Source organism: Impatiens glandulifera, chromosome 1 (genome assembly GCF_907164915.1).
Source record: "Impatiens glandulifera chromosome 1, dImpGla2.1, whole genome shotgun sequence".
Classification (NCBI taxonomy): domain Eukaryota; kingdom Viridiplantae; phylum Streptophyta; class Magnoliopsida; order Ericales; family Balsaminaceae; genus Impatiens; species Impatiens glandulifera.
In genome coordinates, this window is record NC_061862.1 from 109,419,072 (window position 1) to 109,491,160 (window position 72,089).

At 30.8% G+C, this 72,089-nt stretch overlaps 4 protein-coding genes across 5 annotated transcripts; 3 read left to right on the forward strand and 1 right to left on the reverse strand.

The window, feature by feature from the left end:
* Positions 1 to 5,021: 5,021 nt before the first annotated feature.
* On the reverse strand, positions 5,022 to 11,637 carry LOC124940097 (uncharacterized mitochondrial protein AtMg00810-like). Its single transcript, XM_047480583.1, has 4 exons — positions 11,496 to 11,637; positions 11,159 to 11,442; positions 6,045 to 6,304; positions 5,022 to 5,076 (listed from the first exon to the last, which is right to left on the reverse strand). Exons 1-4 carry the CDS (start codon positions 11,635 to 11,637, stop codon positions 5,022 to 5,024), a joined length of 741 nt encoding a protein of 246 aa, XP_047336539.1.
* Positions 11,638 to 18,302: 6,665 nt separating this feature from the next.
* LOC124919540 (DEAD-box ATP-dependent RNA helicase 8-like) lies at positions 18,303 to 32,052 on the forward strand. Of its 2 annotated transcripts, XM_047459800.1 has the most exons (10): positions 18,303 to 18,633; positions 19,574 to 19,634; positions 26,908 to 27,142; positions 27,262 to 27,500; positions 27,626 to 27,877; positions 27,951 to 28,131; positions 31,335 to 31,423; positions 31,504 to 31,577; positions 31,669 to 31,760; positions 31,920 to 32,052. In XM_047459800.1, the coding sequence occupies exons 1-9, from the start codon at positions 18,386 to 18,388 to the stop codon at positions 31,745 to 31,747; spliced, it is 1,458 nt and encodes a 485-aa protein (XP_047315756.1). In that variant the 5' UTR covers positions 18,303 to 18,385; the 3' UTR covers positions 31,748 to 31,760; positions 31,920 to 32,052. The 2 variants fall into 2 exon arrangements, with proteins under 2 accessions (XP_047315756.1, XP_047315755.1); XM_047459799.1 differs by having other exon boundaries at positions 31,669 to 32,052.
* A 33,599-nt stretch (positions 32,053 to 65,651) lies between these two features.
* Positions 65,652 to 67,693, forward strand: LOC124919541 (transcription factor MYB17). The gene is made up of 2 exons (XM_047459801.1): positions 65,652 to 66,090; positions 66,764 to 67,693. Exons 1-2 carry the CDS (start codon positions 65,958 to 65,960, stop codon positions 67,528 to 67,530), a joined length of 900 nt encoding a protein of 299 aa, XP_047315757.1. The 5' UTR covers positions 65,652 to 65,957; the 3' UTR covers positions 67,531 to 67,693.
* A 1,098-nt stretch (positions 67,694 to 68,791) lies between these two features.
* LOC124940107 (extensin-2-like) lies at positions 68,792 to 69,811 on the forward strand. The gene is made up of 2 exons (XM_047480594.1): positions 68,792 to 68,914; positions 69,032 to 69,811. The coding sequence occupies exons 1-2, from the start codon at positions 68,792 to 68,794 to the stop codon at positions 69,809 to 69,811; spliced, it is 903 nt and encodes a 300-aa protein (XP_047336550.1).
* Positions 69,812 to 72,089: the final 2,278 nt, after the last annotated feature.

Sequence of the window (72,089 nt, forward strand, 5' to 3'; positions counted from 1 at the left end):
GTTTTATACAAAAACACACTTCTTTTTCAATGATGACATATAATTTCTGAATGATGTGACAAAACAAAGGACTGCCTACTGATCCGCCAAGTCATTTCAGCGAATATTTGTTCGCTTAATGTCAGTTATAATAATTTTATATAATATGAAATAAAGGGAAATTTAAAATACATTTAATTTTGGTCTACACATACACGGTTTAGTGTCTTTCCATGACAGACAAGCGGGCTTCTCATTGTTGTGTCTTTCCCTGTTCATATAGCAATACTATTATAGTATTATATTGAATATAATTTTATAATTATTCATGAAAATATTTTTATTAATGTTGAAATAATTTATTATCTAATATAATGTGAATGACAATATTGAATTATTTCTTTTATTTAATATTATTAAGTGTTATTACTTTTTCGTGAATGAAATTACTTTTTAATGATGTGACAAAGTGACTACACACTGTTCCGATTTGATATTTCATCACGGGAAATTTACTTTTTCTGAATCAATAGATCTAAATATTTTATGAAGAAAACAGATTTTCTGTTTGCTATAAATGTAGGGATTACATGAACAATCTTCGTCGGCAGCATGAAATATCTATTGAGCGTTGTTGTTGAGAGTGTGTGTTTTTTTCATATAGTTTGTTGGGATGTATCATTTGGGAGATTCTCTGTGATGGAAAACTTGTACAATGAAGATCAACTGGTGGAAAACATCTTCAGTTACCACGAATGCTTGGTAACTCAAGTAGAAACTACCGATCAAATGAAGATCATTCGTGTACACTGCTGGTGGGAAGCGCCAACTGTGGGAGATTCCCTGGGATGGAAAACATCTCAAGAGATAACTCAACAGGTGTATGACCCCAGTTATGCGTGAGAGATCCGCTGTGGTTGCTTCAATGGAGATGCCTTGAAGCTGGAGATGCAGATGAATATTGTTAAAATGTACAAATGTTTATGAAACGGGGAAATGTTTATGAAACTTGTACTGAAAATTTGTACGTCGAATTATAATAATTATTTGTTATTTATATTTTCATGCAAATGTCATTAAACATTAATAAAATAACGAATTTGTTAGAAATAATAAAGTATTATCATATCTACTCTTCTGGCTAAGTATACGTTGCCCATAAATAAGTCATATCATTGCCATAATTTTAAATGTAAGTTTTGGTCCGATTCGATGTGTAATGATTATAAATAAAAATTAAATGTGATTAACGGATAGAAATTGAAAAATTGTTTGTAGCGAAGATTTAATCGCGGCGTGTATTTTCCTCCCACATTCATTCATCATTTTGGTCTTCACATACAAGCGTTGGTGTACTTACATCAGGTGTAAAGGGTCTTCTCATGTAAGGGTTGTGTGTTTCACATGTACGTCAACTTAGAATTCATTCAAGCGAAGATTTATTCGCTTCAAATTAGTTCCTCATAATTTGCAATTTTCACTGAACACGAATATATGTTCGCTTCTTTTCATATATAATTAGATGAATTCATGTGTTTAAAAATTGAAAAAAAAAAACATAATTTGCAACTTTATTAAAATATAATATTTATTAATTTTTGTGATGTGACAACAATACTGCCCACTGTTCCGATTTGATATGTCATGACAGGCTTAATACAGTAATCCATAGATATGAAATGATTTCTTTATAGGGTTTTATACGAAAACACACTTCTTTTTTCAATGATGAAATATAATTTCAATACATTTCTGTTCAATGTGGTCGACCTCAAATATGAAGATCAAGCGAATAGTATTTCGTTTCGTAACAATGTTGTGTTTAATATAGAAACTTACAGGCGAATGATTCTTCGTTTTTAAATTCATTAGAGTATGACATGAAAGTGTCAACAATAATATGTAACTTCAAAGATTGGATGCGACATCATCTTCGTTTTCAAGGGTTTTACAGGCGAAGAAATGTCCGTTCGATTTACTGATTAGATACTGTGTAAGGAAGCGAGCAACCAATCGATGGATCAATCTAAGGGGTTTACATGAACAGATCAGTTGTTTTACATTATACTTTGAATTGATCATGACATCCAAATTGCAATCAAAGAATCAAACATAACGACAATGAGTCGATTTATATCACTCCAGAATAAACTCACTACATAATGTAAAATATAACTTCAGACTATAATCAAACATAACTTCATAATATTGTTGAATACACAAAAACATTCCATAATCCGTTTACATAAGTACTGCACAGATTAACCAACAATATAGCTGTTCAACAATACAAATGAAGCTCTAGTCTGATTCATGAGAGGATGACTCGTCTATCGGTCCTGTCAGCGACACGACCTCATGTTCGATGACGGGTGGAATGTATAGCTGAATGGCTTCGTTCACAGCATTGATCCATCGGTTGGGGATGAAAACCGTCAAAGAATTTTCAATTATTGATGCGTACTCTAAGTAAAGATGGTGAGGAGTAAACATGAAGTCCTCCGGAGGATTGTGTCCATTTGAAGGTAGGGGATTCCGTAGGCCAAATTGTCTGTATATGACAGTTGTGCAGTAGGATGTAGTTCCCTGAAGGCCCAACAAAATGATGAATGGAGAACCCCTCATCTCGTACATCATTTCAGTAAACAGATACCACGGAACAATGAACCTAATTGGGTGAATATCCGAAATAAAATTCGGAGGCACGAGTCCATTGACCCTTTGCACTTGTAGATTGGCAAAGGAAGTGTAGGGAATTGAAGGACGGGGCAACCAATGCAACTTGTCTAACAACCAGAGGTATAGAACCAAAGGTGATCCACGGCGAGAATAGTTGTTTTCCTCGGGAAAAAATTCATTAAGACCAAGTAATGTCTCAGCAAGTACCAGGCTAGCCAGGTTTGGGGCGTTTCCCATCAGTGCAGGAACTACCCGCAGGATCCTTTCCGAAGGCCGGCGTCCTGCAGCCGGACATAAAAAAAATGAGCCAGAACCACAAGCATGATCAGTTTGCTTTGTGTGTGGTTGATGGTCCTCTCAGCTCCCTGGACACACCAAATGTACTCGTCTATGTTTGTCATATTCAGAAATCCATGTTGGAGGGTAAACAAAAGAGCATCAAACATTGTACATCCATAGAAGCTGTCGCAAATGTGGACGGCCATATGAGGATCTTGATGGACAGGCAAGATCATGAGTGCAAGACTACCACACCTAAGGATTGAAGAAAAGTCCTCTATCGTCGGGCATATGTGCATTTCCCCAATAACAAAAGAACGAGAGTCCGTATTCCATCTGCTTTGCATGTGGGCCATCAGTCCGTCGTTAACGTTTATTCGTAATAGAGGAAAAATCTCATCTACATGATAGACACTAAAAGGGACAGGGTCATCGTTGATCAGACTTAAGTATCGCTCCAGTTGTTGCTGCGATAAAACCAGCATGTCTGGGTCCATCTCTACATCCATCTTATGAGTTTTACACTAAATGACTGAAGGAAAGACAACGGTAGATAGAGATTTGGGAAGGAGTGAGAGTGTAATGTGAGAGTGAGAGTGAGAGTGAGGGTATGAGAGTGATGATCTTGATACAGCAGTAGTTGAAATAATAAATGAGTTTTCATTCTTGAATTGACATCAATACATACCACAGGTAGGGGCATTACATGTTGCGAGGATATCTTCGTTTATGAATTGGCAAACATATAGTGAAGAAGATATCTTCGTCTCGGATATTAAAAATATGGATTGCACCAAAAAATAACATAAGAAGATATCTTCGTTTAGGATTTTGAAAATGTATAGTTGCGAGGATATCTTCGTTTATGAATTTAAAAACATATAGTGAAGAAGATATCTTCGTCTCGGATATTAAAAATATGGATTGCACCAAAAAATAACATAAGAAGATATCTTCGTTTAGGATTTTGAAAATGTATAGTTGCGAGGATATCTTCGTTTATGAATTTAAAAACATATAGTGAAGAAGATATCTTCGTCTCGGATTTCCAAAATATGGATTGCACCAAAAATGAACATAAGAAGATATCTTCGTTTATGAATTTCAAAATTTTCAGTTAAGAAGATATTACGGTTGCAAGTTTTTCAGTTTCATGATGTTGACAATATATCTTCGTTTAAGAATATTAAAACACACAGTTAAGAAAATATCCTCGTTTATGATTTTAAAAAAATCGGTACAAGAAGACACATCAAACATCAATACATTATAACTCCATACATTAACATCTGAATTGCAGTCCATACATTAAAATCTGAATTGCATTATAATTTATAATTCACTATCAAACATCCATACATTAAAAAAATGTGAATTGACCTGTGTAAACATAAGAATTACTGTACAAGTATAATTCCGTATAAGACATACGAATACCTAATATCTTGATCTAATTGCAGTCTTTAACTTGAACCTATTGACATTGTGCTCAGACATAAGAATTTTGTATAAATATTTTATCCTCAACGTACTCAAAGCTTCTTCGGCCTTCAAAAGAACAAGAGAAAGTATAAGAACATCTAAAATTGTTCAATGTCATCTACTAAAATATGGTATAACACTTACATTATTTTCGTTGATGTCAATAGACCAATTCTTCGCCGTTCCTCTATATGTTTCCATATGTCTCATTAAGTATACACCACAGTCTGTCTTGTTTGTTTTGTCTTGCCAGTCCAGCTTTGGGGCCGTTATCCTGTATTTTTTAACCTTGGCAGCCATTCTTTCCATGCCTTGACTTAACAAGAATTTCACAAAACAATCGAGTTGTTTACTCAAAGTGACATACTTGTCCATAATTTTCATTCCATGAGGACGGCCGGAGTTGTCTAGTACAACGATTTTGGACTCCTTAATATTCACACAAACAAGGAAGAAATGTCGGGAAACGACAACGGGTAGGAATATCTGCAAAAAGAACACAAACATTTATTACTTTATTGCATATTCTTTACTTGGAATTGAGGGATATGTACAGACCACGTCAGCGAAGATGAGGTCTTCTTTTGTGACTTGGTAGTTTCTCATGTCTTCTTCAATGGATTGGGAAAATAAGGTGGCATCATGCTGCATATTAACCTGCAAAATAAGGGCATAGCATCAAAGTCATGAACATTGAAGGATACATAGCAAAAAAAAAGAGATGCACTTACATGTGAACATGATGAGAAACAAATTATTCTTGGTTCATGCCTTGGCAACCTACGGCATTCGAAGTGCACAATTATGGACCAAGCGTCAATCACTTCGCTCGAAATTTCGCGACCCATTTTCATTGAACGAAGTAATTCACGGGTGATATTACCAGGTGCACCTTCGTACAGAACGTCACTGCAAAATACATTCATTTAGAAGACCATAACTAAATAATTTCATTTTTAAAATTTCTAAAACAATGCGAACTAACTTACAATCCAGGCAGGTCTTCATCAAACACAAAATCGGCTAATCTCTGTTCCTTGTTGGTTATTTTGTGGTCCAACATATCCGCAACCTGTTGCATGTAAGGGGATCGAAGGTGCACAGGAACTTTTGAGATCTTCCTCTTAGGATATTCTTTAATGTTGATGCGTCCCCCCCCCCCATCACCTTCATCTTCATCTTCAGAAGATTCAACGGCCTTAGAAGCCTCAACCTGTTGCTTGCCTTCACCCTGATCAGTTGGTGCAACAGACTGAGCTTGGGATTCCTCAACATTTTCCTTCCCTGCACCATGATCATTTGGTTCAAAATGCTGAGATTTGGGTTCCTCAACCTGTTGCTTGCCTTCACCCTGATCACTTGGTGCAACAGACTGAGCTTGGGGTTCCTCAACATTTTCCTTCACTGCCCCCTGATCATTTGGATTTTCATGCGGAGATTTTGGTTCATCAACCTGTTCCTTCCCTTCAATCTGATCATCGTCTTCAACAGTGGTTGTCTGCACTTTGTGTGCCCCATCCGGTTCCTTCCATTCACCCTCATGATCAGTTGGTTCAACATTGGGTGAGTCATCTTTGTTGGGCAGAAATGAATCCTCGTGTTCGTCCTGCTGAGGAGGGGGTGACTTGGCTTGACTGTGCTGAAATACAGCCTCTACATCTTCCTGTTCAACAAGGAGTGATTCATCTTCAATGTCCTCACGTACATCCTCAACAGATTTCGGTTGAACAGGGGGTGACGGAGCTTCATTGGGCAGAATGGCAACATCGAGATCATTCTGTTCAACGTGATCTGATGGATTTTCTTGATTTGACATCACTGCATCCTCAAAATCATTCAGTTCAGCCTGTGCTGGTGGATTGTCTGCATGGTCCTCCACTGCAGTCTGACATGTGTAATCAACCTGGGGACTATTGACTTTCAAGCCCGCACACTGTAAAGTGTCCCCAAGTGCATCCCTTGTAGGATCTTCCACACCTACATGAACCGGACCATCGATCACCACCTTCAAGTGTTTCATGAAGCCTTCAGACTCTCTGAGGTTCAGGAAACCGGCCTCAAAAAAGGGCTTCGGATCGATGTTGCGTTTCTCCAACTCCCCTGATAGGTAATTCAGCTGTTGGGCTGTATCTTTAAAAGTTTGCAGGATTTTGGATGTCAACATCTGTACATTATGAAAAACAGAGATCATTAATCTTGAAAACAGGATAATAAAGAACAATGGGAGTCAATTTATAGTTTCCACATACCTCATTATCGTCTTCTTTTAGTTCAACCGAGTCAACTGGATTCTCGGGTTGTTTAACTGCTAGGCGCGCCCTTGCCCTGCCCAGCCCAAAACCACCGGCACGAACTTCTAAGTTGGTAAACTCTAAGACGGTGACGTCATCCCAACAGGAGATAATTGGAAATTTTCTTTCGTAGGGGATACGTTCACCTTCCACAAAAACACCATCTAGGTAGCAAATCTGGAGTAAAGGAGTGGGAAATATGTTAGAAAATATTACATATCTATAAATCATATATAAGAGAGGCAACAATACTTACCGATAAAAGGGTTATAGGTCCATCGAAATATGGATTTTTATCTTTACTTGCTTTTTCTTTCCAACTTCTTACACTGTCAACCAATCGTTGTAGTGTAAAGTGGCACCCGTTCAGTTCCTTTATGTTATCAACCTCCATTAAGGATTTGAGAATTTTGAACCTGAAATGAAAAAAATACATTTGTCAGTATTCACAAATACAATTAGATATATAATAGGTTTGAATACATGTTTACCTGGCTCGTGAATTTTGAACAGGACATAAAAAACTAGAGACAACAAAGACAACGAAGTCTATTTTGAAATCGTTGTCTGCACTTGTGTTACTTAATATCTTGGGGATCATAGAAAGTGTTTCGGGAGCTTTTGAGTCTTCCCCGGTCCATCTGGTCTTCCAATCCCTCAAGAAATTAAAATAATCAGGGTTCTTAGTCTTGTCCAACCCAACGGACTCGACTACGTTCATTACCCCTCTAGGGAGGTTCATCACGAGCTGTACGAGATCTTCATCGATACGGATCTCATCACCGTTGGACAATACCAGAGAACTCTTATCCGGGTCAAAACATTGGATTACGTGTCTGGAAAAATGAGCCAGGCACTTGGAGACGCCCATTGTAAGAAGAGAACCAAACCCGATTTCCTTCACGGCTTTCCTCTGTTCTAAGCTCAATTGAGGAATGAGTTGAGCGAGGCCATGAGGTGATGATCTGGTTAGAAATGTCAGTTTACGTTTCTTGATGGTTTTGGTTTTTTGGGGAGATGGGAGAAACTCTTCATCGAATGGGGTAGTAGACGGAGAAATATTAGTGGTTTCTGGGGGTGGTTCTGGTAACTCTTCATCGACTGTTGGAGTGGAGGTAGGAATAACATTTGGTTTTTTTTTAGGGGGAAAAGGTGGTGCTAAAATCTCATCAGTACCTGCAGCAACATCAGTAGCTTCGACAGCAACTGTGGAAACTGATTCAGCAGTCGATGACGACTTAGTATTCGTCTTCGGATTTCTCTTCCTCTTCCTTTCATATGTCCTCGAAGTCATTAATTTGGGTGGGATAGCATAAATCAGTATTATACGAAATAAATTGAATAAACATGTGTAAAATTAGTATAAACACAATAAGATTAACATACCTCTCTGGTTTATTGCTGGGATTGACGTTGGATGCCGGAGTGGGTGCAGTTTCGTTTTCGTTTATGCTCCTACAAACTTGCAAGACGACCTCTCGGGAGTCGATGGGATGATCGACTTCCATGTTGTTGCCTTGGTTACCCGACATGTTCAGAAGAAATCCTTGTAGTATAAACGAAATATCTAGGGTTTCGACGTTCAGTGTTTGGATTATCGCTGGGAGATAGAGAGAGAAGAATATGAACAGTTGCTTATGAAAATGAAATTCAGGGAGAGTCGGCTTGTAGCGGGAAATTGAAATTATATCAACTAGTCATGGAAGCGAATAAATATTCGTTCGATATCGTAAACTCATAAAAAATTAATAAAAATAAATGGAAAATAAAAACTATTCATAGAAGCGAAGATTTATTCGCGGAATGTAAATGCACGGGTAAGTGAATTTACATGACAGGCAAGCTGGCTTCTCATGGGAGGGGAGGTGGTTTTACATGAACGTCAGGCTAAAAATATTTGAAAAGAAGAAATCTTCGCTTTCAATCGTCTACTCGAAAAACAAAATTAAAGCGAATATTTGGTCGTTTACTGATTGTCATTTTAAATTAATTAAATTAACATTTATTAATAAACGGAAAAAATAAAAAAATATAAAAAAAAATCTAGCCGGTAATTGAGGCGAAGAATTGTTCGGTTGCTGCATGTCATCTTCAATTAATTGAATTAATATTTAATAAACGGAAATATAAAATTCATGTCATTTTGGCCTTTACATAGGCGGGTAAGTGTCTTTACAAGGTAGGCAAGCGGTCTTCTCATGGGTGGGTAGGGGGGTTTTACATGATATTTTTATTAGAATTAATTGAAGCAAATATATCTTCGCTCATGAGGGTCTCAAGCCAAAAAAAATGAAATAAAAAAAGGGAAAAAAATAGACAAGTAATTGAGGCGAAGATTTGTTCGGTTGCTGCATGTCATCTTCAATTAATTGAATTAATATTCAATAAATGGAAATATAAAATCCATGTCATTTTGGTCTTCACATAAACGGGTAATTGTCTTTCCATGGCAGGCAGGCGGTCTTCTCATGGGTGGGTTGGGGGGTTTACATGAGGTTTTAATTAAAATTAATTGAAGCAAATATATCTTCGCTCCAGAGAGTCTCTAGGCAAAAAAAATTAAATACAAAAATTAAATAAATATTCGTAGAAAATAAATGAATTAATTAATTGAAGCGAATATTATATCGCTGCATGTGTTTTTTAATAAATTAAATTAATATTTAATAAACGTAAATATAAAATCCATGTCAATTTGGTCCTTACATAGACGTGTAAGTGTATTTTCATGAACGGCAGGCGGTCTTCTCATGGGTGGGTATGGGGGGTTTACATGAGGGTCATGGCAACGGGCGTGTAGATCTTCGCTCCCATCGTATCTCACCCTCCCCTCTTACACGGTGCCCGGAGCGAAGATATCTTATCTGTTTATCATCTGAATATTATATTATTTCCTGGCGTTAACAGGCGCTTCCGTTAACGGCGTCTGGTGTGAACCCGGGCCTAAACCAGGATTCCGGATTCTCCCTCCCTCCGTCTCCTGCCCAGATTGATTTATTATTAAATTAATAATGCTGCAATCTGATTGGTCCGCCACAGGGGAACACGGCAATCGGTAGCAGAAGATCTGAATTGGTACATAAAGTATCTGAATTATCAATTCATTAAACAAAAATGTTTACCATTTATCTGTCTAATTTTAATTTGACATTCTAATGTTTTTTTTATCATTCAACTCAATTTTGACTCTTTAAAGTTCTTTTTACCAATTTAACATAGTTTTTTTAACCGATTTAACATTTTTTTCTACTCGGATAAAACTCAATTAATATTTTGACACATTTAATTTAATATTTTGAATAATTTATTCTATCATAAACTATATTTAAAGATAAAATAAAATTATTTAAAAACATAAAGTATTTAATTTAAAAGGGCTTAATTCTTTTTTTTAAATGAGATTGTAGTTATTAGCCAAATAAGTATATATATGCTCACACTATAATGTGAACAAATATTTAGGAAAAAAATGTGATTTCTCATTTTCGAATACTTGATAGGTCAATAATTTGCTATTCGGCTTGGTAAACAAATTTGGTTGGCACGGTTATTTAGAGAGGTTTTTTTTTAAAATTAATGAGAACTATCATAACACCACATAGTCATAACTCTCAATTTACATTCAATGCGCTCTCGTTGGAAATTGAGCTTGTGATATTTTGGTCTCTTTTAAGTATATTATCGAGACATTATGGATAAGTGCTTAGAGGGGTTTATTAGTTAGGGTAAAATGTTTTAAAAACTTGTTTGATGTTAGGTTTTATATAGGATTTAAAAAATATATATTATTAGATAAAATAGTAAATTATTTATTTATTAAAAGTTACGAATAAAATGATTTCAGAAGTTTGAAACAACTATATATAGATAAGAAACCTTAAACCCTAATGTTGGCATTAATGTATATAGGTCTTAATATATATACATAACACATACTAAGCACCCTAAAATATAAATACTGTACAATATTGGCCCATTATTTTTAACACTCTCCTTCAAGTTGGAGCGAAGATATTTATCATGCCTAACTTGCTTATAATGGTAACACAATCTCTACTATTAAGATCCTTAGTTAAGACATCGGCTAGTTGATCGCCAGTCTTTATATAAGGGGTGTAAAGGAGACCGCTAGAAATCTTCTCCTTGATGAAGTGTCGATCAATCTCAATATGCTTGGTTCGATCATGTTGAACCGGATCATGAGCAATAGAGATAGCGGCCTTGTTATCACAAAATAGTTATATAGAACCAGTTGGTGTAAAACCATGTTCTACAAGAAGAGACCGAGTCCACAAGAGCTCACTAACGCCAAGAGCCATAGCTCTATACTCCGCATCAACACTAGACCTTACTACAATTGTTTGTTTCTTGATGCGTCAAGTTACCAGGTTACCTCCAACAAAGAAATATTAGACTGAAGTGGAACGCCTATCATCCAAGGAGCCAACCCAATCTGAGTTGATATATCCTTGAACATCTAGGTGATTGTGAGGTTTAAACAACAAGCCATTATCCAATGTTGCCTCCAAGTATCTCAGAATGCGATGGACTGCATCCATATGAGTCTCACGAGGATCATGCATGTATAGGCTCACAACACCAACAACATATGCAATGTCATGCCTAGTATGAACAAGGTATATAAGTCTCCCAACTAACCGTTGATATTTCTTAGTATCCACCTCAGTACCAACACATTTGGAAAGCTTATGATTAGCTTCAAAAGATGAGTCTGTAGGTTTGCATCCCAACATTCTAGTATTAGATAGGAGATCAAGGACATACTTCGTTGGGATAGAAAGATCCCACGAGATGATCTGGCTACCTCAATCCCAAGAAAGTATCGTAACGAACCCAAGTCTTTGACCTCAAACTCAGTCGTCAACCATTGTTTGATTGAGTTAATCTCACTTTCATCATCACCCATCACAATGATGTCATCGACATACACAATCAATACTATAATCTTGCCTCATTGTCTCTTAACAAACATTATATGGTCTGTTTGAACCAAAACTTTATCATAGCATTGTGAAATCTCTCAAACCATGCTCTAAGAGATTGTTTTAGTCCATACAAAGTTTTCTTGAGCTTACACACTTTTCCTTGTGTAATGTGAGATGAGAATCCATGAGGGACATCCATATAAACTTTTTCTTCTAAGTTGTCATGCAAAAAGGCATTCTTCACATCAAGTTACTGAAGATTCCATTCTAGGTTGACACCACAAGAAATTAGGATCTGAATGGAGTTCATCTTGGCGACGGGAGGAAACGTATCCTAATAGTCAATCCCAAGTGTCTGTTCCATTTGGTTTATATTTTACTGTGAACACTCATTTGCATCCAACTATTTTCTTGCCAACAAGAAGAGTCACAAGATCTCATGTGCCGCTCTTCTTAAGAGCATTCATCTCTTCACCCATAGCACTTCTCTACTTTGGTTCAAGTATTGCATCCTGCCAACACTAATGAATAAGAAGAGAAGACAAAGTGGAAATAAAGGCACAATAGGAAGGAGATTAACAATCATAAGAAATGAAGTTAGAATTAAAATGTTGAGTACATTTTCTAGAAACATTTCTAACAACTATGGAAAAATCAAGGTCAGAAAGAGAATGATTATCATTTGTATAAGAGGAAGGCAAATGTGGGACTAACTTACGAATTAGACAATTGAGAGGGAAATATAGCATCTCCATGTTGTTTGTGTGAGTATGTCAACAAATTTAGTCCATAAAGTCTACCAAGTGTCAAACATGATTCTCCACTAGATGGTGCTTCCCTCTCCTCATGTCTTAGAAAAGGAAGAGGGTCTCACTTTTTATGTTCCCCTTGAGTGACAAAGATGGAAATTGAAGAAGGCTCCATGTTTATTTCTTCTTTTTCTAAACTCTCCCCTGAAGGGATAAACATGAGTTGGAGGTGTAATAAGGATTCGACTCCCAAAAAGTGACATCATGACTAACAAACACCCGTTTAGTGGGAGGATGATACTATTTGTACCATTTCTGAGTTGGAGAATAACCAATAAAGATACATTTTAGAGCTCGGATATCTAATTTTCCACGCGATTGAGCAGAGTTATGAACAAAGTAGACACATCCAAATACACTAAGTGGGAGAGAATGTTTTGAAGTATGTTGGAGAAATAATGCTGGAGTCTTGAACTTGAGAACGGTAGAGGGAAGACGGTTAATTAAGTATGATGCAGTCAAAGCTGCATCTCCCCATCAAAAACTAGGAACATGCATAGTAAACATAAGAGACCTAGTAATCTAAAAGATGACCATTCTTTCTCTTTGCTATCCCATTTTACTCAGAAGTTTTGACACATGTAGTAAGATACTAAGATGCATAATGGCATGAGAAGATAAGTAAAACTCAAATCCTCTTTCAGTATACTCTATACCATTGACATTTTTGGTCCGTAGGATCTATATAACAACTTGGAATTGTGTATGAATCATAACATAAGATAATTTAAAACATTCAAATACTTCAGTTCTGTGACGAAGTAAGTAAATTCAAGTGAGGCGAGTATGGCAATCAATAAAAGTAACAAACCATCTATAACCGAAACGACCAGTAACCCGAGATGAGCCCTAAACATTAGAATGAATAACAGAAAATGAAGTCATACTCCTCTAACTACTAATAGGATAATTGGAACGTTTGTGTTTCACAAGTTCACATGGTTCACATGGTTTACACATAAAGTCAAACCTACTATATTGACTAGTTAAAGTGGAAAAAGATGTTTTAATACACCAAATGAAGGATGACCACAATGTCTATGTCATGAATGCAAAGACTCTAACGGGGAGCTAGTTGATACTTGGTGGACCATCGGTAAATAAGTAGGCACATTCTCCAAGACATATAAGTCATTGTAGACTTTACCCCCACCAATCGTCTGACCGGTTGTTATGTCCTAAAAAACATAGTGTGAATGGAAGAATGTTACCGAACAATTCAGAGACTCTATAATACATTAAAAGAAACAAATTTGAAGTTAATGATGGAACATGTAAGACATATCTGAAAGGTAATTTGGAAGAAAGTTGAATAGACCATTCTCTTAGAATAGGTACAAGGGATCTATTTATAACCCGAATAGTATTATGTTGAGACAAATAAGAGCTAAACAAGCTAGAAGAATTTGTCATATGATCAAAGTCTCCTAAATCAATGATCCAAGAGTTAGAAGAAGACTATGTGGATGTTAAGGTAAAAGTCATACCAGAATTGAAAAAATGAGAGTATGTGGAAGGAGTAGAAGAGTTGGCTAGCAAGCTGCAAAGAACACTCGTCTCAAAAGTCGTCAAAGGTACTACAGGTGAAGGAGTATCCATACCAGAAGTCTATGTCTCCACTAAAAGGTGAACACTATGCTGACAATGTTCTCTAAAGTCATGATTTCGGCCGCGACCACAACCACGACCAAGGTCACGAAGGTTAGATGTAGGAGGAAACACCTATCATGAGTATGCCCTGTCTTCTGGTAGTGATCACACGGGAATGAACTCTTATCAACAAAGGAAAGTGTTATTGATGGGGTTGTAACAGGAACATGGGTAATAACAAGAGCAGAACGATCATAGTGTTCCGATTGAGGAACCATAGTATGTCGTCGAGTCTCCCCCCAAATATGAGCATGGACAGTCATAAATTCAGGGAGTGGAACTTTCCCGATCAATTCTACCTTAATGGGATCAAAGTAGATATCTAGACCATTTGGAAAGTTAGTCAAACGGTCTTCTTCTACAATCCTTTGATAGGTCTCTACATCTTTCGTACATTCTACTATGATGATGCGATAATGATCTAGATCCGTCCATAACCCTGTCAACTCAAAATAGTACTCCGCTAGTGTTTTGTTACCCTGTATTATCTCTCAAACTCTCTTTCGAATCTCATAAACCTTCAAATAATTTCTAGAATAGAAGTATGTCTTAGTTATTAAGCTCCAAATTTCTTGAGCAGTGACAATAAATAAAAAGCTCTTCCGAATATTTGGTTCTAGAGAATTCAAGAGCCACCTTTTCACAATGGCATTGTTCGATTCCCAATCAACCAATTTCGGATCATTATCCTTGGGTTTCTTAGACTTTCCATTAATGAAATTTTGCATTCTATTCGCTTGAACCGAAAATAAAACAAGTTTGTGGCCATGCAAGATAATTCAACCCATCCAATTTCACAGAGCTAAGAACGAGGGATGAGTTTAAATAATATCCCTGACTAGCAACACCATCACTATCTTTGGAACTGGGTTGACCTCCTTCAGACATGACAAATTAGTGCAAGCAACCTCAAAAACAATCCCAATAATAATCAGATAGGAAAAAAAAACAGAAAAGAAACTCTAACCCTAATTTTATAGCTCTATACCAATTTAGGAATAAAAGGATTTTAGAAATTTTGTCTAGTTGGAGACAAATATATATATATATATATATATATATATATATATCCTTAATGTTTTTATAGTCTTAATATTATTTAACACATACTAAACACTTTTAAATATAAATACTATTGACTATTATTTTTAACAATAAATTATTATAATATTTTTATTTATATCTAAAAGTATTTTGATAAATAAATTGAATGATTAGATAAATTAAACTAATATAAAAAATATTACAAGTTAGTGAGTTAAAATCCAACAGTAAAATACAAACTGTTAAAAAAAATACTAACCGAGTTTTCTATATTCATAGTTGGTTACGCATAAGTCATAATTGATACGAGGGCTTGTTTAATGTGAGTTAATTTAAATTATATCAAGAATATTATTATTAATCACATAGTGATATAAATCTATAGTAAAAAAAATAGTATATATTAGGGGAAATTGAGGATGACATGGATAATTGAACCATGAGTTATTTTAGTTTTCAAACTCAAAATATATTGTTTTGAAGAAAACATCTCTTTATTACATAAATATCATGATTTTTCATTAACTAATAATATTATTTAAAAATAGAAAAAGATAGTTTTTCTTAGATACTTATATTTTATATTTAAAAAAAGTTATAATAAATAAAATATAATTATTTGATATTGTTGTTAATGATTTGATAGATGACAATAATAAAGAGATCTTTTTTGTTTTTCGGGGAAAGTTCCCTATCAGACCAAGAATAATTGTGATTTTAGATCATTTTAAAAAAAAAAAGCTTTCATTTAAAAGCAATTATCTTTTAGATCAATATTTTTTTTTTCACGTTTAACCAAAAATCTAAAATGAATGAATTTGGTAAAATTTACATGATTAATAAATAAATTCATCCAAAAATTTAAAAACTTTTATTTTTTTTATGAAATCATCCAAACAAGTTTTAGATTATTATTATGTAATGATAAAGAGAATAATATTAAATTTATGTACAAATTTGATAATATGTCTCAAATATACTCATATACTTAAATATTCTATTTAAAAAATTATAAGCTAATTAAAACTAAGAATATTCCATTACTAAATACGAATAAAAATATAAATAAATAATTTAATAAAAAAATAATAATATGTATTCAATGTTTAAAATTCTTAATAAATCAAGAATAATATATTAAAATAAAAAATAAAACACTCTAATTCTACATTTTATTCACTTCGATAAAACAACTTATCTTCTCACATATCTCATAACATATTTTTTTTCCGAATGAACCTCTCATCTCGTGACATTACACTTTCACTTTGGTCAATCAAATATTTAATTCATATTTTTAATATTTAACATTGTGACATCACACTTTGGTCAAAAAAATATTTGATTCATATTTTTTAACCACTTTCAATTGATACCAGCCTATTATCCCTCGGCAAACCATATTCCAATCACACTTGGTTAAAGGGTTGTACTTGTTTTGTTAGGTTGCAAATTCTAAACATACATATAGCATTTTTAATTTTATTTTTAACCGTTTTAAGTTTATGAACGGGTCAACCCACAATCCGACCCAAGTATCCATTTACTCTCACATATATATCCAAATTAACCAAAACTCTCGACCCGACAATCCGGACACTTTAAAAATTAAGCATCATCATATATATATATTAGTTAGTTAAAAAATTGACCTTATATTGTTAAAATGTCTCGCGTTCATCAAATTTGGTGTTAAATTTAAAATATAAAATGTTATTAGCCTAGTTGGTTAAAGAGTTGTATTTGTTTTTGTTATGTTGCGAGTTCGAAATATATATATAACATTTTTAATTTTATTTTTAACCGTTTTAAGTTTATAAGCGGTCAATTCACAATCCGACTCAAGTATCCATTTACTCTCACATATATATTCAAATTAACTACAGCTCTCTACCCGACAATCTGGACACTTTAAAAATTAAACATCATTATATATAAAAAATTTACGTTAAATATCTTGCAAGTAACAAATTTGATATTATTTCCAATAATAAATAAAACTAAAAAAATATGTTGCCCAAAATATCCTACATCCCTTTCATCTATTTCTCTAATCTTACACCTACTCCTCAATTATAAATTGTGGGTCTCAATTATCAATTTATTAATTAAATAAATTTAACTATAAATAATAATGATGTCTTAATTTAAAATTAACCAAATATATGCATAAATGAATTAATATTAATGAATAAAACTATTATACCTAAAAGAAAATTAATATAACAAAAATCAAGTGATGCTAAAGTGGTCAAAACAAAATATAAAAAAATTAATAAAAATTAAACAACAAATCAAATTTATCTATTTCAATCCTAATTTTCATAACAACAAATTTTATTTTATTTTCCTTTTGCTTGACAAATTATAAAGAAGGATTATACTTGTAATAATGATTGTGATAAAAGAAAACAAAAATCATATAGCAAACAATTTTTTAAATATGAACATAGGAGTGCAATATCATACAACTTAATGAAAAAATCAATACCCACACTTGGTTAAGAAATAAGTAAATAACTTTTGAAAAATAATTTAAGATTGAAAATACAAATATGACGAAAGCAAACGAAAATATCAAAAATATCAATAATTTGGGCAACAGTTAGAATGAAAGTAATGTCACGAATTGGACGTGCTCTGTCAAATTTATAGAAAAAAGAGAAAAAAAATTAATTAAATTTTTTTCGAGAAAATAATTTTTTTTTTAGAAAATGATCATGATTGAGAGATTTTTGTCCCGACCATGTGCATGAGAGATAGAAAATTTTTTATTTTCATTTATTTTTTTTTGAAAAATGACTATGTACGAGATATTTTTGTCCCGAACATGACCATGTACAGGAGGGGAGAGATAATTTTTATTTTATCGGGAAAATGACCATGTTTAGATTTTTTTTATTTATCTTTCACACAAGTGTCACACCATGTTACATTTGTATCTTTACTTTCGCATCCTTACTTTCGTTTCCAAATTCGTTGCCCTCGTCCTAACTCGATATTTGGTTAATTCAACTTAATAATCACAAAATTAACATTATAGATAAATAAAAAGGTTTGGTTAAAAGAAGGCCCAACTGGCTATTAAAATAAACCCCAATCAAACAAAGTTGCGCCCCAAAACAGGCTATTAATATCTATTTAGATCATCAAGACACCATAGTTTCTAAGTTCTTGGGACTCCTAGTCCTATACATTCTAACTCAGTTGGTGATTCGTTTTGGCGATGAGTAACCAAGGTCGATATCCGCCGGGGATCGGCGGTGGAGGTGGTGGGCGTGGAGGAAATATGGCTGGAAACTCTAATTTTCAGCCGAGAAATGTCCAGCAGCAATATGTTCCGAGGGGAGATCGAACGCCAAGCCACCAACAGTTCCAGAATCAACAGCAGTGGTTGAGGAGGAGCCAGTTGACGGCAGATCCCAACGTCGTTGAAGTCGAAAAAACTGTGCAGTCGGAAACTGTTGAGTCAAGGTACGATTCGTCGACTTATTGTTGACTAACTCAGATTTTTGTGGTTGCTTGTTCTTTCTAACTGATGTTTCTCTTTCGGCAAATTGTCTTAAAAATTGACCAAGGGGAGAAATTACGTTTTCATTGATATTTCTTCTCTCTAATTGATCGTTTCTAAATTAGTCATATACATAGATTTCAATGTTCTCCCTTAAATTGGTATCATACATGCTCAACTTGTCAATGAATTTTGAAAATACACGGATTGAGACAACTTTAGTAAGATTGTCTAATAGTTGATCTTTCCTAAATTAGTAAAATATGTAGATTTCAACGTTCTCCCTCAAATTGGTATCACACATGTCCAACTTGTCTAAGAATTTGGAAAATACACTGATTGAGACAACGTTAGTAAGATTGTCTAATAGTTGATCTTTTGAACGAATTTTTGTTAGTTCTACAAGTTTTTCATCCAACCTTTTCTTAATAAAAAGATCATTCCACCTCAATATGTTTTGTTCGATCATATTGAATCGTATCACATGCTTCTTAATTGTTACAAATTAATCGAATTCATTATTTAAGTGGATAATCCAACTCTTGTAGAAGCAGTTTTAACCGCAATGCCTCAAAAAGACCAAGAGCCACTCCCTTAAATTTAGGGTTTAGCACTTGAAGGTTATAAGATTTCCTCTTAGGAAATAGAAGTAACTAGATTGTCTTTCAAAAACACCTGCCTCGATGCCATTTTAGGCGTATCTGGATCTGGGCTGAATTAAGTTTCTATACACTCCGTTTCTAAATGGGATATCATCTTGGATTCACACTTAGATGAGAAAACAAAATAAAATGGTGTTTTCAAATGAAACGAAAATGCCATATTTGTTTCATTATGAATCTAGTGCTTTTGGGTTTATAAGCAGATTATATGTTAAATATTCTTTTGTTGGATTCTGTTCAGTTCTCAAGATTGGAAGGCTCGACTAAACCTTCCATCTCCAGATACTCGGTACAGAACTGAGGTATGTTTACTGGTGACATTTTTCATGTGTATGCATGAAGTGAAGTCTCTCATGGATTTTCTGAAACCCCGTTTTCAACTTCTTACTATTGGAGAGAATACTAAATGCATAATAGAGAACGTTAGAGGAGCACCCTTTATGTTTTCTTTTTTATATATATTATGAGTTTGATCCATAAGGATTAATGGGGACATAGTATATCATTTTACCCTTTTCCTCTTATTCCTCAAATTTTTGTTTTTGTTTAATAAATAAAAGACAAAGTTACCTCATGTTTGCGGACTTCGTAAATATTTGGATTAATGTAAATGGTTCTACCTTTTCAAAAAAGTAAAAGACAAATCATTATCACTTATAAAGTAGGAAAGAAAAAAGATATCTCAAGAAAAAGAATAAAATTCATCTTTATGTTTGAAAAATAAGCCAAGGAAAACAAAAATAAGAAAATTAGGATATGTAAGGATATGAGTCTTGAGTTAGTATGATTATGCTACAATCCTGGACAGTTAGGATTAGTTATCTGTCTGTTTCAATTTTTGTTATTTGCAAATCACATTTTGTTGATTTTTTTTCCCTCTTTGAGCAGTTCTAACTGAATACTTTTGTGGGTTTGGCTCATATATAAACTAAACTTACCCCCAATTACAGATATGAACAAGATTGTAAAAAGTTTAGTTTACTGTATTTGATTTTTCTTCGTCGTCTTCAATTCTAGGACTGTTAGGCGTACTAACAGTATTCTCTTCTCATCCCTGTTTCGTCTTTTTTTTGGAACCCTTGATTTCTTGTTCTCTTAACTCTTCCGTTGCCCTTTGAACAATAGATTTAGTCTTGGTCCTTGAGATAAAAAACTCTTAACCCTAGTTACTAATTTAACTCGTAACATTCTGGTATCAGAGCCAAACAGTTCTGCGATGATAGAAACTCGACAGCAAACTGAGATGAATTCTTAAAACCCTAATCGAAGGCCTGACCCAGCAATCAACTTCTATGCAAGATTTCCTGCAATAGAACATGACTGAATTGAGTAATAATATGGACAAAAAATTCAATGCCACATAAGACAGATTGACATCCATAGAAGGAGGGTCTGTTCTTGGCCAAGAACCCCGCTCCAGGGCTTTTGATGATGCTACTCACCATGACCCTCCCCGCGATAGATCCTTCCATCAACACCAACAGTATGCTGTTATACCTTGTAATAGAATTAAGTATAAATCTTGAACATAAAACGATAGAAGAATTATATTGAGATGAGGATTGAAGAATTGATGAAGGGAGAAAGAACTTTAACTGATAGGGAGAATACAATAAAGAAGAGATAGAATTTCTAACTAAATCATTTCATAACTATTCTTAACAACTAACTGTTCTATTTATACTACCACATTATAACTGCCACTTTATTCCCGCCACTATATTTAACCTTAATATCCTTTTCCCTTGTATCATTACCCTCTTCTTCAATTCGTTCGTCCGCGAACGACAATAGACAAAAGTTCTGCTGAAAGTTCCAAGCATCTGGTGGCTCTTCGAAGTTCGAACCATATAAATTGCCCAAATTGTTGCCATAGACTATCAGGTGGTTCTTCAAACCATACAAATTGTCCCACAAGATTTATCGATTGTAGCCCATAAGAACAATTACAAAACTCTGCATCAGGTGGTTCTTGAAACCATAATAAGTACTTGCATCTCATTCATGTTTTATGCCATAAAATTTTATGAAAGCAAGACCCAACTTTTTCTGGTTTCTTGAACCACGAAAACTGGAAGAGATAGAATTTCTAACTAAATCATTTCATAACTATTCTTAACAACTAACTGTTCTATTTATACTACCACATTATAACTGCCACTTTATTCCCGCCACTATATTTAACCTTAATATCCTTTTCCCTTGTATCATTACCCTCTCCTTCAATTCGTTCGTCCGCGAACGACAATAGACGAAAGTTCTGCTGAAAGTTCCAAGCATCTGGTGGCTCTTCGAAGTTCGAACCATATAAATTGCCCAAATTGTTGCCATAGACTATCGGGTGGTTCTTCAAACCATACAAATTGTCCCACAAGATTTATCGATTGTAGCCCATAAGAACAATTACAAAACTCTGCATCAGGTGGTTCTTGAAACCATAATAAGTACTTGCATCTCATTCATGTTTTATGCCATAAAATTTTATGAAAGCAAGACCCAACTTTTTCTGATTTCTTGAACCACGAAAACTGGACGCAACTTGAACTTGGCGCTAAGTATGCTTGAGAAATTGGATCAAAAGCCAACATCCTATCTTCAAGGCCCAAAACATTTTCAAACATTTCTTCAATTTCAGCTTCTCCCAAGTCACCCCGATAATGATCATCCTTTTCAACGTGGGTTGCCTTTGTCTTCTCTCGGTCATTGTACACTAGGGAGATTTGCAAATGAATAAACGAAGAACATGAATTATCATAAATTTCTTCATCAAAATTGAGATTATCGTGTTTTGTATCATCAGTACGTGGACTTTCCATTTCTTTTTCATAACAAAAGTCGTCGAGAGGAGGCGCGTCTTCCACTTGAGGACAATCGTCATCAAAAGGGGTTTCATCTTTGTTAGGAGCCGGCTGTATCAATGGGGAAGGCGCTGATTGTCCCACATCTTCTACATGTTGATAGTAATCTTCCACTAACTCATCGGATTCGAAGATCAATTTTTGACGATCATTTTTCCACTTTTGCCTTGTTATTTCTTCATCGGCCTCTTGTTTCCGCCTTTTTATTTCGTCAGCGATCCTCCATGATTTTAACAAGTCGGTTATTTGTTGACACTGTTCCGCGATTAACTCCACGGTTCTGGCTGCACTTTCTTTTGTATATTTCGGAGATAGTCCCTTCCACATGACCAAAACTCACGTCGCAATAGTTGTTTCAGCTCTTTCCACGTCAATCCTTTGCTGAGAGTTTTCATGACCACATGTTCCCTAAGCCATCGTAATGCCTTTTCCTTCATGTGAGTTGTCGCAAGATGCACCTCGTCTTCTTCAAGCGTAATGTTAATCCGAAAAAATCTTTCTGCCTCATAAATCCAGTCTTCGACATCTTCAACTTTTTCTCCAAAGAATTTAGGAAAAATCATTTTCAAATCAACCACACCCTAATTTTAATTGACCTTTTTTCTGAAAGTAACAAAATATTAAATAAAGTTACTGCCGCAAGAGTCTGCTGCAAGAGTCGTAAGGAGCAGGTATTGAGCTTGAGCAACTACAGCAGTAAGATGGTATGGAGATGGAGCAGTAAGATGGATGGTGTAAGGAGCAGAGAGTTTGGTACCTTCTGTTCTCTTTTAATAGCTGTCAGATTTTCTCTCTTTAATTACTTCCCCACGATTGGAACAGAATACAAAAATTCTTAGTGATGATCTAATACCTTCAAACAAATAGGCATGTGCTGGAATCTTTTTCTTTCGTCTTCAGCCTTCGATGAACAAATCAAACTCAGTCTTCCATCCATCGCCCGAAATCGAAAACCGCCGGAACTATCAAAGTCAGTCGTAATGGAGCTTTACGGTTTGTATCCTTACTTATCTCTACAATCTTAATTGTGTTGCCACAGTTTCAAGATCGGAAGTTCAAGTTGCCTGAATATGACGATTCCTTCTTTAAACGAACGTCGTCTTCACTTCTTCTTTTTCTCCGACTAGCCGGAAACTCCACACGTAGTCCGATCCATCAACAAGTCCGATCCATCAACAAGTCCGATCCATCAACAAGTTCGATCCATCAACAAGTACGATCCATGAACAATAATGATCCAATTCTCCTTTTAACTCTTACTGATTTCACTTGTGAACGGTTTCTATGCACGACTAAGGAAATTGAATCACATCCAAGTCTGTTTCAGCTATATACCTCATAGTACACACCATTTTGCCAAGAACGAGCTCTGATACCACTGTTATACCTTGTAGTAGAATTAGGTATAAATCTTGAATATAAAACGATAGAAGAATTATATTGAGATGAGGATTGAAAAATTGATGAAGGGAGAAAGAACCCTAACTGATAGGGAGAATACAATAAGGAAGAGATAGAATTTTTAACTAAATCATTTCATAACTATTCTTAACAACTAACTGTTCTATTTATACTACCACATTATAACTACTACTTTATTCCCGCCACTATATTTAACCCTAATATCATTTTCCCTTTTATCATATGCTCCTCCAACCCGGCTTATCAATGTTGATTTCCCTCGGTTCGATGGAACAGATGTGGAGGGCTGACTTATATTTATTGAGCAGTTCTTTAGGGTGGATAGGACTACTGATGCAACTAAACTTGACATTGCTCCCATACACTTTACTAGTGATACCATAATGTGGTATGAGTCATATCTTCAGCAACACAACCATAGAGAAGCCATGACGTGGGACGTGTTCAAAAGAGACATTTTGGTGCAGTCCGGTCCTTCCATACATGACACCCCATGAGACAATTGATGAACCTGAAACAAATCAGTTTTGTCCAAGATTACAATTTCTGGTACATGTCAATTTCCTAAAAACTGTATACTATGCCCTGGGAGTATGTTATAGACTGCTACCTGTCCGGATTGAGGGAGGAAATTGCAAATTTGATTAGGCTGCGGTTTCTCGGATCATTAAATGAAGTCATGTCAATGGCCAAGGTCCAAGAAGCGACATACATGTCATTGTTGAGCAGTGGGCATTTGTACAGCGTTGAGCCATCACGGCTCAACAAGCCATCCAATGTTAACACGGCCTGGACAAACACCAATCGGACCACCGATCTCAAGCCAAGTCCCTCCTATGCGTCTTCTTCCAGCATAAACCAGGGACACATGAAGCAAATAGACCCGTGTAATGGATGAAAAGAGGGGAAAGACTTCTGTTTCACTTGCAATGATAAATGAGAACCCAACCACATGTGTAAATCAAAGTTATTCATGATCTCGACTAATGACCAAAAAGACTTACTAGGTTTCCAAGAAGCCACCCCAAAGCCATTCTTGATAATCCTCTTTCTTTGCAGCCTGATGTAGTGGAAGAGCCTGCCATTTCCTTGAATGCATTGACTAGTTTTAATAATTTTCAGACATTCCAGGGTCACTTACCAGTGGTGATCCTAATTGATAGGAACAGCACTCATAAATCCATAAATAGCAGGATTATGAAGAAAAAAATAAGCCATGATACCCTGCCCACCCAGGTGTTGTCGGTTTGAGTGGCAGATGACTCCAACATATTTTGCTCCAGCATTTGTCAAGACTTGAAATGGTCAATGGAGGGAAATGATTACCAAACAGATATGAATGTGCTTACCATGACAAGGTACGATATTGTGCTAGGTATTGAGTGACTGATTACTTTAGGTTTTCATCCTGGAATATTGAAAAGATGACCCTCTCTTTTGAAAAACAAGGGAGAGCCACTGTCTTGCAGGGTATACCTCATGCACAGATCAACAACCTGTTACAAGGCAACCAACTGGAGAAGTTATTAAAGAAATGCAGTGTTGCTGCCATGGTGCAAATAAGGAGTAAGCATGAATGCCAATTTGTTTCACTTACCACAAAGGCATTAGAAGAGATTCCTGAGGATCTCCAGTGACTGCTCAATGACTTCAACACTCAATTCCAGCAACCCAAATACATACCACCAGTCAGGAACAACATCATCGAATCCCACTAAAGGAAAACACGAAAGCTGTGTGCCTGTGTTCATAATGGTACCCTGCCCTACAAAAGACAAAAAATGAGCAATTAGTTAATGATATGCTGGACAAGGAAGTAATTAGGAGTGACGACTCTTTTGTTGCCCCTGTGGTGCTGGTCTGGAAGGACTTTTCCTGGATTTTCGATGACATCCTATTGTATAGTCTGAGCTGGAATGAGTTCTTCTTCTACCTGCACCAAGTCCGGACAACATTGCAACAACAAAGGTTATTGTTCAACAAAAGAAAATGTAGCTTAGGGTGTAGACAAATATCCTACCTGGGCCATATACTGAATGAAAATGGAGTGACTACTGATCCGAAAAAGCTCGAGGCAATGAGGCAATGGCCGGTTCGGTTATTGTTCAACAAAAGAAAATGTAGCTTAGGGTTTAGACAAATATCCTACCTGGGCCATATACTGAATGAAAATGGAGTGACTACTGATCTGAAAAAGCTCGAGGCAATGAGGCAATGGCCGGTTCCGCAATCAGTAAAACAATTGAAAGGATGTTATCGAAGGCTTATCAATGATTGCGGTTCCATAGCCCGACCCCTTACTGCCTTGTTGAAAATAACTCAGAACCGCATTAAACAGTTGCAGAACAGCAAGAGAAAAGAGTTCACTTTTGAGATTGGAGGTTGGGCATTGGAGGCAGACCAGGCCAAGGTTTCTTCGTCGAAGACAACGAATATTTGAAGGGGGGAGATAATGCAACAATCCTGGACAGTTAGGGTTGGTTATCTGTCTGTTTCAATTTCTGTTATTTGCAAACCACATTTTATGAAATCTCTTTTCCCTCTTTGAGCAGTTCTAACTGAATACTTTTGTGGATTTGGCTCATATATAAGCCGAACTCACCCCAATTACAGATATGAATAAGATTGCGAAAAGTTTAGCTTACTGTATTTTTATTTTCCTTCGTCGTCTTCAATTCCCGGACTATTAGGCGTACTAACAGTATTCTCTCTCATCCATGTTTCGTCTTCTTTTTTTGGAACCCTTGATTTCTTGTTCTCCTAACTCTTCTGCTGCCCTTTGAACAACAAATTTAGTCTTGGTCCTAGAGATCAAAACTCTTAACTCTAGTTACTGATTTAACTCGTAACAAATTATTCATATATTTTCTCCTGTTTCTACTATTTAAATCAGAGCATGTTACAATCGATTGTTTGTGATCTTTAGAACACTCTTTTCTTTCGGTCTAGATCTCGTACACAATTGCAACAAGAGCATTTAGGATTTTTGAGTGCAAACTCTTATCTTTGATGTTCACTATGGTCCATTATTTGACTCTCTACACTCTAGACCTGTTCAACTTAAACATTTCATAACACTCTTTCATAAAGACAAAATGAGAACAAACAATAAAATAGGAGATTATCAATGTATTCTATAAGCAAAAAATGTATGACTCTGTATCCTTAGTCATTAGTCTGTCATGAAAGGCAACCCAAATTATAAACTTTAGAAGATCAGACAGCCTTTCTCCAATTTATAGCTATATGATGTATATTAACTTCTGATTTATTTCTGTGGACTTTTTTCTTCTAGGATGTGACAGCTACCAAAGGAAATGAATTTGAGGACTATTTTCTAAAACGTGAGCTTCTAATGGGAATCTATGAGAAGGGGTTTGAAAGACCATCTCCTATTCAAGAGGAAAGCATCCCCATTGCTCTAACTGGAATTGATATCCTTGCTAGAGCTAAAAATGGAACTGGGAAAACAGCTGCCTTTTGCATTCCTGCCTTGGAGAAGATTGATCCTGATAATAATGTCATTCAAGGTTTTGTTCTGAAACAAGGAGTAATAATATATATACATATATTTTCCTCAAAAACAAAAAGGAAAAGGAAAAAAGAAGATTTCTTGACTTTGATGATGTTCAGTTTCTTTAATGTGCAGTTGTCATACTTGTTCCAACAAGAGAGCTAGCCTTGCAGACATCTCAAGTTTGTAAAGAGCTTGGGAAACATTTGAAAATTCAAGTCATGGTTTCAACAGGAGGAACTAGCTTAAAAGACGATATTATGCGCTTATACCAACCAGTTCACCTGCTAGTTGGAACTCCAGGAAGAATATTGGATCTTGCAAAGAAGGGTATCTGTGTTTTAAAAGATTGCTCAATGCTTATCATGGACGAGGTTCTTAATCTTTCTTTCTTATCATCAAATATTGTTGTGTATCAAGTTTTTTTTTTTTAGTTTTTTCTGTCTCTTGGATGGATTTGTATTTTTGTGAAGTTAATGATGACATTCAAGTTTTTCAGGCAGATAAGCTTTTATCTCCGGAGTTTCAACCTTCATTGGAGCATCTTATAAGTTTCTTACCTGCAAATAGGCAAGTACTGATGTTTTCAGCTACATTTCCTGTTACTGTAAAGGATTTTAAAGAGAGATACTTGAGGAAGCCATATGTTATTAACCTCATGGATGAACTTACCCTCAAGGGTATAACACAATATTATGCGTTTGTTGAAGAGAGACAAAAAATTCACTGCCTCAACACCCTCTTCTCAAAGGTTTTTCTCTTTCTTTCTTTAGATTTTTATTTTCTGATTTTTGGGACTCTCACTTGATGCTTTTATTTTGCAGCTTCAAATAAACCAGTCCATCATTTTCTGCAATTCAGTGAACCGAGTAGAATTGTTGGCGAAGAAAATTACTGAACTTGGGTATTCCTGCTTCTATATTCATGCTAAGATGCTTCAAGATCACCGGAACAGAGTGTTTCATGATTTCCGTAATGGCGCTTGCAGAAATCTTGTGTGCACTGGTATGTTTGTCGCATTATTTTGTTATACTTTGAAGTAGAATTATGTATAAATTTTGAACATAAAAGATAAAAGAATTATATTGAGATGAGTAATGAAGAATTATGGAGGGAGATAGAACCCTAACTGTTAGGTGAATATAATGGGGATGAGAGAGAACATGAACTAACAGAAGAGTTTAACAAATTGATCAATAGTTTTCCTTCCAGTTTGGCTGATATTTGAGTGCTTAGCCTTAACTGTTTTTCCCGTCAGAATCAGTTCCTGTCAGGCCCAACTGTTTCTGCTGCTAATAATTGTTTCCGTCCTTTCCGTCTTTATTCAATTAACATCCACCTTAGTGCATTAACCTTAGATCCTTTCCCCGTGTATCATTACCCTCTCATTCAAGTCGTTCGTCCGCGAACGACAATAGACGAAGATTCAGTTGAAACTCCAAAACATCTGGTGGCTCTTCGAACCATATGAATTGCTGGAATTGCTTCCTTAGCTATCGGGTGGTTCCTCAAACCATAGGAAGTATCTGCAACTCATCAAAGAGTTATTACAACTTCTTCGAATATAACTTTTATTATCGGGTGGTTCTTCAAACCACAAAAAGTATCACACTTTTTGCCTTGAATCAAGACATGATTGAAACATAGGGTCGTTGGCCAAGAGTTGGTCAAGATTTGGTCATCGAGACTTTCAAATGCATCAGCTGTCAAAGCAAATTGAGCTATGCCTCGGTCAACTTGTCCACAATCGTATGTATCAACGTATGTCGATTGCAGTTCCTGTTCGTTAATCACCGATAGTGGCATCTCGTTTCCCAAGTCTAATTTTGGGATTTGTAAGGAAATATCCGACAATTTTGCAGTATTGCATATCTCTTCTCCAAACCCAATATTGTCACATTTTGTCTCGTATACCTCTTGAGTCTCCACTTTTACTTCATCAACACTGGTTTGTTGGGCCACTTGAAGAACCAGACTTGAGCTCTTCAATTCGTCAAAATAGTTATGATGTTTTTTCTCTAAAACATTCGTTGATTGTTGAAGTGTTTCACCCTTAACATTTTCCTCTTATAGCATAATCACCTTCTGCATTGCGGTTAACATTTCTTCCATTCGGTCAAGTCGTTTATCATTTCGATCTAATCTTTTATCATTTTCTTTGAACTTCAAACAAGTCTCTTTTAGCTCGTTTTTCGTTTCGAGTTCGTTATTTCCAACTAATTTGAGTTCTTGGGCAGCTTGCACTTAAAAAAAGATCCTCTCTTTCCTTAAGAAAATATTTAGTTAGAACAAAAGTATATCCAAACAGTGAGCAACCAAAACTGATGGGGAGATACAGTTCCATCTATATGCTATCCACCTTCCCTGTTTTTAGACGAGCGCTGACTCTCTGGTGTCTGTGACAATCGGGACGAAATCGAAAAACAGAAACGATGTTGGCGGTCGTTAGGTTTAACAAAGACTGATTACAATCACATAAGTGATCGCTATCGTGTGAATATCGTGAACTCAAGATTAGAGATCGCACCAAAAGAATATACAGTTCTGCGACAATCTTCATCCTATGCAGCACTTCTTCTTGAGTGATTCAATTAGGATTCTTGTGAACTGTTTCTAAGCAGCGGCACTTCTTCTTCTTCTTGAGTGATTCAATTATGATTCTTGTAAACTGTTTCTAAGCAGAGACTACGGAGTTAATTTCATACCGATGACTCAAACACAAATCCGCTTCGGCTATAAACCTCAATTTGTACACACTATTTTTCCACGAACGAGCTCTGATGCCACTGTTATACCTTTAGGTAGAATTAGGTATAAATCTTTTAACATAAAAGATAAAAGAATTATATTGAGATGAGTAGTGAAGAATTAATGGAGGGAGATAGAACCCTAATTGTTAGGTGAATACAATGGAGATGAGAGAGAACAAGAATTAATCGAAGAGTTTAACAAATTGATCAATAGTTTTCCTTCCAGTTTGGCTGATATTTGAGTGCTTAGCCTTAACTGTTTTTCCCACCAGAATCAGTTCTTGTCAGGCCCAACTGTTTCTGTTATTAATAACTGTTGCCGTCCTTTCCGTCTTCAATTAACTACTACTAGTAGCTGTAACATCCACCTTAGTGCATTAGCCTTAATATCCTTTCCCCGAGTATCATATTTCTCTTCTTCTATGTGGTTTCCACTTGTACACAAAATTGCGCTCTGATTCTTCATGCTTATTCTATAAGCTTGATCAACTTATAGTTTTCCTTAAGAGGCATATTCAAGCCTAGAAATTGACAGTCATTTTATGTGTTTTCTATTTATACTGCTAATTCAACAAACCCTAAAAAACTTACAAATGGGCTTAAGTCATCATGCCCAATCTTCTAAATCCTAATATATATTTTTTGGTCATGAAGTATGATTTGTATTAACTATTGAAATCCTTTCAAAAAAAAGTATTGAAAATTAGAAGAAGCTCAACTTTTGTCACACAATTATCTTATTATTCATTGCTTCCTTGGTACCTTATCCTGATTGCAATTTAACCCCTTGATTGTTCAACAGTCTTCTCTTAAACTGCACTTTTTTTTATGCTAGATTCGATTCCCGAACTTTTGGTTTCATTATACTTTTTGGATAATGGCTATTTTTTCTCCCTAATTTTTCAAGATTCCATCTAATGGGTATTTTTCAAGTTTAACTAAGTTGGATTTTGCTCCCTATAGTAAACTCTGATTGGTATTGCTCCTTAACATTTTTAAAACGTCAGATTTTGCTTCATGTTAACATAGATAACTTCACGTCATCAAGTCAGTTCCACATGACTTATTCTAGATTTTTTTTATAAAGTTCACTGTGTAAAACTACATAAAAGGTTAATTTAAAAAATCCTTCAAAAGGAAAACGTGACAAAGCAACACACTGGAGAAACAAAAAATCCTTTTTTTTACTTTTTCTAAGCCAAGGTGGGATTTGTAAGGGAAAGTCCAGTCCAAATCAACAGGTCACTTATTTGGTGGCATTAAGTTCTCTGGTTACACAGGAAGCAAAATCAGTTTTTTTGGTAAGTTCAGATCAATATGAGTCGAGTCTACAATAGGGAGTAAAATCGGGCATAGTTAAAAGTACAAAATACCCATTATAGGGAGTAAAATTAGTCCTAGTAAAAAGTGCAAAATTACCCATTATCTATAATTCATTTGATTTGTTTGGAATTGCAGATCTCTTTACAAGGGGGATTGACATCCAAGCAGTAAATGTAGTAATCAATTTCGACTTCCCTAAGAACGCAGAAACTTATCTCCATAGGGTAATAACACCCATTATTATTTCACTTGTTAGTTATTTCCTAAATGAATTTTCTAATTTCTCTTTCGCCTTCCCTTCTAGGTTGGACGATCGGGGAGGTATGGGCATCTAGGCTTAGCCGTGAATCTTATAACTTACGAGGACCGGTTCAATCTGTATGTTCTCTTATCCCTTAAAATTATAGAATCGGTTTAGTTTTACAAATCCAAAATAGACCTTTTAATAAGTTTTCTTCATCTTCACCAGGCATAGGATTGAACAAGAACTTGGAACTGAGATTAAGCAAATCCCTCCTCACATTGATCAGACTATCTACTGCACTTGAAGAACCCAAAAAGGCAGGTTTGGTGCCTTTTTAAAAGTTATTATATAATAACCCAAAAAGGCTATAGTTTTGGGTATGGAAACTAAAATTGTGTTATATATTATTATTGTTATTGTGATTGTGATTGGAGTGGTAAAATTGTTAATAGTGGGAAGTGTTATTGGTATTTTAGGCATAGAGAGTTAGAGTGTCGGTGAAGGAAACACAAGTGGGACAAAAGACCAAGATCTCTCTATTCTGGGTCATCTTTTTGACTGCATTTATTATTTTACATTGAATTCAGAGTATGTACATACTTAACATCATTTCTGGCTTGAGTGGGCCACTCCAAGATTTATGCCTTTGTTTATTAGTTAATACTCTAATATCTCATTTTGTTAAATTCTTATCATTTTAGGTAGTTTTAACAAGGATGGTACTAAATCTACCCTTTAAGAAATTATAAAAATGTCATAAGAGCTCAAGTTTTATATGGGAAGTTATGAAAGTGATTTGTTGTTTTAACCTCTCATTTTGTTAAATTCACAAGTATTTTAGGTAATTTTAAGAAGAATGATGTAAAATTACTTTTTAAGATATACTTAAAAGAAAATGTCAAATTTGTTTTGGGGTATAACTAATGTCAAATAAAATCTTGGGTTTAATTTAAAATTTATGTTTTCAAAAAGGGTTAAAGAGAATTAATTAACTTTTTATGATTTTAAATTTATAATGGTAAGATTTATAATTGTAGAGTTTATAAATAATTTTAATTTTGTGATTTATAGGAGAAAAAGTAAATTTAAAGATATATTATTTGTCGAGATGAATGAATTTATGAAATTGACTGTAGATATGATTTTTTAATGTTATTGGTTTATTATTATTATTTTTAATTAATTTTATACTTAATTATATATATATATATATATATATATATATATATAATAATAATAATATAAAACTACTATTTTCTTTTAAAAAAAATTCCACTTAAAAGTTTACTAATCAATGGATTCTATGTTAAATATTAATTTTTACTGTTTAATCTAAAATTTAGTAAAAATAAAAATAAATATTAATGAACTGATTTGAAAATTTCTCTTCTTTAGATTTTTTTCTTATATATCTATTTTTATTTTATTTGGATGAACTGAATGAATTTTTTTTTTAATTTTTAATAAATAGATTAATAGATTTTAGAATTTGATTGTTAAATGTTATTGCAGATATATCTTAACACTCTTTGAAAGATTGTTGTTGCTGGTTAGAGGCCATAATCAGCTCCATGATCTGATTGGCCATGTTTGTCTTCAACTTCCTTGAATATGTTTATTTTAGGTAATATAGAGTTATGTTAACTTCAAAATTTTATAATATGTGTAATTATTTTGTCATAGCTCCTCTAAAAGAAACAAATGACTATTGGAGGATTTGTTGTAATGGTGGTCTGAATTAGTAACGTATTGCGGTTGGTATCAATTGTTGGCATCAATTTTTACATGAACAGTTATAATGGTAAATACCATTATGCATGTCATTTTTAGGCTATTGCTCTATTTTATTAACTGCATATGGATGTACCATAGTCAAAAGGGCTCAAATCTATAAAATTTCTTTGTTTTATTGACATATAAACATTTATTTGTTTTGTTTTTCTACTTAGTATACATTAGATCCAAGTTCCCTCTCAATACATATTACTATATCATTTTCTTTTATATTCTACATAGATGGCATACATAGATGACATACGTGCATACCTAATATGGAGAAATTGATACATTTGTGTATTTAGGTGTTTGCTAATGGAGTCTAAATTCGTATCAATTATTGATTATTTGATTCAATAATATTGTGTATGTATGGTTGGTTGGTTTAAGAAATGAGTTATCTTACCCAAATAAATTTGTGGCGCCATTATACAAAAATGTGATGTGAAACTGTTATGCTGAATAAACTTATACAATTTTATGATTGGTTTAGGAAATGAGTGATCCTACCCAAAGACATTTGTGGTGCCACTATACAAAACATGTGATGTGAGACTCTAATGCTGAACCAACTCATTTATTAACTACATATGGACATTACCGACATTATAATATGTTTACATTTGTTTTTAATTTTTATTGACATATATAAACTCATTTATTTGTTTTGTTTTCCGCTTAGTATATATTAGATTATACATATTGAGTTTTTATCATTTAATTTATCTAAGATACCGTTTAAAAGATAAATATGTTTTATGGATGATATTTTACTGATTAAATGATAAAACTTTTATTATTTTCTTAATTATAATTTTTTTAAAATATAAATGTATAAGAAACATATTATAATGTAGGTAATTTGGAACAAATGTATTAAATAATTTGAAACTTTTCATATATATATATATATATATAAATAAATAAATAAATAAAGTGAATTATTAGTATAATTATAAATTTTTTGTATGTTTATTTATGATTTATCAAGTGATTCATCAATTATTCACTTCTCCTAAATGACAATTTTTGTGAAGACAATATAATCAATATTATTAGACAAATATTTACAAATGTGGTGACTTTTATAATCGTATGTATATAAAAAATGTTGACAGATAATATATATATATATATATATATATATATATCATAAAAAAAATCAAAATTTATTATTATTATTACAATAGTAACATACAAGTCTAACACTACTTCCATGTTTCCATGTTGATGGTGATGCTTTCGAAAATTGAATTATTAGTTACAAATACATTTTTCTTGTATTATTTTTTTTCTATAATTTATGCACACAAGTTCAATCTTCGTACTAAAACCGAAGAACTATTCAAATATTTACACTTTCATAGTTTAAAGACGAATTACCCTAAGAAGGTTTAGGTAATTGTAAAGAAGAAGTTGGGTAATCTAATATAATTATAGAATTTAATTTGTATATTAAATTTTTCTTTGTTAGTTTTAAAATTGGTTTGACAAATACACTTATTTATTTTTAATATAAATAAGTCAAATTATAATATCTTTTAGGTTAATGAATAAAGTTTGTTTTATCTAAAATTGATCTTGATAATTATTATCTCATAATTCTTTATTAACTTTATTGTTATTTATTTATTTTATTTATGAGAAAATTGATTTATATTTATATTTTATTTGATTATTTATTAACCATTACTTTTAGCTTAACATTTTGTTGAATATTATTTTATTTGTTATTGTATACTAATAATATACACTATTTCTTAATGTATTATACCAGTCTTTTATTAAAAGTTTTAAATTTTACTTCTATTTTATATAAAATTCATTTACCTTTTATATTTTTTTCAAATTTGATATTTGGGTTAATTTATTGGTACGAGAATATATTTTTTTTTTCAAACTCTTAATTGTGATTTTATTAATCATGTGTACACATTCAACTTTATAAATGATGTACCAATTTATACAATATTATCATTTTAACTTGTAGATTAATTTACACTCATCTTAATTTAGAAATAAACCAATATATATTTACTCTTTAAAATTTTATTAATCATGTGTCCCTACAATGTAGGAAAATAACTCTAGTTCCGAATAATCACTCTTAAAAAAAATTGTTTTCAAATATAAATTGGATTGATTACTGAGTTGTTAAGGTTTACTCATTTCCAAACAAAAGGCAATTTTCCATATCTCAATATATTTTAAGCTAGATGAGTTGTAAAATCCATTATTTTGGATATCAAAAGATAAGAATATATAAAAAAGATAAATGTTGAACCTTTAAAAAAAGATTTGTCAAATACGACCATTCCACCACCTACTACTCGTTTTGTCCAATCTTGGAGACCCCTTTATCCAATTCATATAAACGTCGTAGGAGAAGCTTATAGATTACTGTTCTTATTCCAAATTTAGTGTGTCTTGTCCTTGTGATGCAAAGTCATGAATTTCATGAAAGTTAAAGATGGTGTTGCCTACATTCTCTACAAGTCTCAAACAAAAGTAAATTCAATGTCCTAATAAATTTCTTAAAGATTTGTGAAGAAAAATTCAACGCCATAAGAATGCTGCTAGAGCAACGCGGCCGAAAAAAGAAGATACAAAGAAAAAAGTGTTTTGCCGATTCAAATCTTTGAGAGGAAAAATGTGGAAAATAAATAAATAACCAAATGGAGCAAGACTTAGGAAATTCTGATTTGCCACACTAAACAAAATGTGCTTCCAAATATATGTTGGTTTATTACGGAATTGAGTGGGGTTTACCTGTTTTGAGATAAGGCCAATGTCTTTCATCATCCCATAATATTTAAGCTAGATGATATGTAAAATTTCAAACTATCCAATCTCCAATTTAGGAGAGCCCTTCATCTAATTCGTAAAAACAATTTGAGAACAAGACAAATAATAAAAGGAATTTGGATCATCTCTACTAACTACAGTAAAAATAAAAATAAAAATAAAAATAAAAAAATGTGGGTTTCCAAACATAATTACATGTGTTGCTTATAAAAAAAACAGTTGGGATTTATCACAGGATAAATAAAAGTTAGCTTATACATTAATTAGGTTTATAAACGAATCCAGCCAAGTCAAGTTGAACAGTTCATACTCGTTTAAAAAACTCGAGCTCGGTTCGAACTTTTACAATAGTGCTCGAGCTCGACTAGTATGTGTTTAGTTGGGCTCGCGAGCTTCTCAAGCTCGACTCGTTTACAGCTCATTAAGAGCTGATTTACAATCTAAAAAGGAGCTTCACGTTAGGTGAAAAACTCCACTTTTTTATATTAAATATTAATTTAATAATAAATATTAAATGACGTTTTAAACGAGCTTCTAAACGAACATGTTCATGAGCTAAAAATCTAAAAGTTATAGTTTGACTCGTTTAAATTTTCAAGCTTTTAAACGAGTTCGAGTTTCGGCTCGTTAAGATTAACGAACGACCTAAAGCGAACCAACGTGCAACTTGATTCACTTACATCTCTAACACCAATGAGAAATGATACAGATCGTGGTGAGGGCAACGACTGCCTACGTGGCACGACAACGTGAAAATATAAATTAAATGTGCGCCTCTTCCTTTAACCCTAAGCTAAACAATTCTCTCTATATCAAAAAAAGGGCATCATTCTCCGTTTTCACCATCGGTAAGCTCTCCTCCGTTTTCACCATCGGTAAGCTCTCCTCCATTGCTTGCAAGTTCCGTTTTATCCCTCAGCCACAAGTTTCGTTTTCTCCATCGCTCGCATGTTTTGTTTGCTCAGTGCTCCATTCCACACCTCCATTTTCTCCATCGCAATCCTATGATCCATTTCACTTTCTGAAGCTGCATTTTTAGCATCAGAAGGTACGTTTTCAACATTTGAAGCATTTGAAATATATATATTTTATTTATTCATTTGTTGTACAAATACTAGAAAAAACATACACATTTGATTTAAAAAATTTGAAAACGTTTTAAAACTATTTTTCTAAGCTGATATGAATGTCATTTTCCTCAACGTTTCGTTGACATATTTTCAACTCTGCGTTGTCATATTCTTAACGAAGTGTTGTCATATCAGGTTTTAAACTGAAAAATATCTATTAAACTGACATTTTTTATCTAGTCATTTGTTGTACAAATACTAGAAAAAACATACACATTTGGTTTAAAAATATTTGGAAACATTTTAAAACTGTTTTTCTAGGCTGATATGCATGTAATTTCCTCAACGCTTCATTGTCATGTTTTCAACGCTGCATTGTCATGTGTTTCAACGATGCGTTGTCATATTTTCAATGATGCGTTGTCATGTTTTCAACGAAGTGTTGTCATGTCAGGTTTTATTGAAAATATATCTATTAAATTGTTCTCTCTTATTCTTTAGCTTGATAGATCAACCATCGTCATCTCTTCCGATGTTCAAATCCCCATTATTGGAATGAGAGCTTTGTAAATATTATAAGTCTTATGCCTAATCTAAAGGTTTCGACATTTGTAAGTTAGGAACAAGAAATGGTGAAGATGGAAAACAAAAATGGTTCTCCATTGCATGTGCCAAAAATGGTGTATTTACTTCAAAGGGGAAAAATAGTTTACAAGTTAGACTTTCACGAAGACGAATTGCAAGGCTAAGATAAATTTTGTTGTTAGGAATGAAGTTGCAGTTGAAATTATTAGTGTCTTCCATGAGCATAACCATGTTTTGAGCCCAGAAAAGTCGAGACATCTTAGATCTCATAAGGTTCTAGATTCAATTGCGAAGAGAAGATTGCAATTAAACAACGAAGCTGGAATAACTTTGTCAAAAACTTTTCAATCATTAGTAGGTGAAGATGGAGTAAGACCGGCCCTGGGGTAAGCCCATCAAGCCCTCGGGTTAGGGCAGCCCACTTGTTAAAAATATGAAGGTATTTAGTAAAATTTATTGTATTATTAAACATAAAATGGTGTAATTTAGTGGTTAAGGATAAAAAATTAAAAAATTTATATGGGTATGGGTTCAAATTTCACCAAAACAATTTTTTAAACTAGACCTTGGACAACAAAAATATATAGATTTTTTTCTATCGGGACTGGGCAGCCCAAAACTCGGGGTTGGCTCTAAGCTAGAGGATATGATAATATTACTTTTGATGAGAGAAGCTACACAAATTATATTTTAGAAGCTGGGCAGTTACAGTTAGGAAATGGTAATGTAGAAGCGCTATGTTAGTATTTCTACCGAATGCAAATTAGATGTTTAAATTTTTTATGTATATGATGTGGATGAGGAAAACCTGATAAAGAATATCTTTTGGGCTTATGGAAGTTGTAGGGCTGCATATGAGTACTTCTCAGATGTCATCACATTTGACATAGCATATTTAACAAACCGCTATGATATGCCATTTGAACCTTTTATTAGTGTTAATCATCATGGACAATTAATTTTGCTAGGATGTGGATTACTTTCTAGTAAGGATTCAGAGTCATTTATTTGGCTTTTCAAAGCCTAGTTGACATGTATGAACGGACGTGCTCCAAAGGAAATAATCACTAACCAGTGTCAATCAATGACCATTGCAATTGAAAAGGTATTTTTGAACACCCATCATCATTTTTGTCTTCGGCATATGAAGAAACTCCCCACCAAATTTTATGCACATGCTCATTATAAAAGTATATAAAAAACATTGAAGAACATTGTTTATAACTCAATCAAAATCGAGCAGTGTGAAGAGAATTGGCAAAAAATGATAGAGTAGTTTGAGTTGCAAGATAATTATTGATTGAACTCCTTGCGATTGAACTCCTTGCACGTAGAACGTGCTAAATGGATTCATGTGTATGTTAAATATCACTTTTGTGCAGGCATGTTAACATCTCAAAGAAGTGAAAGTTAGAATGCTTTTTTGATGACTATGTTCATTTGAAAACATCCCTAAAGCAATTTGTAGAGTAATATGACAAGGTCATTAAGAATAACATAGAAAAGGAAAAGAAAATAGATTTTCAGTCTTATAATTCGACTATTCCAATTGTGAGTGGGTATTCATTGGAAAGACAACCACTACTTAAAGATGAGTGGGTATTCAATTGTGAGTTATTCTAGAATAAGATGAAAGGGTTGATGTTCTGTGACACCTCCATACTTGAAGATTATGGGACAACCACTATATTTGGAGTAGTGGAGACCATTTTGGGAACAAAGGGAGAATATTTGAGAGATATTTCAATGAAGGTACAGTTCACCCTGGTGGAGAGTTCTATTAACTGTGAATATCAAAAGTTTGAGTTTAAAAGACTTTTGTGTAGACATATTTTGACGATTTTGATAAGAATAAAAGTAAATAAGGTGCACGTGAATTATATCTTAAACCGTTGGTGCAAAGATTTGAGTAGAGGTTATTAAAGTATCACTAACATTTATGATTATGATGTGTGTGAGAGTGATAGAAATTATTGTAACTATCAAACTCTAATAATGCAAGAACTCCAACAACTTGCAGCACAATCTGATCATAATACTTCATTTGGATAATTTGGTGAAAGACAAGAAGGAAAAAATTATTGCATATTCGACAACATCAATAGCTTGTAAACCAACACCAACAATTTTTGAACCAACACCAACTCCTACTCCAATAGTTGCTCCACCAAAAAAAAACTGATCCACTTTTCCGTGAGAGTAAGGGCTACCACCAACAAAACGGAAACAATTTTTCATTGAAAAATTTACAAACAAACCAGTTACAAGGGCGCGAAATAAAGTTAGTTTTCAATTATACATTGTCATGTTCTCTATTATCATTATCATATTCTCTGTTTTGTTTTAGGCAAATTCGGTTACAACAACCGCAATAGTGCATGATTTAGTATCAATGCAACAACAATGGAATAATTTAGTCTCGACTCAACTTTCCTTCACATCACTTTTGTCTTCTCAAATTCCATTTCCTGAAGATAATACTTATGGGGACAACATTCAACGATGATAGTAGTTGTGCTAATATCATGTAGTTAATATATTATCGATTTGATGTTATCAGTATAAGTCTTCTAGTAAGTTATATATTATTGATCAGATTGATGCTATCATTATAAGTCTTCCAATAAGTTAGTAGTAATATCTTTCATTTACTTGTGCTAATATTCCAGATGATATATATATTGGATGTTTATAACATGAAAACGTTTTAAATTTACATGACAACGTTGTACAAATAACATGACAACGTTGTAAACTGTTAATATATGTTGTAAAGTGTTAATATATATTATTGTAGTCTTATAATAAGTTATAATATATTATTGTAGTCTTCTAGTAAGTTATATATTATAACATGACAACGCTTATAAACAACGTGACAACGGTGTAAACAATTAATAAAACATGAGCTATATTATAAACATGACAACGCTTTTAATAAAATATGACAATGTTTTTTCCCAAAAAAAATATGACAATTCTATAAACTGTTAATATATGTTGTAAACTATTAACATGACAACGTTGTACAATTAACATGACAACGTTGTAAACTATTAATATACGTTGTATAGACAAAATGACAACGTTGTATAAATAACATGACAAAGATGTATAAATAATATGACAAAAGTTGTTATACAAATAACATGACTATATTATAAACGTTGTATAAAGAAAATGACAATCAAGCCGGTTTGATATTATTGTTCTTTGAGTGCAAGATTCTCTTCATGTAATGATTCCTCAACTAATGAAGTTTTTTCTTCGAATTTGCAAGCGTGATTCCACACTGGAAATTTTCTTATCCCTTATAAGTTTACATATGTCGCATCAAATATACTTCGCAATTATAGAAGTTGGTGTTATCTTGTCATGCCATAGGTAACACTTTAATCTCGTACGTGGAGAGCGTATCAACAATGGTTGACCCTATGAGCTTCAAATAATCCATTAGCTTCTTTAGTATGGTCAGAACTAGGCCATATTTGTCCTCAAAGATAATATCCTCGGAGATTGACTTGTTGTCATTTATTTCAATTTGTTGTTTAATTTTGTTGTAGATGGACAAGTAGAAACGAGAATTTACGCATAAAGGCACAAAAATCTACAAAAACAACTTGACAACGATTATAAGCAACATGACAACGATGTATAAACAACATGACAACGCTGTATAAGTAACATGATAACGATTATAAGCAATATGATAATGCTTAAAACAACATGACAACACTGTATAAGCAATATGGCAACGCTTAAAACAACATGACAATGACATATAAATAACATGACAACATTGTATAAGCAACATGACAACACTGTATAAAGAACATGAAAACGCAATTAATAAGAATAGTTATAAGGTCTGCTTGATCGATTTTTTGAGGCGTAAAGCAAAATGCCTTAACTTCATGGTGTAGTGAATCATTATATAAATTGTCTGAACTTTGAAAGATGTCCTGTAGAAATATGAAGAGCGTGTTAGAAACCATATAGGTGTAACAAAAATAAATGACATTTGGTTGTATAACTTACACTATGTATGGATGAAAAGAGGACCATTCATTTGCTATTGCTGGCCTAATTCGATTGTGCATCTCCATTTATTTTTATTGTCCATGCATCAATTATACTAACGTCTAGCCAATGACCTTAAAGCATTGCATGTAACAGATTACGAGATATGCTTATAATGTTGTTTGAGTACATGATCTGCTCTAAATCATATTTTGAGCGATAATCACCTTCACATTCACCGACGTTTTAATGGGATATGGCGATTGCAACGTCGCTATTAGTGTGGATACTTTTATCCTTGGACATGGAGTTCTCTTCTTCGATATAGGCTTGAGGCGATTAGGCATTTCCATAGAAATAGGCTTGATGTGGTCATGCATTTCCATAGAAATAGGTTCAAGCTCACGGATTGAATACATTGTTTCATGGGGAGGAGCAATTTCATGGGAAGGAGTTTGCTAGGGCTCAATTGGTATTGATGTTGATTTTGGTGTTGATGTTGACTATTGAGGCTCAGGCTCAAGTATGTCACCCTGATATACACCCTTTTATAGCATCTTTATGAACATTTTCTTCAATAGGTCATTACCTATGATTCTGTTGACGAAGGGTTTGATGCACGATGCAACACTTGAAGTATCGAAAGTAGAGATGTTATGTAAGTTTTCAGCTGCATTTACCATCTCTATTATAGCCCTTGACAATTGGAGTGTTGCATCCACCATTCTCTTCCATGCAACATCAACACTAAAAGCAACACCAACACTCGAACAATCATTTAAGAAATGACCATGCACTTTCTCCTCATTCTCCACAACGGGGAGTGGAATCCTATCAACTACTCTCCATTAGTCGAATCCTCCAAGCCTCTTTTAGATCTTTATTCTATCACTTACCATCTTGTCATCCCAATATGACAAGACGGGGAAATTTCTCTTGTATTTATTTCTTGACGTATAATCTGTTACCTTGTCCATGTAGCATAACTGAATTTTTTTTGTTAAGTGTCTAAAGTTAAAGAGTAATTTTATGCACAATAAGAATATAAATTATAAGATTGTATTCAATTAGTTACCAATAAGAATGTAAATGGACCGTGGTAATATGATTCTTGATTCTTCTGCCATTTTTGTATACTCTCAAGGAGTCCGTTAAGTACGTACTTACACTAGTTTATGTTCTTTATTTTATCAACGTCCATTAATGATTTAAGGACTTTGAACCTATAGTTTTGTAAACATTAAAACACAGTTAAATAATGTGACAACGATGTATGAATAACATGACAATGTTGTATAAATAATATGACAAGAATGGTTGTTTACCTGCACTGTAGATTATATGTTGTCCATAGAAATCTAGATACGACGTATACAATAAAGTCTCGTTTGAAGTCGTCATTTGCATCTGTGTTTGCTAAAATTATCTCCTTCATGGAGAGCATTACAGGAGCACCTCTGATTTCACTCCCAATCTATCTTTTCCTCCAAGTCTTAAGAACTTAGAGGTACTCTGGTCCATCATCAGAGTTATGGCCAATGATCTTTATTATTTTGACGTCACCTTGGGGGAAGTTCATCACGCACTAAACATCCTCCACGTTGATTTTCAACAACTCCTCGTTGCTCAGTATAAAAGCGCTCATTTTGGGATCGAATTTTTGTAGAAGGTGACAACATATTTTGAAAGGGCATCTTGAGATACCCAAGAAGAGTAGGGAGTCAAAACCAATGGCCTTTACATCGTCTTTCTAAACATCCGAGAGTTTTCAACCTAGTGAGTGAATGCCTTTGAGAGATGTTCTAATATTTCATATAGATGGTTTCCGTCTTGTTGGATTAATAGAAGAAGTGGGAGGAGGAGAAAACTTTCTCTTCTTAGATTCCTTCACACTACAAAAAAAACATAGTATAATTATGACAACGTTGTATTACAAACTTTCCAATACATATTTAAAAATATGACAGCGAAGTTTGTTACCTTACAACCTTGTTAGACTTCCTCTTCTTAGATTCATTGACACTACAAAAAGATAAGTATAATTATGACAAAATAGTTAATAAAACATGAGTTGTATTATAAATATGACAACACAGTTTATATAATATGACAATGCATATTTCATAATATGAGAACAAATTTGGTTACCTTTCAATCTTGTTAGACTTCCTCTTTTGAGATTCCTTGACACTACAAAAAGATGAGTATAATTATGCTAAAACAGTTAATAAAACATGAGCTATATTATAAATATGACAACGCAGTTTATATAATATGACAACGTAGTTAGAAAAATATGACAACAAATATCAAATAATATGACAACACATATTTAAAAATATGACAACGAAGTTTATTACCTTTGAACCTTGTTAGATCCTTGACACTGCAAAAATGATTAGTAAAATTATGAGAAAATAGTGAATAAAACATGAGTTGTATTATAAACATGAAAATGCTGTAATAAAATATGACAATGCAATTTATATAATATGATAACGCAGTTAGAAAAATATGACAACACATATTTAAAATATGACAACGAAGTTTGTTACCTTTAAACCTTGTTAGACTTCCTCTTGTTAGATTTTTTGACACTACAAGATGAGTATAATTATGACAGAACAGTGAATAAAACATGAGATATATTATAAATATGACAACACTGTAATAAAATATGACAACGTAGTTTATATAATATGACAACGCAGTTAGAAAAATATGTCAACGCAGTTTATATAATATGACAATGTAGTTAGAAAAATATGAGAATGCATATCAAATAATATGACAACACATATTTAAAAATATGAAAACGAAGTTTGTTACCTTTGAACCTTGCCAGACTTCCTCTTGTTAGATTCGTTGATACTGCAAAAAGATGAGTATAATTATGACAAAACAGTGAATAAAACATGAGTTGTATTATAAACATGACAACGCAGTTTATATAATATGACAACACAGTTAGAAAAATATGAAAACACAATTACCTTTCAATATTGTCTAACTTACTCTTCATTGTCTTCCTTTTATACACTTTAACACTACAAACAAAAGATATTCCAGTATTCAGTTTAATACAAAATCATAACATTAAGAGGAATCAAAGTTGTTACCTTTCAACTTGCGAAATTGTCTTCTTCTTCGTTGTCTTCTTCGATTCGTTTTTCTTTGAATTTACATTAACTTTGTTCTTCTCAACATCATACATGACCATTTGTTTACCTGAATCCTAAAATTAGAGTCGGAAATTAGACTACAATGTCGTATTAAATCGTAGGTTTTTAGCAGTGAAGTAAAGAATGATGAGTTTATCATTTTGAAGTGCGTGGAACAGAGAACGGAAATTGAACGGGGAGAATGGAGAATTGAGAACGGAGAGCCGAGAACAGATCTTGCGAGCGACAGAGAAGTCAGAACTGAACTGAAGGAGGAAGGAAGATGATATGAAGGCTGAAGGAAGGAAGATGAACGGAAGGAATAATGACTAAAGGCTCTAGGGTTTGATCGGGCGGCTGAAGCGGAACGGAGATAATTACGTTAGGGATAAAGTTGAAGTGGCATGAAGAATGGTGTAATGGAGAAAGGGGAATGTTTTAGGGTTTAAAAGGAAGAGGCGCGCATTTATTTATTTATTTTTCATGTTGTCGTGCCACGTAGGCAGTCACTGTCCAGTCGTGATTTGTATCATTTCTCAATACTAATATAAGTGACATATTTTACTTAATTTTAATAATTTATTACAGAAATTTTAAATAATATATTATTGTAAAAAAATATAATTAAATTTTATGTTCAAAATGTAAATAAACATAAAATTTGCTCTTCTTTAAATTAGCCTTTTAGTTACTTTTATATCATTGTTATTATTTGAAGAGCTTGAATTAGGATCGCTCTTCTTCATGAATTTGCTGAATTTCTTCACAAAGAGATCCATGGCATCGTTGGTGATCTGCTTCGCAGCAGTCTTCACATCAGTGGTAGCAAGTGTCTCCTCAGCAATCACCAGCGCCTTGGTTGAGATGATAGATGTGGAATGCTCCTCTTCGTTCCTAAAGTTTATCTGAAACTTATAGGCCTTCAGATCGGCTAGCAAATCATAGAATTCTATCTTGTTGAGGTCTTTAGACTCCCTCATAGCCATTTTCTTAATATCCCACTCTCTGAGCAGAGAACGCATGACTTTGATCGCAACCTCTATGTTGTTGTAAGTCTTGCCCAAAGTGGAGAGAGTAGTGATAATCTTACTGAATTTTTCATTGAATTCAGTCGTCGTCTCTCTAGGATGCATCTTGATGTTATCAAACTACTGTGTGGAAACCATAAGTTTGTTTTCTCTGGTTTGTTCGTTGCCCTCACATAGTTGAGTCAACTTCTCCCAAATTTCTTTGGCAGTGGGGGCAAGTGATGATCTTGTTGAACATGTTGTCATCCAATGTCTTGTAGAGGATGTCTTTAGCCATGTTGTCGAGGTTGTTCTTCCTTTTATCTTCACTGGTCCATTCACATCCTGGCTTCTCGATCTTTATCGGACCATCAATGATGATAAACCACATGTCATCATCTATGGCAGATAAATAAGTTTGCACTCTCACCTTCCATCCATTGTAGTTTTCCTTATAGAATATAGGAACCTTGTTGGTGTCAGCCATAGACATGATTTCAGATCTAATGATGCTTGAGAATAAAAAACGAGGTTTTGATACCACTTGTTAGGATTGGTATCGACAATAAAGATAGGGATCTGGCTATTGTGAATAGCTTATACACTTCAATTCGATTTTAACTCTGTTAGAAGTTAAGATATGTTTCTATTCTTGACAAATCTTCATAAACTCTTGAATAAGTTCAAGTGCGGAACCGTTTGTTGGATTTGAAGCTTCAGATTAATAAATGTCAATGGCAGAAAGTAAAGAACACATAAAGTTTTATGGATGTTCGGAGATAAAACTCTTACGTCACCCTTTCTTCCTCAATAGGAAGGATATTCACTAGAAGATTTTGATCGGTATAGAACACACTACACAAACTCAGTCAGAAACCACAAGACTTAACAACCGCCTACTTCTGAACTTCTAGCTAACTATCTGTTGAACAGAACATCCTCTATTCAACTTACAATACTGAGATTTCACACATAAAGAACAGTGAATGAATTTCATAATGATCTCTAGACAATGTATACACAATGTTTTAGATAGAGAATATGACTTGATAGTAGTGAACAAGTTCAGTAAGCTAGCAAGAATGACTGAGAAATGGTAAGTTGGTAATCGGTAGTTCGTCTGTTGTCTTTGGGATTTTATTTATAGTTGAAGTGCACCAACGGTTGAAACTTCTTTTACGACATGTGTCCTCCTTTTGTTGGACGGCCACCAATAGTACAAATGTACATCAGACTGAGCATTGAGATTGTGGTCGTACCAGACATGTATTGCGCCGGATATTCTATAATATTCTTTAGACATATGAGCTGAGTTACGAAGTTAGACGCTCCTTCAGACGACTGATCAAGTTAGACAACGTCTTCTTGCTCTCCTTCTTTAGACCGCATCTAAGAAGGAGTTAGACGACGTCTAACTGTGCTTCCACTTTAGACTGGGTCCAAGAAGGTTAGACGATGTCTAACTACGCTTCTCCTTTAGACCATGTCTAAAGAAGTTAGACTGCATCTAATTGCGCTTCCCCTTTAGACCGTGTCTAAAGGAGTTAAACTGCGTCTAATTGTGCTTCTCTTTAGACCACGTCTAAAGGAGTTAGAGCGTGTCTAACTGCGCTTCCCCTTTAGACCACGTCTAAAAGAGTTAGACCGCGCCTAATTATGCTTCCCTTTAGACCACGTTTAAAGAAGTTAGATCGCGTCTAACTGCGCTTCCCTTTAGACCGCGTTTAAAGGAGTTAGATCGCGTCTAACAGCGCTTCCCTTTAGACTACATCTAAAGGAGTTAGACCGCGTATAACTGTGCTTCCCCTTTAGACCACGTCTAAACGAGTTAGACCGTGCCTAACTGTGCTTCCCTTTAGACCACGTCTAAAGGAGTTAGAACGCGTCTAATTGCGCTTCACTTTAGACCACATCTAAAGAAGCTTAGACGATGTCTAACTACGCTTCTCCTTTAGACCCCGTCTAAGAAGGTTAGACGATGTCTAATTACGCTTCTTCTTCAGACCGCATCTAAGAAGGAGTTAGACGACGTTTAATAACGCGCACTCCTTAGACCACGTCTAAAGGAGTTAGACGACGCCCGAATAGTCAGTCTTCTTTAAATTTGTATATGTACAACGACAAATAACCCAACTTAGTTTTGTTCAAACCATATCATCAAAGTTGTGCATATTCTTTTACGTTAATTAATTATTTCTTTCTTAATTAATTTTCTATTTTCTTTGTTTAATTTAACTAACCTATATAGATGGGAAATCTTGAATGAATCGAACTTTATACATCATTTATTTAATTTTTTTTTTATATTTTATAAAATAAAATAGTTTATTTTCTTATAATAATATTATTATTTTTTAATTTATTATTATATATATTATATAAAAAAATATTTTTTATTATTAATTTTTAAGAAAAAAATTATAACTTGTTTTTATCTAGGCATAAAATAATTTATCAATTTTTAATTAAATTACTTGATTTATTGTACTCTTTTTAACATTTTAAAATTTAAGTCATTGTAACAATTCCATAATTTGTTTTACAACAAACAAGATTTATTACATTTTTTAAAGAAAAAAATCCGTACTTGTACAATTAGGTCATTTAAACGTATGTACTAATATAAAAGGTCATTTAAACGACGTATTATCATAAATTAATTCATTTAGTCTCTTTTAGTAATCATAGTTAATTTTTATTTTTCAATTTATATATTTATTAATTAAATATTAATATATTTTCTCTTTCCTTTTTTTAATTCTTTATTTTATCTTTTTCATAAACTTTTATTATTTCTATATAAGTATTTATTATTAATTATTTTAAAATTGTTTGGTCATAATGATTGAATATAACAATAAATTATTCTTTCAACAATAAAAATCATTCAACACAAAAATAAATTAATTAATAATTAAGAATTTTGGATAATAATAGCAACTCATTCATCAAACACCAAAAGAGTAATAATCTTATTAATTTCATTTTTATTTATATTAAATTATATATAAAAAAAAAATCTTCAAAAATATATTATAATAAAACATAAAATTAATAAATAAGTTGCTAAATTCTTTTTAAAAATGAGAATTTAGGAACTATAAGAAATAAAAACCGATAAAAAAAGATTAAAAGAAAAAAGAAAAAGAGAAACTAATATATAAATAATAATAAAAAATTAAGAATGAAATAAATTACCTGGTTTAATTAATAAAAAAGAATAAGATAAAATATATTAATATTTAATTAATAAATATATAAATTTAAAAATAAAAATTAACTATCGTTACTAAAATAGACTATATGAGCTATGTTTAAATAATATTTTATTAATAGAGTTAGTTCTGCAAAATACATATTTAAGCGAGAACTTTTTTTTCTTTTTTAAAATAATCCAAATAACCCTACCACCTTTGTTTGAGGATATGAAACTTGAAACCATCAGCGAAGATCAATCATGTTATTTTTCAAGAAGTCAAATAAAAATCACCTAGTATAACACCACTAAATTTTGTTTGATGTTACATTTTTTAGGAATTTTTTGATTGGATTCATTTATAAAAAAAAATACATTTGTCAAATAGCATCCACTTATTCTCTTATCCATTACATTATTAAATAAATTAATCAAAATAATAAAATTATTTATTTTAAATTATTATTTCTTATTTTATCCTTATATATTAATATCTTTTAAATTTTTAAATTTTTTTTTATCATAAATCATTCTACTTTCTCAAAATCATGAGTCATACCTTTTTAAATAATTCCAAGACCTTCTTCGGATTAAGATTATTTAAAAAAATGCTTGGTTAAGATTGGAATTATTTAAAGAATTTAAAAAGAAAAAAAAATAATGATTATTAATGATTTTGAAGAGGTAATAATTATTTTTTGATAAAAAGAATTAAAAAAATAGTAATATATAAATAAAATAAAATAAAAAATTATAATTTAAAATATATAGTATTTTAATATTTTGATTAATGATTTAAGTGATGTGATAGATGAAAGGGGAGTAAAATGATGTTTAATTTTATTTGGATTATTTACAAAACCCAAAACCGAACAATTTAGGTTATTTTCATCTAGAGAAATGATTGAGGAGATAATTTGAGAGAAGAAATGAGTGAATGATTGACGTGGCCGGAAAAAATAAAAGAATTTTTTCTCTTTTATTTTTTCTCACACTTTTTTTTTTATTTTTTAATTAATGAGGTGATGTCACATCATTCTCTCGCATCCTTTTTTTTAAATTTCCTCTCCTATTACTCATCCTTAATCTCATAAAAATAAAAGTAGTTTTAGAAGAAAAAAAATCAAACAAGCTCAAGATCCAAATCTTGTCTGTACTCTATTGTTATATTAATTATTTTTTTTCTAACTCAAAGCATGTATTATTGACATATATAAATGACTCATTTAAAAACATTTGATGTACTGTAGTTGGGTTGAATGAATGAAATTAGTTTTTTATTATACCAATTGAATGAAATTATTTAAATAAATTCTTAGTTTATGCAAAAATATTTTTCTTTTTTTAACTACTTACTCTGTATACATCTATAATATATATATAAAAAAATTAATTTAATTAAAGTAAATTTATTTATATTATATGGTTTTTAACTAAGATTGAGCTGTAAGAAATTGTTTCCAAATGGGGCTTAAAGTCCTGTTATGGGGTCTTTAAAGCCTTAAATGCCTTTCACTTTCGTCTTCACTGTTGCCCTTATCTCCCGTACACACCATCTCTAGCCTGTCTCCCCTTTTTTCTCCTCACATTTAATTTTGGGCCCATATATTTCTCTCATCTCTCCCTTTCTCTCTTTTTTAGGAGAATATAACATCCATTTTATTTTATTAAAAAAATAAGAAAAAAAAATTATTTAATAATTCATTTTAAGTAATTATCAAAATTTGTATGAATTGGCTATATAAACAATTTTAATGCAGGTTGGCTTTGTTGTTTAGTTTATTTAATTATACTCAAACCTTATTTTATCTCTTATAAATCAAATTATTTCACTTGAAATAAAATATTAAAATAATTTTTGTTTACAAAAATATTATTATTATATATTAATAAATTTTAATACTTTTACCAAAAAAATATATATTTCTAAAACTCGGTTGAAAAAAAAATTATATGTTTTAAAAAAAATTAATATTAGTTTAGAATAATATTTTGAAATATATTTTAATTGTATATATATTATCAAATTTACAACTTTTTTCTTTCAAGTCAGTTATTTCTAAACAATGTAAAATTATTTAAATAAATTTGAATAATAAATTTAAAATATTATTTGAGATAATCATTAAAATATTATTTTATATTTAATATTTAATAGAGTAATGATATATACCGAACTCTTATATATATAAGCACGTTCATACAGCACTTACCTCATCTTGAAATAAAGATAAAATATATTTTAAAAAGATACAAGAGAGAAAAATATTTTATCTTTCTTTCAGCATATACCTCATTTGGAAAAAATATAAAATATATATCTTAAAAAAAATACAAGAGAGAAAAATATTTTCTTTCCAAATGAGGTATTTTATTATCATTACTTTATTTAATAATATGTAAATTATGAATAATTTGATAAATAAATTATATGATTAGGTGAAGGATATGGTAGTTAACCTAAAAAAATATTATTTCTTAAATTTATAATATTATATATCTCTAATTTTATTTGCTTAATTATTCTAGTACTTATTTTGTTTTTCCTTTTTTATGTTCATAATTAACCCTCACTTTGTATTTTTATATTATTTATAAGAAATTAATTTGTTTTTCAATTTAATTAATAATTGGTTTCAAATTTATGATATCAATTCAGTTTAAAGTGTTTTAAATAAAAATTGAATGATAATTTTTAATTTCTAATTTATGACACTTAAACTCTTCTAGTGAGTTAGTTATTTTTTAAAAAAATTATAGTCCGGCACTAATGAAATTTTTTTTTGATCATTTTTAGTGAAAATAATGAGATGTAAACTTTAACTATATTTATTTTTGTGTTGTTTGATGAAATATTAGTAGTTTATAGAACTTGGTTGAGACTAGGATGAGAATGGTAATAAGGTTGTCATAGAGCTCCCTTGATTTTTATGTTTCCTTATATATGTGTTTTATGAATTGGAGACGCTTTTTTTTTTTTATGTATATGGGAATCGCATTCAGGATATCAGAGAACAAATTTCTATAAATGTCGATTGAATGGTATTAATCATTTTGTGTTGGTGGTATTTTCGATCATTTGGTAATTCTCAATCAAGAGCCACATACCACTTTCTCTTAGGCATTATGTCATTCATTTAGAAACAAAGTATTGTTTGAATTGATGTTTTAATGTCTTATGTACAAAGACGATGGTATTGGCAACACTACACTCTATGAATGATCAATCTCTAGCTCAAACACTACGGTCTCAATCAAATTTATCCACTTATCAAGATCTTGGTGCATTGAACCTCCGTGATACAAGTCACAGACCATGGAGCATAGAACATAAAATTTGTGTTGAAATTTTAAATTAATTCATAGTTTTAATTACTGAACAAAAATGAGAATTTGAATAGGTGAAATAATAAAACCAAACATTAAAAGGGGAATACATCATCTTATTTTGAATAGGTGAGAAAAAAATTTGAATATGAAATAATAAAACCAAACATTAATTCCAAACATCTTCTATTTAATTCCCACAAATACATCATCTTATCATTTTTCTCAATCTATAATTCCAAAAGTCCTTTTCTTATTTTGTGAATGATTTTCGAGTTCTTCGTTTGACATTTTTTTGTTGAAATTCGGCGTAATGATTCTAGTGCAGAATCACTACTAGATTCGTTGTACCATAAGAGACAATCATCTGCGATAAGCTTAGCACAAACGAGAGACGATGAAACTGTTTTAAGGAAAATGTGTTAAGCACATGCTTCAAATCAACCATTTATTCAATGATATTCTTCTTCATATATTTTCTTTATTTCATTTATTTGTAACATCATTTTCTATAATTTATTAATGATAAAACATCTAACAATTTGATAAGTTCATCCCAGTATTTAAATATGTTCGACGAATCCAAGGCATCCTTGACATTTTCAGAGACATGGTGGTGAATTTGTTGTCAACCAACCAATCGACTTCAATTCGAACTACGTTTTTAAGAGAACTTGAATCCTTCAAGATCTTTGACAAAATTATTTACAAAGGTTATAAGTTGGACTTCGAGAAGATTAGTCACTCAGTTGGTTTGCGAGATAGTTTTCTTACATCTCCCGTCGAGAGGCCATGTATCATATAGTTCTTCAACATAAAGAGACTTAAAATATTTAGATGGAAATTGATTACTTAAGAAATTTAAGTGAATTTACCTGCAAAAATCGTAAGGATTCCAAATATTTAGTTGGGCATTGTTTTGTTCTGTCGTGGGTTTTTTAAAAACAAGAGAAAGAAAAATTAAATGAATTATGATAATTTTGAATAAATAATGATTATTTTTAATAAAAAGACTTAAAGGTATTAATATATAAATAAAATATAAAATAATAATTTAAAATAAAGTTTATTTTAGTATTTAAATTAATAAAATAAGTGATGTGATTTGTGAAAAATGATTGATTGAAAATTTAATTTTGTAAATATTAAAATAAAAATTTTTACCGAACAAGCCCTTAGTGTTGTTAAACCGGATTAAATCCTTTATAAAATGACTAACGGAAATATATCAATTTTATATCTCCTTCAATTCGAATTAAAAAAAAAGTAATATCTTTTCATTTGTAAAAGAGATTCTCAAGTCATTTGATACTTTATTTTTGACTTCTTTGACCAACTGAAATTCGTGCAACCTTTACCGCCCAAATCTGTGTTTTCAAAATGTCAACCAAACAAAGGAGGAAATGTAGCTGAGAAAAAGCAAATATTCATTATTGGAGGACCTTATTATATACAGAAGGAAGATATATAAAAAAATATTTTATCACATCAATATCTTTTTAATTATCAAATAAAATACCAAAATCAATTGTAAAGAGAGTTTGATTTAATATTTGTTTTAGAATTTTTACCTGAAACCAATCTATTTCATTTTTTTTTTCAACTACCAAATCATAAAATTTATCAACAAAAATACAAAAATGTATTTATTTATTTTTATAAAATTAAAATTTTAAATATAAAGAGACGTTATAATAATTAAATTAATTAAAATCTCAAATATCTGTTTTTGTTTACACTACTTTTTTATAAAAACAATAAAAAACCTCTCAAATACTAACTCTTGTTCTAATTTATTATATTTCAATTGTAAATATAAAAAACAATTTAATAATTCACTATTAAAATTCCAAATAATATATAATTTTTCAACTTTTCAAAATACTTAAAAAAACAAAATAAAAAACACAAGACCGAACAAGCTTTTGTAGGAATGGTAATTAATGTTGATTGTTGGTTGTTGGATTTTGGATTTTGGATTTTGTTTATATTATTTATTTTTTTGAGATTCTAGTTGAATCCTAAGGCTTTTTTGAAAAAATATATATATTTTTTAATTTTATAAAATAAATTTTTAATCAATCACTTTTCCTCTGTTATATCATTTATTTCATTAACTAAAATATTAAAATAATTTATATTTTAAATTATTATTTTTTATTATATATATATATATATATTAATATATATCATTTAAATTTTTTATTCAAAAATAATCATTACTTTCTTCAAACCATCTCTTGTCATTTAATTTTTTTTCTCTCATAATTTTAAAAAACCCATAATAGAACAAGGGCCTAATTTATTTTATTATATATTTTTTTCAATATCAAATCAATATACTAAAATATTATTATTTTATTCTAATTAAATTTAAATATAAAAAAAATATTATAATAATTTAAATAAGTAAAACTCAAATAACTTATTTTTTTATTAAATAATTTTAAAAAAAATTAATAATAATAAATCCCTCGAGTAACCAATATCAAACAAACCCTTAGTTCTTATTAAAATACACAAAACTATTGCTATTAATGATATTTATGTCGGCTGTTTTTTTTTTTATCCGAAATAAATGTCAGTTATTTTTACTAATTTTTTATTTTTAATATATATTGTTTAATCATATTTTAATGTATTAGATTGTCAAAGTCTTATTTATTCCAAGCTTATTTTGATGTTGGATTACTTTGATTTTTTATTAATTATTTTGAAAAATATTCTGTTTAATAATATAATAAATTATAATATTTTATTGATTGAATTATTATAGTAATTTTATATTTAAAATTTATAAAATAAAGTAAGAATATTTTAATTAATTAATTTTATAATTAAAAATAAATAAAATAAAATACTGCAGTTTTTTAAATAAAAAATCCTTCATCATCAAAGAGCTTGATCTTGATCTTGATCTTGGGTTATTTGGATTTTTTAAATAAGAATCACACCTTCAAATTGTCAAATTATTAATTAAGATTACTTTATTTATTTATAAATTTATTAAAATTTAAAATGAGGTATTTGGATAAAAAAAAAAAAATTAAAAGACACAAACTTTTACCATAGAGAAATCAAACCAGTTTTTTTTCCTAAAGAATTTAAGCGTGATTAGATTTAGGTTATTGAAATAATTTAGAGAAATAAAAAAATAAAATGGGTGAAGATTTTGAGAAGTTGGAGATATTTTTTGATAAAAAAATTTAAAAGGTATATATATATATAATAAAAATAAAAATAATTTAAAATAAATTATATTTTAGTATTTTGGTTGATGAATTAATTGATTGGATGGATAAGAGGAGGAAGGAAGTGATATTTGATCTTTGGTTGACATTCAGAAAGAAACTAACAATAAGACACATAATTAAGAAGTATATGAATATTACAGACATCAATTGTTCAATTTGCGCAGTATAAAAGAAAATCATTGACCACCTTTTGAGGGAGTGCACATTTGTATCTAAGTTGTGGATCAATTTTGCTCAGAAAATGAATATCATTAACTTTTCAGGTACATGGAACGAAATTACAGAGTTTGCAAAGAAAAAAACTAAGGGCAATAACTTTTACGCGAATGTTTTCAAATTCTTTTTTAGAGCCCTAGTGTACAATATTTGGAGAGAAATAAATACAAGAATTCATAGCACGAATAAGAGAACGGAAAGAAAAGTTTGGAATGATATTATTTTTTATAGCAACGCTCTCATACATACATGGATAGGAATTCTGATTAATGAAGACAGTTCGAAGTTTAGTCAAAAGTGAAATATCCCTTTTAAAATCATTAAAAGGAAAGGATTGTTCAAATAATTCTTGTTTGTAATTCAACTGTTTGTTGTTCTATAATTTAGTTATTTAAATCTCAGTTAATGTTTTAAACAATGCTAGAGTTTGTCTAGCTTTGTTTTTTAAACTCATTATCCCTCTTTTAAGATTTTTTAAATAAACTAGCATTTATCCCGTGCATTTGCACGAGAATGATATAAAAAACCGTGAAAAAAATATTACGGTAAAAATTTTATGGGCGGGTCAACCCACAATCCGACTCAAGTATTCATTTACTCTCACATATATCCAAATTAACCACAGCTCATGACCCGGCAATCTGGACACTTTAAAAATTAAGCATCATTATATATATATAGATTAGTTAGTTAAAAAGTTAAACTTATATTGTTAAAATGTCACGCGTTTATCAAATTTTGGGTTGAATTAAAAAAATAAAGTGTTGTTAGCCTAGTTGGTTAAAATGTTGTACTTGTTTTTGTTAGGTTGCAAGTTCGAACCATACCTATAGAATTTTTAATTTTATTTTTAACCGTTTTAAGTTTATGGGCAGATCAACCCACAATTCGACCAAAGTATCCATTTACTCTCACATATATCCAAATTAACCACAGCTCTCGCCCCGACAATCCAGACACTTTAAAAATTAAGCATCATTATATATATAGAGATTAGTTAGTTAAAAAGTTGAACTTATATTGTTAAAATGTCACGCATTTATCAAATTTTGTGTTGAATTTAAAATATAATGTGTTATTAGCCTAGTTGGTTAAAAAATTGTATTTGTTTTATTAGGTTGCAAGTTCGAACCATACCTATAACATTTTTAATTTTATTTTTAACCATTTTAAGTTTATGGGCGGGTCAACCCACAATCCGACCCAAATAACACAATCCGACCCAAGTATCCATTTAATCTCACATATATCCAAATTAACCAGAGATCTCGACCCGACAATCCGAACACTTTAAAAATTAAGCATCATTATATATATATATAGATTAGTTAGTTAAAAAGTTAAACTTATATTTTTAAAATGTCACGCGTTTATCAAATTTTGAGTTGAATTTAAAATATAAAATGTTATTAGCCTAATTAGTTAAAATGTTGTACTTGTTTTATTAGGTTGCAAGTTCAAACCATACCTATAACATTTTTAATTTTATTTTTAACCGTTTTAATTTTATGGGCGGGTCAACCCACAATCCAACCCAAGTATCCATTTACTCTCACATATATCCAAATTAACCACAGCTCTCGACCCGGCAATCCGGACACTTTAAAAATTAAGCATCATTATATATATATATATATATATAGTTTAGTTAGTTAGTTAAAAAGTTGAACTTATATTTTTAAAATGTCACGCGTTTATCAAATTTTGGGTTGAATTTAAAATATAAAGTGTTATTAGCCTAGTTGGTTAAAAGATTGTATTTGTTTTGTTAGGTTGCAAGTTCGAACCATACCTATAGCATTTTTAATTTTATTTTTAACCATTTTAAGTTTATGGGCGGGTCAACCCACAATCCGACTCAAGTATCCATTACTTTCACATATATCCAAATTAACCACAGATCTCGACCCGGCAATCCGGACACTTTAAAAATAAATCATCATTATATATATATATATAGATGACTAAAAAAATAACTCAAAACCGAATAAAGCCTGACTCTTACTTAAAAAGTCATGTACATCAAACAAGCTCTAATAGAATATTGAACAGTTATAATAAATATATATATATATATATATATATATATATATAAAATTATATATATATATATATTTAGTTTATTTAATTTTTTAATTTTATATATTTAATTCATTCAATAATTAAAATTCATTATTTAGCCTTCTAATTATTAATTTTCAATTTTACTCTATACTCTTCTTCTCCAAAAACAATTATGGTGGCTCAAATAATAATTTTGTTAACATCAATTAACTGCATTCTTAAAGTATTTACTCTTACAAAAAAAAATCTATTATATTAATTATATGATAGTTTGATTCAATTTATTCATTAAAAATAAGTGTAATTATAAACTCTTACATTAGTTATGATTAAAAAAAAACTTAATAGAGTAATTATGTTTCTCTATCTAACAAAAGTTCTTAAGAAAAGTTAAAGTTATTTTTATCAATTCAAATGGTTTTTTAAATATAAGAGGATGTCTCGTTTTCTTTTTGTTTTTGTTTTTGTATAAGGCTTCTTAAGTCCAATACTTCAAAACTCGTGTGCGGGTGGAGTGGGCGAAAGCTCTAGAGAAAAAGAAGACCTTCGTCCTCAGTGCATAGGGCCAATCCCGTGTGCTAGAAAGATCGGAACGTTTGAGCATTTTATTAAATATACCGCCATTGAAAAAGCATCTTTTCAAAACGATAAGGGCATATAGGCATAAGCGAGAAACAGTAAACCAATTTCAGTAATGTGACAATGTTTGCGTTTCGCTTTTTCACTTTGTTCATGCGTTTGAGGACAAGATCATCGATAAATAATTCTTTGTGAATCAAACTAAAATTGGGAATGTCGCATAGTATGAGGAATTTTATTCCATTCCAATCTTGGGAGTACAACAGGACAAGAAATCATATACATCTTATATTTAAGATCTCATTTGATTATAATTAATTTCTAAAAAAAAACTTAATAAATTGAGTCCAATGATTTATTTTTATTTTCTTTTATAAAACTAAAATAATTAAAAGAAATATACTATAACTAATAAATTTAATCCAAAAAACTTAATCTAAGTAGTTATAATAATTTATTTACTTTTAAGGTTGGTTGGGTTTTAATTATTTAAATAATTTAAAAAGATTAAACATCATTCACTCCCTTTTAAATTTATCAAATAGTTCAATTTATTAATCAAAATACTAAAATAAATTTTATTTTAAATTATTATTTTTTATTTTATTCATATAAATAAATATTCTTTAAATTATTTTACCACAAAAATATTCTCACCTTCTTAAAATCATCACTAATAAATTTTTCTTTTATATTATTTAAATAATTCCTACCGAAAAAGCTTATAACATCAATCAAATAAATTGAAATTAATACAAGGTTTAAATATACATTTTAGATTATTTAAGTAATACATGATATTTAAGAAAGCATTGTTTAGTTTGAGTTATTTTAATAAACCAAACAAAATTAAACATCATTTCACTCCCTTCGCATTTATCGCATTACTCAATTCATTAACAAAAAATACTAAAATATTCTTTATTTTAAATTATTATTTTTTATTTTATTGATATGTACATATCTCCGCAACCAAAGAGTTATTAGAATAATTTACTATTTATTTTTGATAATTTTATTAGTATAAATTTTGATATATTTTTTAATAAGATTTAAAATTAATAATATATAATAAATTTAAAAAAATAAAAATAAAATATTTTAATATTTTAATTAATAAAATAAAGTATAACTCAATCCCAAACAAGAATTAATAACGAAAAAATTTGTATTGATTTAGATTTATGAAAATTATGTTATTTAGTGAAAAAATATTCAAAATAAATAATATATAATAAAAACATATAATTTAAAATAATAATAATTTTTTTTTTGTTGATAAAAAGATAATAAAACATAGTAAGTTATTTAAATTAGTGATATAAGTTTATTTATATTTATTTATATACATTTTTAAGTGAGAATATAACCTGTAATTTTTAATTTTTAAATATCCATTTTTTTAATACTTGAACTAATGTATAGAGTTATTAGTTATGTGAGTAATACCAATCATTATGAAAATCAATGAAATTAATCAAACTAAATAACTCTACCTTTATGAGATGAGATCGTTAATTTGAAACAAACCCTTAAGTTTGTAGACTTAGGCCTCGTTTGATTTCATTTAAATAATTCGTTTAGGCGTAATAAGCTATTAAAGTAATTTTGCATAATAAGTTCACTCAAAAAATTATAATCAAACATATGTTTGCATTTAAGCTCAATTTTCTCTCTATCTCCCTGCTCAACGTTTAAATTTATAATCTCATCGTTTTTCACTCTTATCACTTTTAAATATTTTTTTATTCATTCTCTTATCTATTTCATTCATTTTTATTTATTTATTCTCTCTTATTTATTTAATCTTTTTTTAATCATTTTATTTATTCTCTAATCTATTTCATCTCATTTTAATATTTTTATATATTTATATAAAATTATTATAATAATAAAACATACAATTAAATACATTTTTTATTTATTATTTATAATATATATATATTATTATTATATAAAATTATTAAACAATATATGAATATAAATATACTGTATTTTTTTTAATTTATAATTATAGTTTTGAAAATCAAATTAGCTTTAATTAATTATTTAAAAGTATCAATTACAATTTAGATCCATGAAAACATAACCTAAATGAATAATGACAGGAGGAGAGTGAGAAGAACAAAAAAATGAATAGACAAATAAATATTCTTTTTCTTTATTAAATTAAATATCTAAATAATTTTTAAAAAAACTAAAAATGAAAATATAGACAAAAGATTAATTTTCAAATATGAGATAGAGGATATTGAAAATTTTAAAATATTATTAAATATTTATATATATATATATATATTTAAAATTAATATATTCATATAATTTATTTTAAAATATATCATTTTTTAATTTTAGTCTTTAATTATTATTTAAAATTATATATTAACAAAAAATTATAAAAATTAATATATTAATATAATTTATTTTCAAATATATTATTTTTTAATTTAAATAATTTATTAATATTTTAAAGTAAATTAATAAATATATATAATATTAATTATTTAATAATATTATAAATATAAAAAATAAATAAATTGTGCAAATAAACTGAATCAAACTAGCCTTTTTAATATTAATCACTTTATTTTTTTTTAACATTTCTTTATAAATTATTAATAATATATAACTTATTATTTAATTATATAATTATAAACTTAATGTTTTTATTTAAAATAATTTGATTTTTTTATTAACTTCATTTTTAAATTAAAAATTAAATTATTTTAAAATAAATTAGATGAATATAATTAAGTTCTGTAATTTTTTTTTACTATTACAATATATTATTTGTTATGTATTACTTTTTTATGGTCTAATTTTTATTTATTTTTTATTTTGTTCCTTATAATTTTTTAAAAATCTAACTTATTAATTATTTTTAATCATTATATAAATATATAAGATTAATGATAATGAAAGGAAATTGGGGAGAGAATGAGAGAAAAAATAATATGTATCACGTGAATATATGAAAAAAGTATGAGGACAAAAAAAAGAAATATTTTTTTTTCGGCCAATTAAATTGCGATACATCGTTATTTCTTTCAAATTCCTTCTCCTTAACCTTTCTCATGTAATATTGGAATAAAGTCACTTGAGTACTGTGTCATAAGAAATAAACATTTTATTATGTATTTAAAAGAATACTCAAAAATGTAAATGTATTTACTTCCGACTAAATTTTTGATGACCAACGTTAACGTGGCAGTGCGACGTGACAACTTTAAGCATAACCCATATGATAAACTATTTTAATATTTGGAACCTCCTTATTAAGGGTGTAAGCAGTTCAGTTTGTTAACCGAAATGAATATATAAATCATTGACGTTGGTTTACTAAATTTCAAACCGCCTTCAAACCGCCGGTTGTTTGTTTGAACGGTTAGAAGATCTATTTAGTCGGTTTGATCAAATGACAATTTTGTTAAAATAAATTAAATATATATCAATAATAATTGATACATATTTTCATTTATATAAATAAATACAAATATTATGAATAAGATCCGATAACATTATTTATGAATCAGTAGCATAATTTTTAAAACACAAAAAAATAGTTTTTTTTTTTAAACAACACACTTAAAATGAATTAATAATTTTAAAATTAAATTTGTCTAATACTAATAATAATATTTTCGATAGTCTATTAGCAAGTTTTTAAGTTCACCGTATTCTCTTTATTATTATTAGTTTAAATATGTGTTATGATATAATAATTATAATACATTACTCATTATGGTTGGTTTAATGTTCAATTTATATTCCGTCTTATTTAATTATTACTTTTTAAATATTTGGTCAGTTTAAGCACTTTCAATGACGTAGTACGGACAAATCGAATCGTTGAGATCAATTTAAGTTTGATATTCGATTTGATTTAACAGATTTCGGTTAGAATGATTATCATTTTACTTCCAGCCTTACTCATAATCCATTATATTACATAACCAATAACAATAAGATATCAACCACCAAGTAATTAAGCAAATCCAGAACAACTTTGACTTCTCTATCCATTAAAATTATCGGGATCATGTGGCTGATTCCACTGATACCCATTTGTTAGGATAAGTTTGATTGAACTTATACTCAACTTATTCTTAAGTAAATTCGATAGGATTTAGTTTATAGTCAGCTTACTTATTTTAATTTTTTTCGGGAGATAAACAAAAAATTCTGCTTAAACGTAAAATGTGTTTTATTATAATTTTGTTTACGTTACAACACAAAATTATTGTAACAGATTATTACGTAAATGCTAAACACAAAACTTGTAAGCTGAATTAAACGACCTTTTAAAGTTGTCACATCTAGAGATGACAATGAGTACCCGTATACCCGATACCCGTGGGTAACCGATGATCGGGTTCGGGGTCGGGGTCGGGGTCGGGGAGTAAAAAATGTTACCCGATCGGGTTCGGGGTCGGGGATGAGTAGTATTGGAAATCCAAACCCGATACCCGAATATTAATATATATATATATTATTAAAATTTAAATAATTTTTCAAATTTCACCTCTTAACCATCATTATTTTAACCATCATTACAATACAATAAATATAGTATTTATTTTCTCTTTACCCAAAACCATAAGTCACGCCAATATCATTTAATAATTGTTTCTCTCTCATTAGTCATGACTTTTAATCTTCATTTTTTATTTTTTTTCAACCTTACTTCAACTTTTATCTTCAACATTTCTCTAGTTTTGTACTTCAACTTCTATCTTCAACATTCTCTCTAATTTTGTTCTTCAACTTCTATCTTCACCATTCTTTCTACTTTTTGTTCAACATCTACAATATAACTATGCAAGTAAATAATGTTTTCATTTGAGTTTTTCAAATTTCGATATTATTAGTTTAATGTTATTTATTATTTAATAAAATTATGCTTGTTCTTTAACTTTTATAATCCTATACTTATTTATTAACTTAATCTTCGATCTCTATTTTGTAATTTCTTCTTCCGTTTTAGCAGCAACAAAGGTGACATTTCTGTAACTTCTACAAGACTCGCTTCAAGAAGAATGCATTTTTTTTTGTGAGAAAACTGTCTTGTTGATGAATATTTTGAAGTTTATGTTTAATTAAGTATATATTGTTGTGTCTGTTTTAAGTTTATTTATTTATATTTTGTGGTATGAATGAATTTATATTATGTAGTATGAATGATATTGTTGTTTAAGTATCCAATATTTATTAATATTTTTTTAGTCAATTATATTTTGTAATAACATATTAGTTAAGATATTAGATTTAATTTATAATAATTTAAAATTATTTTAGTCTAAATATGTTAATTAAAAAAATATATTTTTTAATATTTTGTATATTTTAAAAATAATAAATATAATTTTACACTTTAATCGGGTAATGGGGTATCCGTCGGGTATCGGGTACCCTACAAATCGGGGATGAGGATCTAAATAGAGATACCCGTCGGATTCGGGGTCGGGGTCGGGTATTAAAATAAAAATCGGGTTCGAGAATGGGTACTTCACTACCCGGCGGGTAGGGTGCCCGTAACTCACGTCATGCTATCACAGATCATTGCAAATTTAGTCGATGTAAAATATTTTTTAAACACAAAGTAAATATCTCTTTATTAAAACTGAGAGTACTCAAATGCTTTATCTCTTAATAATTATAAATAATTAGATAAAAGGATATAAATAAAAAAAAGAAGAATAACAAAAACGTGTACAAAAAAGAAAAAATTAATAAAAAATAGATAATTAAAGAGAAAAAATATTGAGAATATAATCTAAGGTCCGTTTGTTACCAAACATGGTATTAGTTATATAAGTATAAGTTGTAATAAGTATAAATTGTATATGATATTCAGATGTATAAATTATATAGATTTTTAATGTTTGGTTGAAATGATAAAACATGTACAAATTGTATTAATTTTATAATTTTGTGTGGTTGATAGTATAAAAATAGTAAAATAAATAAAAAAACTATTTTATCTGTATAAATTATTTTAATATTTATCTTATTAAATATATTTAAATTAATAAGAAATATATTTAATTAACATATAAATATTTTAAAAATAAATAATAATACTATATGATAATATAATTATATATAATTTTTTATATTTTAATTCTTATGATTAAATAAATATTTATTAATAATTAATTTATTAAATATATAATAATAAAATCACAAATACATTAATAAACTTAAATTTCATTTTTTTATACAATAAAATATATAATTATATCTATAAATTATATAATATATAATTAAAATAAATAATACAAATGAATTTGATTTTTGGTTTTGTCTTCAAGTTGAAACCTCGATTTGAAAATTAATTCGAAAACCATATTTAAATTCCATATTTAAATTCGAATTAGTTTAAAGCTCGATTCGAAAACCAAAAATAAAATTTAAATTTAGTGAATAAAATTCGGTTCAGACTATATATTTCCATTCCTAAAATAATAAATAAGAATTTATACTTTTATACGCAAGCTGAAAATAAGAATATTTAAATTAAAATCTACTAAAAAATAATTTGCCTTATTTAATTTAATTTAAAGTAATAAATAAAAAATAAATTGAAGATAATTAAGAAGTAGAAGATATATCAAAGAGAGAAAAAATTAAAATAAATAAGATTAAAAGGGAAAAAAATATTATAATTTTTTATACTGATCATATCATTTACAATTTTATATATTGGTTAGGGTAAAAGTTATACCTTTAAAAATACTTTTATATATATATATATATATATTTTTTAAGCAAACATCAATTGAAATTAAATGTAGGTATTATATCCTGTAGATCTAACCAAAATCGGAAACTAAAGGTTCAAATTATAAAATTAAACGTTATAAAAGAATGATATGAAAAAATTATATTTAAACGTAAAATATGTTTAATTATAATTTTTTGCATTAAAGAAATTAAACAAAATCTCATATATCTTTTTTTTTTATTTATCCAAATATTAAAATACTCTTCATTTAATATTATTTTAATAACTTTTTTTATCTCATTTATTTAAAAAATAAAATATTTATTAAATTTCAAAACATAAAAAAAAAAAGGTGGTAAAGTTAGGAAATATGAAATTGGAAGGTTTGAAGGATAAGAAGGGTAGTAATAAATTCTGCTTTCTTGTTGAATGATCTAACCCATCACATCTCATTAGCAAAAGAGCATTGATTGCGAAGCCGGCTTTGTGTACGTCTCTCTGAGAGTCTGAGTCTAAGGGGAAGGAAATCAACATTGAATTTTGACTGGCATTCAATTGGATTGCCTCTCTGGTGTATGATTCTTCTTTCGACAGGTCTTTTCACTCTCTCTCTCTCTCTATTTACTCTCTTCTCTTCTCTGCAAAGGACAACCTGGTCTTTAATTTAAAGCCTTTAATCCACACCACCACCCCCGACTCACTTTGCTGCTGCTGCTTACATTTTCGTCTAATGGGAAGAACTCCGTGCTGTGAAAAGAAAGGTCTCAAGAAGGGACCATGGGCGCCTGAAGAAGATGAAATCCTTGTTCAATACATTAAGAAAAATGGACATGGAAGCTGGCGCTCTCTTCCTAAACTCGCTGGTTAGTTTCTCCATCTCTCTTCGTATCACTTCTTCATTTGAGTTATTAGATCCAACTTACAAATTTCCTTGTTTTATTCATTTTCATTATCATCTTTAGTTAATGTGCGGAAGGTGTTTGTTAAAATGCCTCAAAGAAATTTTTAGGGGTTTTGACTTTTTTTTGACATAATAGTTCATCATTACTAGCTTAGCTTAGCTTAGAATTGCAAGTCCCAAAGTTGTATTAACCCCATTTGAAAAATACTTTTTTTAATAACATTTTGAATCATTCTTTGTTTTTATATGAAAAGGTTATTAATTAAAAATTTTGTGAAATAAAAATGAAAAACTGTGTTTTTTTTGGGTTTTATTAAAGTATTATATTTATTTAAAATTTAAATTTAAGGGTATTTATTTATATTTTGATTTATCAATTAATTGATTTGTCGGTGAGAAATAATACTGTATTTAAATTAGTTTTTTTTTTGGGGGTGTTAGAACACTCTTTTGATGTAGGATTTCTATTTGAAAAATATCATCCTTCCTGATCCATTTAAATATAAAATAATATTTTATTAATCTATAAAATGTTTTAAAAAAAACCCAAAAAAAACCAAGATCAAACATGTAAAATATCTCTAACAGTATTGAAGATCATAAGATTTGGGGAATTTTAATTTTGTGGGCTGCAGGTCTCCTGCGTTGTGGGAAGAGTTGTCGACTTAGGTGGACAAATTATCTCAGGCCAGATATAAAACGCGGCCCATTTAGCCTAGATGAGGAAAAACTCGTCTTACAGTTGCATGGAATTCTAGGCAATAGATGGGCAGCAATTGCATCTCAACTGCCTGGAAGAACCGATAACGAGATCAAGAATTTATGGAACACCCACTTGAAGAAACGTCTCATTGGTATGGGAATTGACCCATTAACCCACGAACAATCCACTTCCTTTCCGGGCTTAAACCCTAAAATAACTGCCTCGCCATCCACCCGTCACATGGCGCAATGGGAGAGTGCTCGGCTCGAAGCCGAGGCTCGCCTCTCTAGAGAATCGTCGTTCTTCAGCGGAAGAACGACGACAAATGATAACGATTATTTCCTTAGAATGTGGAATTCTAAGGTTGGAGAATCGTTTAGGAACTTACCCTTAACCGGGGATGGGAGTAAAAAGGGCATTACTTGTTTGAGCCCAGTTTCTCAAGCTTCATCATCGACCAACAACAAATGTGAAACGGTTTCGGGCACAACCTCGGATATGAGGCAGTTGGTTGCGTGTGATATATTCGATGAGGTTGCGGGTTCTGATTCGTCGGTTTCGAGTGAGCTTGATGATTCGTCGGATTCGGCTTTGCAGTTGCTTTTGGATTTTCCTAATGATAATGACATGAGTTTCTTGGGTCATACAGATGATCCTAGTATGTGTCATTCTATGTTGGGTGCTGATAGTTCACCATGAAGAACTTATTAGGTTTTTGTTTGGAATGTAGTTCTGGTCAGAATATATGTTTTGGATTTTGTTAGAATATGTCTTGTAAACCAAACAAGCAGTAGTTGCAGCAGCAATATGATATGTATTTTAAATATTGGCACTCTATGGCAATTTTATTATCATGTTCTCCCATAGTGTGTCAAGTTTCATCTAATTTATATTTTATGTTTACCAAATATACTAATATGATTGAATTTATTAAGTATATCATTTCTAATTAATAATATGAATTACATTTATATATGCATTAATAAAAATACATCAAAAGAGGAAGAGGACTAAATTAATGATTTTTATGTATAATTCAAGTGTAATTATTTATGTTATGTTGTTTAATTAGAGAATCACATATTTTGATAAATTTAAATTTGATATTGTTAAAGTTATACTAATCAATTTAGTCTAGTTTGGGCCTTATATTCAGCACAATTATTTAGATATAGTTAATCATTTATATTTGAAATGTTTTAAATTAATTTTAAAATATTATTTAAATAAAATCAATTAAGAAAATGTCAATATAATAATTAAGAAAATGTAAAATTAAGTTGGTATAGATATAAAAACAAATTAATTATAATATTAATTAATATATAAATAATTTATTATTATAATAAACCAAGTAAGGCAAATATCCTTGTTCCCAAATTTTCTTTATTCCTTCCCTCCCTCTTTACATGCAGGTAAAACAGTTATTTTTAAAAATAAATAAATATATTTTTTACTATTTTGTTCCTCATTTTGAGTGAGAACAAGGAACAATCAACCCCACTCCATCACCCTTTCCTCAAAGCATCTAAAAAGAATTAAATTATCAAGATTTGAAACTCAGATCATAATAAAAATAAATAACATTTAAGTAATTTAGACTATAATAAATTTGTTAGTTCAAATACAAGAATACTGTAAAATAAGAACAATTATTTTTTGTCTAATAAATTTCAAATACAAGACTACTGTAAAATAAGAACAATTATTTTTTGTCTAATAAATTTCAGGATCGACTAAACCTGTACGTATCTGACCTACTAAGTCGATTAAGTTTAATAACTCAATTGTTATTTTAGTATTATTCACACATTATACATATTTTAACTTAAAGCGTTTTAAGTGAGAATCGAATCACCACCATATTTTTATAAGTCTCCACCACCATCACCACTATATATCTGTTCTTCATCGCTGTCGCCGCCGCCACCACTCTATTCTTCACCGCCACCTCCCCCATATGTATACAAATCTCCACCAGCACCATATAGATGTATACAAGTCTCCTCCTCCATCACCTTATGTCTCCTCTTCGTTGCCATTGTCACCACCATATGTATACAAGTCTTCGCTACCATCTTATGTATATTATTACCGCCACCTCTCCATATGTATCCAAGTTTCCACCACAACCGCCCTATGTTTATTCTTCATCACCACCACTACTTTTTGTATACAAGTCTCCTCCCCACCACATTAGGTCTACTCTTTGCCGTCACCACCATATAAGTCTCCACCAACACCACCTTATGTCTACTCATCCCCACCTCCACCATTCGTTTATAAGTCTTCACTTCCACCACCCTATGTTGGTGACAACCACCACCTTATGTATACTCTTCACCCTCCACCTCTCCCATGTGTATACAAGTCTCTATCACTCCCACCTTATGTATATTCTTCACCACTTCCTCCATATGTATACAAGTCTCTACCACAACCACCCTATGTTTATTCTTCACCTCCACCACCATACAAGTATCCTCCTCATCACCTTGTTTACTCTTTACCGCCGCTGCCGCCACCACTATACGTATACAAGTCTCCACAACCACCATTTTATGTTTACTCATCCCCACCACCACCATCATATGTTTATATGTTTCCACCACCACAACCTTATGTCTACTCTTTGTCATCGTCGCCACCATATGTATACAAGTCTCCACCAACACCTTATGTATACTCTTCACCGCCACCTCCCCCATATGTATACAAGTCTCCACCACCACCATATGTATATTCTTCACCACCACCTACCCCTTATGTATACAAGTCTCTACCACTACCGTCATGTGTCTACTCATTCCCACCACTACCACCACCCTGTATACTATTCACTATCGCTGCCACCATTTGTATACAAGTCTCCACCACCACCACCTTATATTTGAAAGGATACGAGATATCTGAAAGTGCGAGGTCGAAATTATTGGTTGGTTTGGAGAGCATTTTAAAGTGTGAGATGGAGGTCGGGTAATGGATGGTTTGTCGAGTGTGAGGTTAGAAATAGTGATTGATTTGGCGAGCATTTTAAAGTGTGAGGTCACGAGATGGAGGTCGTGTGGTGAATGGTTTAGTGGTCGAGGGAATAAAGAGGTATATGATGATGGTCAATTGGGGGTTAATGGTTGGTTTAACGTTGTATAAGAGGTTTGTGATCAATTGAGATTGGTTGTTGATTTGCTGAAGTGGGAGTAGAATATTAAACGTTATTATATATATTTATATATATGATTATTATTTAGAAAAAAGAAATTTATAATTTTATTTTGAGATTATCATATTAAATATTATTAAATATATTATATAGTATTATTATGTATATTATAAATATTTATATTATAGATCTTATCAATAATTATATATATAATAACACTATAATTAATATATATATATATATATATATATATATATATGATGTAAGAATTTTTTTTAAAAAATATAAAATGATTTTATCTTAAATGTTTTCTCTCATTATATATATATATATATATATATATATATATAAAATATTTTCTTGATGAGTATAAATAATTTTTTGGTTAATATAAAAATTAACTAATTGATAATAAATATTAAATGCAAAATATATATACATACACAAAATAATAAAATTATTTCAATAATCTTAAGTGGTCTGGCGGTTAAAGTGTTCACATTTAATGCTTAAGACTAGAGATCGAATCTCAAAACATGCAAATTTAGATTTTCAAGAATGCATTTTTGACTATAATATATGATAACGCAATAAATGATACGAGGCAGAAAGTGTGATGTATGAATTAGTGGTTGGTTTGGAGAGCATTTGAAAGTGTGAGGTCACAAGATGAAGGTCGAGTACGAGTAGTGGTTAGTTTGGCGAGCATTTGAAAGTGTGAGGTCATGAGATGAAAGTCAGGTGGTGGATGATTTGTTGATCGAGTGGATAAAGAGGCATATGAAAATGCACGAGACACAAGTTGAGGGTCAATTGAGGTTTAGTGGTTGATTTGTTTGTATAAGAGGCCAGTGATTGGTTGTTGATTTATTGAAGTAGAGTGTAAAAGAGATGTCGACTAAGATTGGTGAGTGGTTTGTCGAGAGATAAAGAGATAAATGAAAAAAAATATGAGCCACAAGATTATGGTTAGTGTGTGTTTTGTCGAGTGGATAAAGAGGCATATAAAAATGCATGAGACACAAGATGAGGGTCAATTGGGGGTTAGTGGTTGGGTTTTGACAATAGATAAGAGGTGTGTGATCAATTGATATTGGTTAAGGATTTGTTGAAGTGAGAGTAAAATAGAGGTAGACTAAGATTGATGAGTGATTTGTCAAGTGATAAAGAGCCATATGAAAAAATGTGAGTCACAAGATGATGGTCAATTGAGGGGTTAAGTGGGTGTCAAGTGGATAAAATATATGTTAACATTAAAAGTTTAGATTAAACTTAATTTTTACGTTTCCCCCCCAAAAAAAACTTAATTTTTACAAGCTAAAATAGTTTTAAATTAATTAGATTTGAATAATATTAATTTTATCTAAAATACTTATTAATAAATAATATTTTGTATATATTCTTATTATACGTGTAAATGCACATGATTCATTCTAGTTATTATAATATTATGTGTTATAACATTAAGATAGTCAATAATATAACGATTAGAAATTCACGTTATAAAAAGTTGTGGCAACTTTAAATTAACTATAAACAATATATCATTATTTATATGCTAGTGTCAAGGAATGTATCTATTTTGACTTTTCATTTTATACCTTTTAAGTTTATATGTAATTACAATACTACAATTTTGAAAAAAAAAGTAAAACTACTTAATTAAATACTTCACTCTTGTAAATATGCTAAAATTCTTTTCTAACTATAAAATATTATACTTTTGTCAAATTCACACACACATATATATATATATATATATATATATATATATATATATATATATATATATATATATATATATATATATATATATATATATATATATATATCATTTTTTATAGGATCTTTATAAAATATTTATAGACGAAAGTCAAAACTTTTAATGCTTTTTCAACTGAATCCACCAAAGGTGGTTACACGGATACTAGTATTGACATCAAAGTTCTAACATTCGACGATATTATAGTCCACGAATAGAATTTGAAGAGGGACAATGAATTTTTACGACATATAAAAATTTCTGTTGACCAATTATAAAACTTAACTTTAATTTAAAGTTTCACATTTTCCAAAACGGCATAAAAGCGGCCAAACA

Excerpts from the sequence above, each read along its gene's own strand:
- LOC124940107 (XM_047480594.1), top strand. The coding sequence starts at position 68,792 with ATGTATACAAATCTCCACCAGCACCATATAGATGTATACAAGTCTCCT. Across the intron at positions 68,915-69,031 it reads AGTCTTCGCTACCATCTTAT|GTCTACTCTTTGCCGTCACC; the intron begins GTATATTATTAC and ends CCACCACATTAG.
- LOC124919541 (XM_047459801.1), top strand. The coding sequence starts at position 65,958 with ATGGGAAGAACTCCGTGCTGTGAAAAGAAAGGTCTCAAGAAGGGACCA. Across the intron at positions 66,091-66,763 it reads CTCTCTTCCTAAACTCGCTG|GTCTCCTGCGTTGTGGGAAG; the intron begins GTTAGTTTCTCC and ends TGTGGGCTGCAG.
- LOC124919540 (XM_047459799.1), top strand. The coding sequence starts at position 18,386 with ATGAGTAACCAAGGTCGATATCCGCCGGGGATCGGCGGTGGAGGTGGT. Across the intron at positions 18,634-19,573 it reads TCGGAAACTGTTGAGTCAAG|TTCTCAAGATTGGAAGGCTC; the intron begins GTACGATTCGTC and ends GATTCTGTTCAG. Across the intron at positions 19,635-26,907 it reads ATACTCGGTACAGAACTGAG|GATGTGACAGCTACCAAAGG; the intron begins GTATGTTTACTG and ends TTTTTCTTCTAG.
- LOC124940097 (XM_047480583.1), bottom strand. The coding sequence starts at position 11,637 with ATGGGTGATGATGAAAGTGAGATTAACTCAATCAAACAATGGTTGACG. Across the intron at positions 11,443-11,495 it reads GATCTTTCTATCCCAACGAA|ACTCATCTTTTGAAGCTAAT; the intron begins GTATGTCCTTGA and ends GCAAACCTACAG. Across the intron at positions 5,077-6,044 it reads TTTCAGCACAGTCAAGCCAA|GTTAATATGCAGCATGATGC; the intron begins GTCACCCCCTCC and ends CTTATTTTGCAG.